The 72,089-nt window shown below is 43.2% G+C and overlaps 2 long non-coding RNA genes across 4 annotated transcripts; both read left to right on the top strand.

Moving 5' to 3' along the window:
- Nucleotides 1–25,140: 25,140 nt before the first annotated feature.
- On the top strand, nt 25,141–41,352 carry LOC131398370 (uncharacterized). 3 transcript variants are annotated; one of them, XR_009216865.1, is made up of 3 exons: nt 25,141–25,308; nt 31,572–31,748; nt 40,564–41,352. It is a non-coding gene; the product is annotated as an uncharacterized LOC131398370 (long non-coding RNA). The 3 variants fall into 3 exon arrangements; XR_009216864.1 differs by lacking the exon at nt 25,141–25,308 and adding an exon at nt 39,061–39,147 and having other exon boundaries at nt 31,171–31,748; XR_009216863.1 differs by lacking the exon at nt 25,141–25,308 and having other exon boundaries at nt 31,171–31,748.
- A 594-nt stretch (nt 41,353–41,946) lies between these two features.
- Nucleotides 41,947–46,855, top strand: LOC131398668 (uncharacterized). The gene is made up of 3 exons (XR_009216956.1): nt 41,947–42,198; nt 45,455–45,633; nt 46,661–46,855. It is a non-coding gene; the product is annotated as an uncharacterized LOC131398668 (long non-coding RNA).
- The last annotated feature ends 25,234 nt before the right edge of the window (nt 46,856–72,089 follow it).

The raw sequence follows: 72,089 nt of genomic DNA, 5'->3' as shown, positions 1-72,089 counted from the left end.
ACCAGGACACAGTCCCAAGACCCACATTGGTGCTGTTTCTAATGCAGGGCTTGGCCACAGCCTGAGAAGGTAGACTCCTGAGTCAGCACAGACTGCAGCAAGGACCCTGAGAGTCAGAAGAGAGCCAGAGGGTGAATGAGGCAGGTCAGTGGAACAAGGGAGCAAGGCAGAGCCCCAGGCCCTCCCAATGCCAGCTCCTGATGCCCGGTCTCTACTCACCTGCACAGCGAGGGAGAAGAGGGGTCCAGGCCATGGTGGAGAAGCCCCAGAGCTCGGTTTCCTAAGCCACACAGCTCAGGGCTAACAGCCCCCAGGCTCTGTTATTCTCTCCTCAACCCCTGGGGTGGGAGGGAATTCAATGCAAATATATCCTGCTGCTCCTGGATGTGCCTTCTCACATAGGACACTGAGCTCAGCCATTCATCTTGAGGTGGGGCTGGTTGGAGGTGGGAGGGCGTGGTCAATAACTCTCCATGGGCTCTGGGAAGACACAGCTGCTGGGACCCTGAGCACAAAACAGAGACAGTGAAACAGGTGTCTCATTTCCCAGCTGAGAGTTCAGCCTTGAACCCCCGTCCTAGCCTGCTCAAGATCCAGGTTTCTCTCTCCCTGCTTGATTTCTCGTTAGATTAGCACATAGAGCAGAGTGGTGAGTGTTTGGGAGGATAAACTGGCATGTTTGTATGGTTCACTGGATTCACTGGGAAATGAGGAGAAACCCGGGAAGTAGAAAGAGAAGATATTAGCTGAGGTGAAAAGAGAAAATCAGCAGGCTTAAGGGTCTTCAGAACTAAGGGATTAGAGAAGTTCAGGAAGGAGGAAGGAAATATATGTGTCAACTTCCAAGTAGTAAAGATCTGGAAAAATGTTAATGACTTTCCAGATAATAAAGGCCTTAGTAATTAACTGAACAGGGACAGGGGAGAAGGCAAGTGGCAGGAAAGGGAGAGAGAGCCATGAATTTAGAAGGGCAGTCTAAATCAGGGGTGGGGAAGGTTCTGCACTTTAGAGAAGACTGGAGGAGAAGCCAGTAGGGAGACTGGGCTAGAGCTAAGGGGTGTGCAGGCCAGCAAGAGGTCTTTCTGTTTGTTTGTTTTCCTTTGTTTTTTTTTTTTTTTGGTTTTTGGTGAGGAATATAGGCCCTGAGCTAACATCTGTGCCAATCTTCCTCTAGTTTTGTATTTGGGACTGCCACAGCATGGCTTGATGAGTGGTGTGTATGTCCTTGCCCAGGATCTGAACCTGTGAACCCTGGGCCACCAAAGCTGAACGTGTGAACTTAACCGCTATGTCGCCAGGCCAGCCCCTGTTGGCCTTTGTTTTTGTTCTTAAAGAAAGAGGAGCCTCTTCCAGCTTTGCAGCTGTCCTCCCTGGTGGGCTCTGTGCATAGAGTATAGAGTTTTTCTATAATCCAAACTCATTAGTTCTTTGTGTCAGAGATTTCTCTTAGATTCTTGTCTGCCAATGATTCTCCTTCTTTATTTATACTATTCTTATGGATTTACTATTAGTAAAACATATATGTGGGTGGCAGGGAGCTTTTAGAAATGTAGAATCTCTGCCCTCACTCCAGACCCACTGAATCAGAATCCACATTTTACAAGATCCCCACATGATTCGTGTGCACCTTAAAGTTTGAGATGCACTGGTCTAACGCGTGATCAAGGACACTGGCGTGGTTTTAGATATGAATCGTCCCACGTGTCTCAATCTATTCTGCTTCCGACTAATATGTGCAGCAACTAACTTCCTATTTTTCTATTTTGTGCCTCTTAAACTAAGGATTAATGTACTTGAGGCTTCCCATTGAACATGGCAGGCAAACCCCCCACCTCTGCCTCCTGACCTCACAAAATCCGCAGAAATGACCAGGAGTATTTTATTAATTACAAGATTAATTACATAACGTTACTTCTTCATTTGACTAGTAAACACTCGTAAACCTAAATGCTATAATATTGCATTAGGACCCAAATCAAAATAATATTAAGCAATCATTCAAATACTTGTATACTTTTTAATAAATGGGAAGTTGCTTATATGAGAAGAGCAGTGTGTAAAATGCAGAAATATGAGCACAAGGTTTGATCACAATTGTGGAAATATTGAGAACAAAAATGAAAGACTGCATTCAAATTCAGAAATGTGGTTATGTTGATTGATTATAGTTATAATATGTTGATATTAATAAAGGTTTGGCATAAAGAATCTTTTCAGAGAACTTGGTAATTTTTTTTTCTTTTTTTTTTTATTGTGAAATTTTTGTTGTACATTATTGTTTGTCAGTCACCACATAAGTGCATCCCTCTACCCCTTGTGCCCACCCCCCTAGCCCCTGGTAACCACCAAACAGTTCTATCTGTGCGTATGTTGGTTTATCTTCCACATATGAGTGAAATCATGCCGTGTTTGTCTTTCTCTGTCTGGCTTATTTCACTTAACATAATACCCTCCAGGTCCATCCATGTTGTTGCAAATGGGACGATTTTGTCTTTCTTTATGGCTGAGTAGTATTCCATGGTATATATACACCACATCTTCTTTACCCATTCATCAGTTGAGGGACACTTGGGTTGCTTCCACTTCTTGGCAATAGTGAATAATGCTGCAGTAAACATAGGGGTGCATAAGCCTCTTTGGATTGTTGCTTTCATGTTCGTGGATATAGTCCCAGTAGTGGAATAGCTGGATCATAGGGTATTTATATTTTTAATTTTTTGAGGAATCTCCATACTGTTTTCCATAGAGGCTGTACCAGTTTGCATTCCCCCCAGCTGTGTATGAGGGTTCCCGTTTCTCCACATCCTCTCCAACATTTGTTGTTTTTTGTCTTGGTGATTATAGCCATTCTAACAGGCGTGAGGTGGTATCTTAGTGTTGTTTTGATTTGCATTTCCCTGGTGATTAGTGATGTTGAACATCTTTTAATATGCCTATTGGCCATCTGTATATCTTCTTTGGAGAAGTGTCTGTTCATTCCCTCTGCCCATTTTTTTGATTGGGTTGTTTGTTTTTTTGTTGTTCAGCTGTGTGAGTTCTTTCTATATTATGGAGATTAACCCCTTGTCAGATATATGTTTTGCAAGTATTTTCTCCCAGCTGGTGGGTTGTCTATTCATTTTGATCCTGGTTTAGTTTGTCTTGTAGAAGCTCTTTAATCTGATGAAGTCCCACTTGTTTATTTTTTCTTTAGTTTCCCTAGTCTGGGTAGGCATATCATCCGAAAAGATTCCTTTATGACCAATGTCAAATAGTGTGTTCCCTATAATTTCTTCTATGAGTTTTATAGTTTCAGCTTTTACCTTCAGGTCTTGGATCCATTTTGAGTTAATTTTTATGAATGGCGATAGCAGGTGGTCCACTTTCATTCTTTTGCATGTGGCTGTCCAGTTTTCCCAACACCATTTATTGAAGAGACTTTCTTTTCTCCATTGTATGTTCTTAGCTCCTTTGTCGAAAATTAGCTGTCCATATACCTGTGGTTTTATTTCTGGGCTTTCAATTCTGTTCCACTGATCTGTGTGTCTGTTTTTGTACCAGTACCATGCTGTTTTGATTACTATTGCTTTGTAGTATGTTTTGAAGTCAGGGATTGTGATGCCTTCAGCTTTGTTCTTTTTTCTTAGGATTGCTTTAGCTATTCGGGGTCTTTTGTTGCCCCAAATGAATTTTAGTATTCTTTTTTCTATTTCCATGAAGAATGTCATTGGGATTCTGATTGGGATTGCGTTGAATCTGTAGATTGCTTTAGGTAATATGGACATTTTAACTATGTTTATTCTTCCAATCTATGTGCATGGGATATCTTTCCATTTCTTTATGTCATTATCAATTTCTTTCAATAATGTCTTGTAGTTTTCATTGTATAGATCTTTCACTTCCTTGGTGAGATTTATTCCTAGATATTTTTTTTTTTTTTTTTTTTTTTTTTAAAGATTTTATTTTTTTATTTATTTTTTCCCCCCAAAGCCCCAGTAGATAGTTGTGTGTCTTAGCTGCACATCCTTTTAGTTGCTGTATGTGGGACGCGGCCTCAGCATGGCCAGAGAAGCAGCGCGTCGGTGCGAGCCCGGGATCCGAACCCGGGTCGCCAGCAGTGGAGCGCACTCACTTAACCACTAAGCCACGGGGCCGGCCCTATTCCTAGATATTTTATTCTTTTTGATGCAATTGTAAATGGTATTATCATTTTGAGCTCTCTTTTCTTTCTGTTAGTTCGTTATTAGCATACAGAAATGCAACTGATTTTTGTAGGTTGATTTTGTACCCTGAGACTTTGCTGTAGTTGTTGATTATTTCTAATAGTTTTCCAATGGATTCTTTAGGGTTTTCTATATATAAAATCATGTCATCTGCAAATAGTGAGAATTTCGCTTCTTCGTCGCCTGTTTGGATTCCTTTTATTCCTTTTTCTTGCCTAATTGCTCTGGCCAAAACCTCCATAACTATGTTGAATAAGAGTGGCGAGAGTGAGCAGCCTTGTCTCATTCCTGTTCTCAGAGGAATGGCTTTCAGACTTTCCCAGTTGAGTATGATGTTGGCTGTGGGTTCGTCATATTTTTTATTTATTTATTTTTACTGTGAGGAAGATCAGCCTTGAGCTAACATCCATGCTAATCCTCCTCTTTTTTTTTTTTTTGCTGAAGAAGACCGGCTCTGAGCTAACATCTATTTCCAATCTTCCTCCTTTTTCCCCCCAAAGCTCCAGTAGATAGCTGTATGTCATAGTTGCACATCCTTCTAGTTGCTATATGTGGGACGTGGCCTCAGCATGGCTGGAGAAGCGGTGCGTTGGTGCGCACTCGGGATCCGAACCCCGGCCGCCAGTAGCGGAGCACGCGCACTTGACCGCTAAGCCACGGGGCCAGCCCTGTGGGTTTGTCATAAATAGCCTTTATTATGTTGAGGAACTTTCCTTCTATACTCATTTTGATGAGAGTTTTTATCATAAATGGTTGTTGGGTCTTGTCAAATGGCTTCTCTGCATCTATTGAGATGACCATGTGGTGTTGATTCCTCATTTTGTTGATATGGTGTATCACGTTGATTGATTTGCGGATGTTGAACCATTCCTGGGTCCCTGGTATAAATCCCATTTGATCATGGTGCATGATTTTTTTTAATGTATTGCTGTATTTGGTTTGCCAATATTTTGTTGAGGATTTTTGCATCTATATTCATCAGCGATATTCGCCTGTAATTTTCCTTTTTTGTATTGTCTTTGTCTGGCTTTGGTATCAGGGTGATGTTGGTCTTGTAGAATGAATTAGGAAGTGTTCCATCTTCCTCTATTTTTTGGAATAGTTTGAGAAGGATGGGTGTTAGATCTTTGAATGTTTGGTAAAATTCACCAGAGAAGCCGTCTGGTCCTGGACTTTTATTTTTGGAGAGATTTTTGATTACTATTTCAATCTCTTTATTTGTGATTGGTCTATTCAGATTCTCTATTTCTTCTTGGTTCAATTTTGCAAGGTTGTATGAGTCTAAGAATTTATCCATTTCTTCTAGATTGTCCAATTTGTTGGCATACAGTTTCTCATAATATTCTCTTATAATCCTTTGCATTTCCATGGTATCCATTATAATTTCTTCTCTTCCATTTCTAATTTTATTTATTTGAGCCTTTTCTCTTTTTTTCTTAGTAAGTCTGGCTAAGGGTTTGTCAATTTTGTTTATCTTCTCAAAGAACCAACTCTTTGTTTCATTAATCCTTTCTACTGTTTTTTTGGTCTCAATTTCATTTATTTATGCTCTAATTTTTATTATTTCTCTCCTTCTGCTGACTTTGGGCTTGGTTTGTTTTTCTTTTTCTAGTTTCATTAGATGTTATTTAAGGTTGCTTATTTGGGCTTTTTCTTGTTTGTTGAGGTGGGCCTGTATGGCTATGAATTTCCCTCTCAGGATTGCTTTTGCTGCATCTCATATGAGTTGGTATGGCATATTTTCATTTTCGTTTGTTTCCAGATATTTTTTGATTTCTCCTTTAATTTCATCAGTGATCCATTGGTTGTTCAGTAGCATGTTGTTTAATCTCCACGTCTTTGTCACTTTCCCAGTTTTTTTCTTGTGGTTGATTTCCATTTTCATAGCATTATGGTCTGGAAAAATGCTTGTTATGATTTCAATCTTCTTGAATTTATTGAGGCTTGCCTTGTTTCCCAACATATGGTCTATCTTTGAGAATGTTCCATGTTCACTTGAGAAGAAGGTGTAGTCAGCTGTTTTTGGATGGAGTGCTCTGTATATGTCATCTTGTCCAGTTTTTCATTTAAGTCCAAAGTTTATTTATTGATTTTTTTCTCTGGATCATCTATCCATTGATGTAAGTGGGGTATTAGGATCCCCTACTATTATTGTGTTTTTGTTAATATCTCCTTTTACGTTTGTTAATAGTTGCTTTATGTACTTTGGTGCTCCTAATGTAGGGTGCATATATATTTATAATTGATATGCCTTCTTGGTGGAGTGTCCCTTTTATCATTATGTATTGCCCCTCTTTATCTCTCTTAACCTGTTTTATTTTGAAGTCTACTTTGTCTGATATGAGTATGGCAACACCTGCTTTGTTTTGTTTGCCATTAGCTTGGAGTATTGTCTCCCATCTTTTCACTCTAAGCCTGTGTCAATTGTTTAAAATGTTTTGATATCTCTATTCCACAATTATTTTCTCCAAAATTCCTTTATATCTTTTCTTTTGCAATTTTAACCATTCTCTTGAAGCTGTTTTCAAAGATTTCTGGGGGGAAAGAAAAAAAGATAAATCATGTGTGAAATGGGCTTGATTTAGAGAGTAATGAAACTTGTCTCTCTAATGTACCTTCCCTTAGACTCTTGTCCTGTGTCAGTCCATTCTGCCCCTCCCCATCCCCATGTCTACACCTCACAGCCCTACAGGAAAGACTGCAGAGTCATGCAGACTGCAGGGAACATGCATAGAGGGTCCACTGCTTTTCTGCTTTTCTGACTCTGCTTTTCTTTTTTACTTTTCCTCCAAGACATGGGGAAGATCAGTTGTGATAAATAGGATCAAGATGTGGGAAAGAAGGGGCATTTTCTAGAGTATAAATAATCTTATACTTACATAAGAAATTTACATTTATAATTATATTTTGAAATTAATCCTATTCTTTTTGGATTGTTTTCATTTTATTTTAATTTCAGACTTTTCTAAAAGTTGATGGAGGGAGAAGTAATTTTTTACCTGTTTGCATTATGTTTCTTCTAGGTTTTGCCTTTTTTTTTTTTTGGTGAGGAAGATTGGCCCTGAGCTAACATCTGTTGCCAATCCTCCTCTTTTTGCTTGAAGAAGACTGTCCCTGAGCTAACATCTGTGCCAGTCTTCCTCTATTTTGTATGTGGGATGCCGCCACAGTGTGGCTTGATGAGCGGTGTATAGGTCCTCTCCTGGGATCCGAACCCATGAACCCCAGGCTCCTGAGATTGAACATGCAAACTTAACCACTACACCACTGGGCCAGTGCCTCACCTTATATATTTTGATAGGATGTGTATCATTACACGTAGAGTTACAGCTGTATGGTATCACTCTAATATCAAACTTTTCTCTTGGTGATTACATGCCGGCTGGCCTGAGTCTGTACTTAAGTATGGTGAGTATGCATGTGTCTGTGTATAACTTTTTATTTTGCCACTCCTGTCAATAATGAGACTACTGATGATATATCTTTGTACTGGCTTTTATGAAAACATTGTTATCATAAAATGGTAGACTGAAAAAAATGTTTGATGTTTACAACAATGGATTTGACCATTTCCTCCGGAGCCAGGGAGAACAAGCTCCCTGAGCCCACACTAGCTCGATGTAGCCTCTGTGAACAGAAGACAGGAGATACTAGGAGCAGAGGGTGAGGCTGAGCCTCGGGGTTTGTGTCTCACTTCCCCACCTGCATCTGTCACTGTGGAAATGGTTGCTGAACCACAGAGCACAGTAATACTCAGCCTCATCTTTGGGCTGGGCCCCCGTGATGGTGAGGGAAGTGTTGTTCCCAAGCAGGGAGCCAGACAATCGGGCAGGGACCCCTGAGACCCAGTTGCTGCTACCACCTATTAGACCCTGAGGTCCCTGGTAGGGTTTCTGTTGGACCCAACTGGCATAGTTCCTGGTGGTGACAGCCCGAGCACTGGAGCCACAGGTGAGTGTGACTGTCGCTCCAGGAGTTGTGGTCAGTGAAGTTTCCAGAGTCACCACAGCCTGAGAAGTGGCCCCTGAAAACAGGTGAAAGACCAGTGGTCAGGAGAGGCGACAGAGTCATGAAGGTGCCTCTCCCACTCTCCACCTCCTCAGTGCAGAAAGTGCCCTCTGACCTGTGCAGTGAGCCAGAAGTGTGAGCAGGAGTGGCGCCCAGGCCATGGTGTAGACACCCTAGTGCTGTGCTGTTCAAGACCCCTCAGGACAGAGACAGCCTCCATAGCTCTCATTATATCTCCTACCACCCTGTGGGGCTGGGAATTTCATGCAAATGAGCTCCTGTCCCAGGGATACTCAGCAACATGGTCAGGTGACAGCTACTGTGTTGTTGCACATCAGTGATCATGTGTTAGTGCACCCAGGGCCTGGGGGGCCATTTCACAGCTGAGCTTGCTTTCCCAGGGGGCACTGGCCCACCACACCCTTTGGTGTGCACTCTGGGAATATCAACAATGGAAGGATGCCCTCCTGCAGGTCTTTTACCTTTCCTCCCCCTCTCCTCAGCTCTGCAGGTTTTAGTTTTGTCAGTAGGTCAAATTGAAAATGTAGGGGACCCAGGCAGGAAACCATAAAAAGGAATTTTGGGAAGTGAATGCTCGAATGCATCTCTGCCTCCCTTTCTTCTTAACTGCAATTCAAAGGCTATCTCTGCTGAGTAGAAAAGCTGGGATCATGGGATCTCCTGGGGTCTTTTCTTAGGTTTCCTAGAAACCTACCCTATATAGTGTGCATACCTAGCCACATGGTCAACTGACTGTCCCAAAGTCAGATGTTGGCCTCTACCAGGGCCCAGTATCATTCCAGAATTTTTTTTGAATGGTGTATAGTTTTCTACTGTTCCAGAATCCTAGGTAACTACATTGTGATTGTCCTATTTATGCTTGCCAAATATTCCACATGGTATATTTTTTGTTTTGTTTCTCAGAACAGGCACCTCTATTAACACAGCATCTGACAAATTATGCAAAACACTTGTCTACTCCAGGACCTCTCAAACCCGGTCTCCTTTTGTTACCTGGTGATTGGGTTGGAACAATTTTCCCAACTATAAAATGTGCGCTTCCTAAGCCAAAATAGGCCTATCGAAGTGTTGTGATTCCTCCTTGGGTATGAAAATTGTGAGATATAATAATTTTTCTTTTACTTTGGAAGGGATGTCCAGGCATGCCACAGACCTGGGGGTCCCTAGTGGACTGATGGACTCACTGGTGTAATGGGACCCTGAAACTTCATAGATTTGTCTCTGTCCTCTGGAGCCCTCATGTCTTATCAAGGACTTTGATGTGCTTCCCACCTCTTACTCATTTTGTTCAAATAACTTGATATCACTAACATAATATATTGATATGATGTTCTGTGGAATGTGCACTTGTTCCAATTCCCTTAGAGATATTTAGACAGAATGAAAGAGCTAACATAGACTTGGGCAACACTTTAAGTATACTGTTACCCATTCCTTGTGAGTGCTAATTGCTTCTGATCCTGCGTACTACCTATGAATACATATGGAAAAGCATGCATGTGCCAGGTTAATGGCTATATACCGTGCAACTGAGGCTGTGTTGATTTACTCTAGCAAATGTACCACATCAAGGATAGCAGCTTCAATCGAATTATTGCTTGTTTATGTTTATAATACTCCTCATTCATCTGTCGGGATCCATCTGGGTGGTGGTGTTGTAGAGCCAGATTGAAGAATTCATTGAAGATGTCTTGGAGATTAATTCCACTGCATCGTGAAGGGTGGTAGTAGTCTCAGCCATTTTCCCACATTTTGTATATATATTTTATATTTACGTTATATAAAAATAAATATTTATATTATATATTTACATTATATAAAAATATATATTTATATGATATATATTTTTTATGTGTATATATATATTTTAAATTTCTAACTTGAAGTGGATGGGGCAAGGGATGATTTTAGAGCCTTCCACTTGGTCTTCCCTCCTACCTTAACCCTTACCTCATGGCCTAGTTCTCAAGGTCAATGAGCTAGTGTGGATATTCTTCTAACTGACAATTATGGGAAAATGTCCACTGGGATCTATGGGCCCCAAAGGCCTATTATAAGCTGTGTCTCGACTGTGCCAGGCATTCATCTATTTTCATACATTTTAAATATGAGGTGAGATTTTTGTTTTCATAATTCACACTACTCAGACTCCTTCTCTTTGCTTCTATTTATTTGGTCTGAAGTGAGGCATAGGCATTGGAATTTTTAAAAGATCTGCAGGATAGGTGACCACCAGACTAGGCATGATTTGAGTTCTGTATTATATAACCTCTGAAATTTCAGCAGGTGAATTTGTTCCTGGGAAGCCCTCTCTGATAGGATCCTTCTTGGATATCATATTATAATTGTGGTCTTGATTTAAACCTATTGATGATCTGTGGGTGATCAAGGAGTCTATGGTGCTTCTTGAAAAATTATAGCCTAGATAATAATGCTTCAAAAGAGAGTGGCATTTATGTTGTCTTTTTTGGTGGCTAGGTGTATCCTTAGCATTTAGAAAGAAGGGATCAAAAGGCAAAATTTGGGCAGTTGCCTGTGGGAATTCTGAAGGATTCCAGATTACAATTTCTGGAGCTTTTCTTGGGTCTGCAGTTGGTCATGTGGCAGAGCTTCAGTTAAGGAAGGAAAGCCCTGGAAACAATGCATTGATGAGAGAGGGGAGGGAAGAGCAGGAGGATTCTCCCTGTACTGGTTGCCTCTGTGGCTGGAATATGTGTTTTTGAACAGATCACACAATCCCGACTTTCAGTCTCAGGGGTGTCAAGGTGGCCTTAATGGATCTTTCTCATTTCTTCCTCATTGGTCTAGATTTGCAAAGCTATTGTCTTCACGGTGGTGGGGTCAGTCCCTCCTTCTTCTCTCTCACTCACCAAACCCAGGTACTGAGCACCTGAGATAAATTCTCTCAGGATGTCAGAAATAGTCAAAAGCTTTTAAAGCTTTTACTCCCACTATTCTCAATGTCCCCCTGTGTTTCTCTGTCTCTATTTCTCTCTCTCTCCCCTCCTTAAATAAGCGTGTGCTTTCTAGTTTATTGTGAGAATTGTAAAATCCTTAACCCAGAAGATGAGTTACCTTCTAAGGGTGTTCATTCAAATGAACTTCAATAAGGCAGGAGTGAGGGGCGTAATCCTAGTGTTTCAGCCTGGAGAGGAGAATATTCCTGCTCCCCTAGGTAATGACACTGTACAAGACCAGCAGGGTGCACCAGGTTTGCTTTTTACATTTCCACCATTACTGCAGAACCAGTGCACTCTATAGAAGCTTTCCTAGCCACCTATTGCCCAGGGAGCTGAAGGAAGCTATATGTCTGGCTCTTCCCTTGGACTGGATGTTGGAGATGGTTAAGTAGCGGTCAGCCCCAGAGCTGGAGCCTGAGAAGCAGTTGGGAATCCTGTCCCCCCTTGCTGTGGCTTCCGTCACTGTTAACCTGCATCACATACCCAGAGGGTTTCCCTGGTCTCTGTTGATACAGTGAATGTGGTAGGTGCTGTGCTAACTGGTCAGGGTGCAGGTGAGCTTGACTGAGGTGCCTAGGGAGGCAGATGCAGAGGATGGCTGAGTCAGCAAGACTGGGAGAGGGACCCTGAAACACAGTCACCCATTATTGTCTGGAGGAGGGACAAGAGGGAAAGACATTTTCTGCATGTGGGTGGGAGGTAGTTTCAGTGAGCTGGGGAATCAGAATGCTGAGGGCCAGCCTAATGTGAGCAGTGAAGGAGGAGGGTAAAGAGGAAGAGTGGAGTCCAGGCCATGGTGCCAAGACCCCAGAGCTCTGTTGAGGAACACACTGTAGGTCTCTCTTATCCTTCTCAAACTCCAGGAGAAAGAGGCCCTCCATGCAACTTTGCTTCTTATTCTGGCCAACCTGACCTCTCCCAGACCCTGTGTGTAGCCCCAGTGTCCTGGTGTCATTTCCGAGAGGGGTGGACCTGGACTAGGCCTGGCCTGAGGCTCCCCAGAGAACCTGTGATGACCCAGCTGCTGGGCTCAGTGAGCACTGAGCAGAGACTAGGGCACAGGTGTCTGGTTTCCCAGCTGAAAGACCCCACAGACCCCTCAGCAGCAAGACCACAGTGCCCCCTGCTGCCCCAGGCCCAGGTCTATCATGTCTGTGACCAGATGAAAGGTGACCCTGACAGGGGCTCCTCCATCCACCATGGCCTTGACCATGGCCCACTCCCTGCCCAAGGGCAGAGTGAGGCCCCTCCTCAGGTGCAGCTTCCTACCTCATTTCAGTCTGTAGTTTTCTATTTGGGCCTCCTCAGCAGGAATCAGAAACAGAATTCACCCCCTTTATAAAGAATCCTCAGGGGAAGGAGTGCCTCATACACAAACCGTACATGAAAGAAAACATACATTAGCTGAGAACAGGGACAGTTCAACCATGAAGTCACTCTCCAGGCCGCTCAGGAATCCAGGTTCCTCTCTTCCTACCTGATTCCTCACTAGAGGTGCACAGAGGACACATGTGGTGAGTGTTTGAGAGAATAAACAAGCACACTTGTTGGTTCCCTGGGAAATGAGGAGAAGCCCAGGGAGGAAAAGGAGAAGGTATTAGCAGGTTGAAGAAGAAGCAGCTGATTTGTGGCTTCTTCTGAACTGAGGGATTAGAGAGGTTCATAAAAGAGGAAGGGATGAGTGTCAACTTCCAAGGAAAGATCTGAGAAAATGTCAATGGCTTTTCTGATATAAAGATCTAGGAACTTAGGAGGCCACAGGAGGGAAGGAGTGTGGTAGGAATGACCCCAAGAGAGGTCAGACATTTAGAAGGGAAGTTGTGAATCAGAGACGGGGAAGTGGAGAGGTGAGGATGGCCGACACTTTAGAAAAGACTGGAGGAGGGCCGGCCCCGTGGCTTAGCGGTTAAGTACGCGTGCTCCGCTACTGGCGGCCCGGGTTCGGATCCCGAGTGCACACCGACGCACCGCTTCTCCGGCCATGCTGAGGCGGCGTCCCACATACAGCAACTAGAAGGATGTGCAGCTATGACATACAACTATCTACTGGGGCTTTGTTGGGGGGGGGGGGAGGAAGGAGGAGGATTGGCAATAGATGTTAGCTCAGAGCCGGTCTTCCCCAGCAGAAAAAAAAAAAAAAAGAGGGGGATTAGCATGGATGTTAGCTCAGGACTGATCTTCCTCACAAAAAAAAAAAAAAAATACTGGAGGAGAAGCCAGTCGGGAGTTTGGACAGAGCTAGAAGGCAGTTCAGGTCAAGATGAGGTTTGTTGTGTGTTTGCTTTTGTTTTTCTTTTGTTTGTTTAAAGAAAGTAGAGCCTTTCCTAGCTTTGCAACTGTCATCTCTGGTGGGCTTCATGCAGGAAATATGTGTTGATTCTTTAATCAAAAGTCTTTAGTTCAGGAAATATGTGTTGCTTCTTTAATCAAAAGTCTTTAGTTATCTCTGTCAGAAAATTCTCTTTGGTTCTTGTCTGCAAAAAAAGCTTCCTCTTTTGATTTTACACCATTGTTATGGAGTTGGTTCTATGAAAATATACATGTGGATTTTTAGGGCTGTGAGCTTTTAGAAATGAAGGATATCTGGCCCCGCTCCAGGTCTATTGAATGAGAATTCACTTTTTACAACATTACCAGATGTTACGTGTGCACATTAGAGTTTGAGAAGCACTGGTCTAACACAGGCAGGAAGGCACTTGTTTGTTTTTTGTCATGAATTGTTCCTCACACCTTAATCTTTTCTACTTACAACTAATCTTTCCAGCAAACAAATTGACTCTTTCCCCATTTTGTGCACAATAAATCAAGAAGAATTTACTCAAGCCTCCCCATTGAAAATGGCTGCAACTCCTCCTACCTCACATAATCCACAAAAATGACCAGAAGTGTTCCAATAATTAAAAAAAAAAAATCTTTAGATCTTTATTGAAACTAGTACATTACTTGATTTAGCTAAAAAGCTATACTTTTGTATTACTAACTACATTCAAAATACTATTAAACTGTAATTTTATATTCATATACTTTTTTAGACACGGGGAATTACTTATATTAACCTTAGATGACGACAGTAGTGTATTAAAGGTAGAAATATGAGCACAGATATGACAATAACTGTGGAAAAATTGAGGACCAAGATGAAAGAAATGCATGCAAATTCAGAAATATCAATCAGTCCATCAATCAAAACTGATTGTTTGGTAAATTAATTTCCTAGGGCTGTCATAATAAAATACCACAACCTGGGTGGCTTAAAACAATAAAAAGTAATGTCTCGTAGTTCTGGAGGTCAGGAATAAAAGTCCCTAGGGCAGGACCATATTCCATCTGAATCCTGTAAGAAAATCCTTCCTGCCTTTTCCAGGCTGTTGGTGGTTTGCCAGCAGCCTTGATGTTCTTTGGCTTGCAGCTACATAACTCCAGTCTCTGGTTCCATCTTCACACGATGTTCTCTGTCTTTACATGGCTGTCTTCCGATGAAGACACCAATTAAACTGGATTAGGAGGCTGCACTATTCCAGTATTATCTCATCTTGACTAATTACATCTACTACTACATTAATTTCAAGTAAGAGCACATTCTGAGGTACTGGGGGTTAGGATATCAACATGTCCTTTAGGGGAAACACAGTTTAACCCTTAACATTTGAGAAGAATAATCCTTCGCAACAAAGTTTATAAATTTTAATTTATTTTTAAAATGTTATACAATATACTTATATTGTATTAAAATGCAACCAAATAAAATAAATTTTAATAATATACAAAAGGAAGATTCCTACTTTTTTCTCTTAGCTGGTGAAGTACCTAATTGGTAAATGCTTCTTTCTGGAGGAAATGTGTTTGAAATCAGTGTTTAAATGTGATTCAGCAGTTACTGTTCCTTCTGGAATAGAAAATGATGAGAGTCTGCTCTTTATGGAAAATTTCTTCCAAGTCCTTCACAAATTTTCTGCAATTTAGGACTCAAACAAGAATAAGAATCAATATAGATACTTCCCTCTACCTTTCACTATGGGTAGTGAACATTTAGGTTGCTCTGAGAGCTCGAGTGTCTGGATATGTTATCCTTATGTTATATTTGTACCCTGGCTCTGCCAAGGACAGATTTATGTCTTGGTTCATCTGAAACTGCCACTTTGTTGAATGGCACTGTATACCAGCAACAGTAATTCACAGTCTCCTCCTCAGACTAAGCTCTCAAGAGTGTAAGTGCAGCTTTGCCCCCAAGGGAGGAACCTGAGAACTGGGCAGGGTTTAATGAGTGTTTGTTGTGTGAGTCATAAGTGAACGTCTTGGGGGCTTGTCCAGACTTCTGCTGGAACTAATATGAACAATGAACATTGGTGACTGTACCAGTGCTGGAGCCACAAGTGAGAGTGACTGTTCTTCCTGTGGACATGGACAGTGAGGACTCCTGGATCACCACATCCTGAGAATTGTACCCTGAAATGAAAACAAACACGTCAGGAATTAGTAAGACATGCAGACGCATACTACCGAAGGATGGTCTCTGAAATCTCCATGACCCTGTGAGATAAGTCAGGAGGAAGAGGAAAAGAAGGGAGAGAAGACTCTATGCCATGGTGCAGATAATTGAAGGACTCCCTCACCTTACAGCTGGTGCTGGACAGCTTGTGATGGCTCTTTTATCTCCCCTTCATCTACCTGGGTGATGAATATCCATAGTTTGATCCATTGTGAAAATCTGAGCCCTTTCCCACTATCACAAACACACAATTCTGTGTCCTGAGCCCTGAGAGTAGCTCTACTCTCTGGAGGAGGACTGGGGTGGCTGTAAGCTCTGGATCTACCCAATGGGAGGAAGTAGCTGATTTAACATTTTAGCAGGCAACTAAACGTGGGTCAAGGGATCATTACATTTGAACCACTTGAGCTTCTCAAAGGGTATTTCCCCAAGATATAGTATAATCAAATTTCAAATGTCAAAGACAAAGAGATAATTTTGAAAGCAGCAAGAGAAAAGCAACTTGTCACATACAAGGGAACTCCCATGAGGCTATCAGTAGATTTGTCAGCGTAAACCTTGCAGGTCAGAAGGGAATGTGATGAAATATTCCAAGTGCTGAAAGAAAAATCTGCCAACCAAGAATACTATGCCAGCAAAGCTGTTACTCAGAAAAGAAGGTGAGATAAAGACATTCCCAGGCACGCAAAAGCTGAGAGAGTTCATTAGTACTAGATATGCCTTACAAGAAATGCTAAAGGGAGTCCTTCAACTTGAAATGAAAGGCATTAAGTAAAAACGTGTGAAAGTGTAAAACTCAGTGGTAAATATAAATATATAGTCAAATTAAAAATACGCTAATTCTGTAATGGTGGTATGTTAATCACTTTTAACAGTAGTGGTATAAAATTTAAAACGCAAAAGTATTAAAATAGTAATAGCTACAATAATTTGTTAATGCATACACATTATAAAGAAATGTAGGGCCGGCCCCGTGGCTTAGCGGTTAAGTACGCGCGCTCCGCTGCTGGCGGCCCGGGTTTGGATCCCGGGCGTGCACTGACTGCTTCTCTGGCCGGCCATGCTGAGGCCGCGTCCCACATACAGCAACTAGAAGGATGTGCAGCTATGACATACAACTGTCTACTGGGGCTTTGGGGGGAAAAATAAATAAATAAAATCTTTAAAAAAAAAGAAATGTAAAGTGTGATATTAATAGCATAAAAAGTGAAGAGATTTCATATGCTATTGAAGTTAAGTTATTATCATATTAAAATAGACTGTCACAACTATAAGATGTTGTACGTAAGCCTCACGATAACCACAAAGAAAAAAACACTGGTGCATACACAAAAGGTAAAGATAAAGTAATCAAATCATACAACTATCAAAATTAACAAAATATAAAGGATGACAGCAAGAGAAAAAGATAGGAACAAAGGAACTACAAAACAGTTAGAAAACAATGATGAAAATTGCATTAGTAAGTCCTAATTATATTATCTATGAATAATTACTTTAAATGTAAATGGAATAAATTCTTCAATAAAGAGAGTGTGGCTGAATGAATTAAAACAAAACAAAACAAAACAAAACAAACAAGGTCCAAAAATATGCTGCCTACAAGAGACTCATGTTAGCTTTAAGGACACACATAGCCTGAAATGAAGGGATGGTAAAAAATATTCCATGTAAATGGAACCAAAAGAGAGCAGGATTGTCTATACATTTTTCAGATAAAATAGATTTTCAGTCAAAATCTGTCACAAGAGACAAAGAAGTTCACAATATAATGTTAAAGTGGTCAATTCATCAAGAGGATATAACAATTGTAATTATACATGCATGCAATATTAGAGCACCTAAATATATAAAGCAATCAGTAACAGAAATGAAAGGAGAAATAGACAGCTATCAATAATAGCTGTTTCTCTGAAGGAAACAAAAACACTAACTCGAAAGTATACCTGCACCCCCATGTTCATTGCAGCATTATTCACAATAGCCAAGACGTGGAAAAATCCTGCCATTTGCCACAACATGGATGAATCTTGAGGGCATCATGTTGAGTAAAATAAGTCAGACAAAGAAAAACAAATACTGCAAAATCTCACTTTTATGTGGAATCTAAAAAGAAGCACACAAACAAACAAATAAAAACCTCGTAGATACAGAGAACAGATTGGTGTTTGCCAGAGGCTTGGGGTAGAGGGTGGGCTTAATGGGTGAAGGTGGTCAAAAGGTACAAAATGCCACTTATAAAATATATTAAAATAAAGAAAGACCTTAAATAAGCAACTTGACTTTACACCTAAAGGAACTAGAAAAAGAAGAACAAACTAAGGCCAAAGTTAGCAGAAGGAAGGAAATAATAAATATAAGAGCAGAAATAAATTAAATAGACATTATAAAGATAATGGAAAAGGTCAACAAAACCAAGAATTGTTTTTTTTTTTAAGGATAAAGAAAAAAATTTTTTTAATTATTATTATTTTTTTGTGTGTGAGGAAGATCAGCCCTGAGCTAACATCCATGCCAACCCTCCTCTTTTTGCTGAAGAAGACTGGCCCTGGGCTAACATCCGTGCCCATCTTCCTCCACTTTATATGGGATGCCACCACAGCATGTCTTGACAAGCGATGCATTGGTACGTGCCAGGGATCCGAACTGGTGAACCCCGAGCCGCAGCAGCGGAGGGCACGCACTTAACTGCTTGTGCCACCAGTCCGGCCCCTTAAGGATAAAGAAAATTGACAAACTTTTAGTTGGTTTTTTGAAAAGATAAAGAAAGTTGACAAATAAAAAAGAGAGAGGACTCAAATAATATTATCAATGAAAGAGAAAGCATTATAACTGATACTACAGAAATACAAAGGATCATTAGAGACTACATGAACAATTATATTCCAACAAATTGGTTAACTTAGACGAAATGGATGAATTCCTAGAAACATATAACCTACTTCAAACAAGACTGAAATGTGAGGAAATAAAATACCTGAACAGACCAATTATGAGTAAGCAGATTGAAGTAGTAATCAAAAACCTCCCAACAAAGACAATTCCAAGATCAGATGGCTTCAATGCCAATACTTCTCAAACTCTTCAAGATATTGAAGAGGAGGGAATGCTTCCAAAATAATTTTACAATACTAGCATTACCCTAATATTAAAGACAGGTAAAGACACTACAATAAAAGAAAACTATAGACCAACATCCCTTATGAACATAGATGAAAAAATCCTCAAAATAATAATAAACAAAATTCAACATCACATGAAAAGGATCATACACCACGATCAAGTGGGATTTATCCCGGGGATACAAAGATGGTTCAATGTGTGTAACACAATAAACATGATACACTATATTATAAGAATTAAACATAAAAACACATGATCATCTCAATAGATGCAGAAAAAGCCTTTGACAAAATTCAACATCCTTCCATGATAAAAAAAAACTCCGAACAAACTGAGTAGAGAATTAACATACCTTGACATAAGGCCATATATAACAAGCCAACAGATAACACCCTACTCAATGGTGAAAGGTTGAAATCTTTTCCTCTAAGAACAGGAACAAGACAAGGGTGCTCACTCTCAATACTCCTATTCAACATAGCACCGGAAGTCCCAGCCAGAGCAATTTTAAAGATTAGGCTAGGAAAATAAAATAAAAGATTCAAATTGGAAAGGAAGAAGTAAAATAGTCTCTGTTTGACAATGGTGATGATGTGGTCTTATTTATAGAGAATGCTAAGGACGGCACCTATAAAATGTTAGAACTAATAACCAGGTTCAGTAAAGTTGTAGGATGCAAAATCAACACACAAAAATCAGTTGTGTTTCTATACATTAAAAACAAACTATCCCAAAAAGAAATAAAGGAAACAATCCTATTTACAATAGCATAACAAAGAATAAAATACTTAGAAATAAATTTAACCAAAGAAGTGAAAGATCAGTACATTGAAAATTATAGGATACTGATAAAAGAAATTGTAGAAGATGCATAAGTGGAAAGATAGCCCATGCTCATGGATTGGAAGAAGTAGTATAGTTAAAATGGCCATACTACCAAAGTCAATCTATAGATTCAATGTAATCCTTATAAAAATGTCAATGACATTTTTCACAGAAGTAGAAAAAAATCCTAAAATTCATATGCAACCGCAAAAGACCCTGCATAGCCAAAGCAATCTTGAGAAAGAAGAACAAAGCTGAAGGCAAGTCATTACACTTCCTGATTTGATACTATATTACAAAGCTATAGTAATCCAAATGATATAGTACTGGCATAAAACCAAACATACTGACCAATGAAACAGAATGGAGAGCCTAGAAATAAAACCATGGAGATATGGTCAACTAATCTTTGATGATGGTGCCAAGAATGCACAATAGAAAACGGATAGTCTCTTCAATAAATGGTGAAAACTGCATATCCACACGCAAAAGATTGACATAGGACCCTTATCTTACACCACACAGAAAAATTATCTCAAAATGGATTAAAGACTTAAATGTAAGACCTAAAACTGTGAAACTCCTAGAAGAAAACATAGGGAAAAACCTCCTTGACATTGGTCTTGGCAATAATTTTTTGGATATGACATCAAAAGTACGGGCAACAAAAGCAAAAATCAGGAAGTGGGACTTCATCAAACTAAAAAGTTTCTGCAAAGCAAAGAAAACAATCAACAAAATGAAAGGACAACCGATGAAATGGGATAAAATATTTGCAAACCATATATCTGATTAGGGGTTAATATTCAAAATATATAAGGAACTCATACTACTCAATAGCAAAGAACCCCCCCCCCCCAAAAAAACCCTAAAACAAAAGATGGCTATTATAAAAAATACAAGAGATAGCAAGTGTTGGCAAGGGTGGGAAGAAAAGGGAACCTTTGTACACTGTTGGTGGAAATGTAAATTGGTGCAGCTGTTATGGGAAAGAGTATTGTGGTTCCTCAAAAAATTAAAAATAGAACTACCATATGATTCAGTAATCTCACTCCTGGGCATAAAACCAAAAGAAATGAAATCAGTATCTTGAAAAGATATCTGCACTCTGATGTTTATGGAAGCACTGTTTGCAATAGCCAAGATATGGAAATAACCTAAGAATGAGTCAATGGAGGAATGGATAAAGAAAATGTAGAATATATATACCCTGTTAGTGATATATACATATACACCATTCAGTTGGATTCACATGCCAAATCTCTGCCATCTCACTTTATACATCTGGGCAGGGGGTAGGGAGTGCTTGCCTTTAATAAAATAGGGATATGAAACAGACTTGACACTCAGAATACCTCCACTTAAGAGCTACCTATCAGAGCTTCCCCATTTTATAATATTTTCGGGGTAAATTGTGTAACTGACTACCTCTTCTCGCCCTCGCCATGTGCCTTGCTTTGCCTTGAATACATCAAATACATCAGGTTTCTTCCTGCTTCAGAAACTTTGCATCTGCTGTTCCTTACTCTGAAATGCTCTTCCCTTAGCACCCACATAACATCCTTCAACTCTTGCTTTGATTTTTTGTGGGCAGAAAATCAGTATCCTTCGAATGAACTTCCTTTTTGACTTAAGCTTGTTGGGGTATGTTTTTTTTTGTTTACAAACAAATAAAAGGTAATTTATGACATGATCTCTTGCAAGAGGCCCCTCTCATTTTTTCCATTGATTTCTGTATTCTCAGAGCAGACACTGACTAAGTCAGTTTGGGAAAATCTTTAAAATTGAGTAAATTGAGTACAAATTTGAATAGTTTCTTCATACATATAGTGCCAAGATCCAATGATCTCCAAAAAAGTAGGTATGGAGTAAAAATATTTAATCTATCCCTGTTCTCAGTCCTTTTAGTGCCCAACCCTGTTTATAGAGTCATCGCATTCCTTATTTATTCTTTTTACTTTATTAATTATTTACTTTTGTTTGTTCTTTTAATCTTTCTCCCTTTTTTAATACATAAACCAACATAATAATGAATTCCTGTATCCTTCCTACTTCACATCAGCTATAGCCACTGCATACAATTTTAGGCATGATTCATTTCTATTAATCGTATATATATACTTATACAGAGATCTTTCCATGCAAATACCTGCCACATTTTTTAAGCAACTGCATAAAATTCAACTGATTAGATGTACCCTTCCCATTTGAAGGACATTGAGCTCTGAGATATCAGTTCTGTTGCACTATATCAGAGGTCATTTTCTTCAGTATTTCAAAAAAACAACTTTAGTGTTAATTCTGAAATGTATAGTATATTATTTTCATTAACAATTGTCTAAAATAATGCAGAGTTTCAAAAAAATTCTTATATAAAAAATGAGATTCAAAGACTATTAAAAATAAAATCTAAAACAAGACTAACTGAATACCCACAAAGAAAATAGAGCTGGTTAAAAAACATATGAACATACCAAACTTCAATAGAAAACAGTGAAAAAAAATTTTAGTTACGCTAAATATTAGAGATTAGCCTCCAAATTAGGTATTCAAGGTTGGAAAGAATGGACTGAATGGAGTGTTCCTAGGTATACGTGTTGGGAATGTAAATTAGAATGAATCATATGGCGTAATGTTCAACTATGAGCAAACCATGTCCCTGTAGACCTTGGGATCTCCTGGTTTTCAGCGCTGAAAGTCCCACAATCCAGGACACCCCTCAGATCTGAGAAATTCAGGGTGAATGGTCACCATAAAATACAGGCTTTAGAAGAGTTAAACTTACAGTTGTTGATGTTATAAAAGTTTATTATGTTTGAAAAGATTTTACGTATACCAGATGATAATCAAATCTTTATTTTTTAAATTTTTTTGAACTTTTTTTTGTGTGTGTGCGGAAGATCAGCCCTGAGGTAAAATCCGATGCCAATCCTACTGTTTTTGCTGAGGAAGATGGACCCTGGGCTAACATCTGTGCTCATCTTCCTCTACTTTTTATGGGACAACGCCATAGCATGGCTTCACAAGCAGTGCATTGGTGCCCGCCTGGGATCCGAACCTGTGAACCCTGGGCTGCTGAAGCGGAGCGCGCATACTTAACTGCTACGCCACCAGGTGGCCCCTCAAATCATTATTTATTCATACAAATTATAATTAACATAATACTATAAAATTTTATTAGGACTTGGATCCAAAATACTATTATCTGATCATTCTAGTACATATTGATATACATTTTAAGACATTAAATAGCTTATAATAATATTAAATATTAAATATTTCACAGGACTAATGATACAAACATAAGTATGTATCATGATCAGAAATGTGTAAATAATTGAGAAAAATGATTGAATCCACTCAAATTCTATAATGTATACATAGTGATAAAGAATAAGCTTTATAAAAAGATTTGTAATATTCATATGTCATAGATTTTATTCAATGAAATAGCATTGATTAAAATACAATATAATAAAACAATAAAATTTAGGGATATATGAAATGAAAGTTTCTTTCCTGCGTTCTTAGCTGACAAATCTGTCATTGGGTCATCTCTTTCTGGAGGAGGAATGATTGACTTCAGTCTGTTCAGCTGATCCAGTTTTCACTGTTCCCTGTGGATCATACAATAATTGAGCTCTGGTTTAACTGGAAAAGTGAAGCCGGGTATCTGAGGGGTACTGTAGATATTAAGCCAATTTGCTATTTTTCCTGTTTAACTTGAGGGGTGACTCAGGAGTCTCGAGGATTTGTGAGCTTGTTTTGCAGGAGAAAGAGAATGCCTTCAGGGAGGTTGTGATCACTGGATGGCGGAACACGGGACAGATGGCCGGCCCTCAGCAGCTGTTGAAGCCCAGAAGTCAGACTGCCCAGAGGCTTAGCGGGAGTGACCCCTTTGTTTCTCTGAAGCTCCTCCTGCCAAACCCGTTAGCTCTATAAAACCGCCCTGCCTTCTGTTCTTGGGGAGGTGGATTTGAGTGAACTCAGGCTCCCACCTACTCATTTTGGCCAATTCAAATAAACCTTTCTCATCTCCAAGCACCAGTATCTCAGTGTTTCACTTGCTGGGCATCGGGCACGCAAACTTGAGATTAAGAGGTTCAGTATCAAAAGCTCCTCCCAAATCATTCACTATGATTTCCTGCACTTTACGGTGCAAAGTGGGTCAGAATCACTTGAGTGTCCTTCCCTTCATTTTCCTCTCATTGACCTGCCTGCAGAGCTGAGGCATCTGATCACAGACCCTCTATCATGAAATTATTCATAGACCCAGGCTGGGCCAAGGGCAGGGTTATGTCTTGGTTCCTCATCTGAGTCTGACAGCATGCAGAGCACTACTGTATACCAGCCAGCAGTAGTACTCAGGCTTGTCCTCAGGCTGGGCCTCTGAGAGGGTCAGGGCAAGTTTGTCCCCAAGAGTGGAGCCTGAGACTCAGGCAGGGGTCCATGTGTTTTTGTTGTGTATGTCATAAATCAATTTTATGGGGACTTGTCCAGGCTTCTGCTGGAACCGGGATGGATAGTGACTGTTGGTGACCACTCCAGTGCTAGAGTCACAGGTGAGAGTGACTGTGCCTCCTGGGGACATGGTGAGTGAGGGCTCCTGAGTCACCACAGCCTGAGAACTGGTCCATGAAAGGAAAACAGACCCATGTCAGGAATGAGGAAGGAAGACAGAGGGATCCCTCCAAAGGCTGGTCTCTGCAGTCTCCATGAACCTGGGCAGTGAGTGAGAAAGAGGAGGAAGAGGAGAGGATGCCAGGCCATGGGACAGATGTTCCAAGGACACTCAGGCCCCACAGCTGACACTGGACTCTCTGATGGCTCTTTTATCTCCACCAGCTTCCTGGGGGAAGAGTTTGTGTTTGGCTGATGCTTGATGCAAATCTCAGTCCTTTAGCAGCCCCCTCACCCCAGTTCTGTGTCCTCAGTCCAGGACTAGCTCCACTGTGAGGGGAGGGCTGGGGTGGCTATGAGCTGTGAGTTATCCTTGGGAGGAAGCACCTGCTGTGACCTCCAACTCAGGCCAGTGAGCATGGGTGCAGAGCCCACTACATCTGAATTTGCTGCAGGCCTTGCTCTCCTGGAGCACGTCCACAGCACCCCCTGGTGACACTCTCCATAGAATATGAATGATGGGAATTATTCAGAGCGAAAGGTCCCTTTTCTTTAAGTAAATAAATATTTTTTAATCTTTTTAATATACCACTTGACTTGCCAAGTAAAACCGGATTTATTGCTTTTCTGTCTTTGCTAATCCTTGTTGGTACTTTTTTCTCCAGTTGTGATAAATATCCTCCCCAGTACCTGAAATTCAATCTAAGTGTTAACCTGTTCCTGAGCCCATCTAGGGAGAGTTTTAGTTCTTCAATTGTGATTTTCAGTTCTATAATTTCCTTTTGGTTTGTATTTATAATTTATATTTTATTTAATATTTTCTTCTTCATACTCATGAAAACCCAATCTTGTTATTGTTAAAAGTTAATGTCAGTCAGTGACATCAGCATCATGGCGGAGTGAGCTTTCCCATGAACTCTTCTCCTGACAAGATACAACAAAAGCAACAGTCACAGACCAACAATGGAATCCCAGACAGTGAACACCTAGAGCAGAGGGATCCACACTGCCACACATCTGAGAGCGGAATGTGCTGGGCCCCCGGAGGAAGTGGGGAGAGGTAAGGAGAACTCCTCTCCCTCCTCATCAGATCAGTGATCCCGGTCCGCGTGGCTCCCAGAGAGGGGGGAGGGGCGGCCCTCGGCGGGGAAACCGTGGCTCTTCGGACTCTCTCAGCCAGTGGGAAACTCCCGCACAGAGGACTCAGAGGAGCCACAGGGCTACCATCAACATCTGAGCATCCCAGAGAGCGGATAAAGAGGGGCAAACGAGAAGCCTCCCACGTCAGGGACCCAGAGGGCAAAAGAGAGAGCTCCCCCCTCCCCGCAACCCGGACTCTGCAGCTCAACCAACCAGACCAGACCTAGCGATCCGAGGCAGACCTGATCAAACGACTGGACCCGTGGATCGCAGCGGGGGAAAAAAAAAAACAAAACTGCGGATCGCAGCAGAAAAACCGGGGCAGAGCACAGGGGGCTTAGACTACACAGCCCTTTACCACCAGACAGTGGCAGCAGGTGGAAATTGCAACCAGAGACTTCCAGGATGAGGAAAAACAAAACCAACACAGGAACCACAATGCAAAAATATATGAAATCACCAGACCAGAAACAAAATGACAAGCACCCAGAAATCAACCCCGAAGACACAGAAATCCATAAACTAAATGACAGAGATTTCAAAATAGCTATCATAAAAACACTCAACAAAATACGAGACAACACAGACAAACAATTCAATGAGATTAGGAGTTTCTTCACAAAAGAGATTGAAATCATAAAGAAAAACCAATCAGTGCTGATGGAGATGAAGAACACAATGGAGGAGATAAAGGAGAATCTGGAATCTTTAAAGAACAGAGCTGACAATATGGAGGAAAGAATTAGTACTTTAGAGGATAGGAATACAGATATACTCCAGATGGAAGAGGAGAGAGAACTAAGACTAAAAAGAAATGAAGAAAGACTCTGAGAAATATCTGACCCTATTAGAAAATGTAACATGAGAATTATAGGTATTCCTGAGGGAGAGGAGAGGGAAAGAGGAACAGAGAGCCTATTCAAGGAAGTAATAGCTGAGAATTTCCCAAATCTGGGGAAGGAGCAGGAAATACCAGTAAGCGAAGCCAACAGGACACCTATATATATTAACAGACAAAGGCCTTCACCACGACACCTAGTGGTAAGGCTAGCTAGGGTCAACGACAAAGAAACAATATTAAGGGCAGCTAGACAAAAACAAAAAATAACGTACAAAGGAACTCCCATCAGGCTCTCAGCGGATTTCTCAACAGAAACTTTTCAGGCTAGAAGAGACTGGAATGATATATTCAAAATACTGAAAGACAAAAACTTTCAGCCAAGAATACTCTATCCAGCAAAAATATCCTTCAAATATGATGGAGAAATAGTAACTCTCCCAGATAAACAAAAGCTAAGGGAGTTCATGGCCATGAGACCCCAACTACAAGAAATACTCAAGAAGGCCCTCAGGCCTGAAAAAAAGAAGACAAAGGGAACACAAAGCTTGGAGGAAGGAGAAAAGTAGGTAGACAAAATCAGAGAAATAGTAGTTCTTTACCGGAATAGGTTAGCAACCACTTAAATACTAAACTCAAAGATCAAAGGAAGAAATTCACCAAAAATAAATTTAACCTCATCACTGTAAACACACAGCCACAACACAAGATAGAATAAGGTATAACAAGAACAACTTAGAAGGGGAAGAGGAAAGTGACTGAATTGACTTAGTATAAGGAAATAGGAGGCTATCAGATAATGGACTATCTCACACACAAGATTTTTTGCCCAAACCTCAAGGTAACCACTAAACAAATAATCAAAGCAAAACCACATATGATAAACAAAGAGAAAACTAGAAGAATCATAAGACAGAACAACCAAACTGAATTGGCAGTCCAAAACAAATGGGACAAGAAACAAAGGAAATGCAAAAGAACCAGAAAATAAGTGACAAAACAGCAACATTAAGCCCTCATATATCAATAATTACCCTAAATGTAAATGGATTGAACTCTCCAATCAAAAGATACAGAGTGGCAGGATGGATTAAAAAGCAAGACCCAACAATATGCTGCCTTCAGGAAACACATCTTAGCACTAAAGACAAGCACAGGCTCAGAGTGAAAGGATGGAAGACAATACTCCAAGCTAATGGCAAACAAAAGAAAGCAGGTGTTGCCATACTCATATCAGACAAAGTAGACTTCAAGATAAAACAGGTTAAGAAAGACAAAGAAGGGAAATATATAATGATAAAAGGGACACTCCATCAAGAAGACATATCACTTATAAATACATATGCACCCAACATAGGAGCACCAATGTACATAAAGCAACTATTAACAAACCTAAAAGGAGACATCAACAACAACACAATAATAGTAGGGGATCTTAACACCCCACTTACAGCAATGGATAGATCATCCAGACCAAAAGTTAATAAAGAAATATTAGACTTAAATGAAAAACTGGACGAGATGGACCTAGTAGACATATACAGAGCACTCCATCCAAAAACAGCTGACTACACATTCTTCTCAAGTGCGCATGGAACATTCTCTAGGATAGACCATATCAAGCCTTAAGCCATAGACCATAAGCCATAAGACCAAAGCAAGCCTTAATAAATTTAAGAAGATTGAAATCATAACAAGCATCTTTTCAGACCATAAGGTTATGAAATTGGAAATGAACCATGAAAAAAAAACTGGGAAAGTGACAAAAATGTGGAGATTAAATAACGAGCTACTGAACAACCAATGGATCATTGATGAAATTAAAGGAGAAATCAAAAACTATCTGGAAACAAATGAAAATGATAACATGCCATATCAAACCATATGGGATGCAGCAAAAGCGGTCCTGAGAGGGAAACTCATAGCGATACAAGCCCACCTTAACAAACAAGAAAAAACCCTAATAGGCAACCTTAAATTGCACCTAACAGAACTAGAAAAAGAAGAACAAACAAAGCCCAAAGCCAGCAGAAGGAGAGAAATAATAAAAATCAGAGCAGAAATAAATGAAATTGAGACCAAAAAAACAGTAGAAAGGATTAATGAAACAAAGAGTTGGTTCTTCGAGAAGATAAACAAAATCGACAAACCCTTAGCCAGGCTTACTAAGAAAAAAAGAGAAAAGGCTCAAGTAAATAAAATTAGAAATGAAAGAGGAGAAATTACAACAGATACCATGGAAATACAGAGGATTATAAGAGAATACTATGAGAAATTATATGCCAACCAATTGGACAATCTAGAAGAAATGGATAAATTCTTAGACTTATACAACCTCCCAAAATTGAACCAAGAAGAAATGGAGAATCTGAATAGACCAATAAGAAGTAAAGAGATTGAAATAGTAATCAAAAACCTCCCCAAAAATAAAAGTCCAGGACCAGATGGCTTCTCCAGTGAATTTTACCAAACATTCAAAGAAGATTTAATACCCATCCTTCTCAAACTATTCCAAAAAATAGAGGAAGATGGAACACTTCCTAAATCATTCTATGAGGCCAACATCACCCTGATACCAAAACCAGACAAAGACAATACAAAGAAAGAAAATTACAGGCCAATATCGCTGATGAACATTGATGCAAAAATCCTCAACAAAATATTGGCAAACCGAATACAACAATACATTAAAAAGATCATACACCATGATCAAGTGGGATTTATACCAGAGACGCAGGGATGGTTCAACATCCGCAAATCAATCAACGTGATACATCACATCAACAAAACAAAGAATAAAAACCACATGATCATCTCAATAGATGCAGAGAAGGCATTTGACAAGATACAACATCCATTTATGATAAAAACTCTCAATAAAATGGGAATAGAAGGAAAGTACCTCCACATAATAAAGGCCATATATGACAAACCCATAGCCAACATCATACTCAACGGGGAAAGACTGAAAGCCATTCCTCTGAGAACAGGAACGAGGCAGGGCTGCCCACTCTCACCACTCCTGTTCAACATAGTACTGGAGGTTTTGGCCAGAGCAATTAGGCAAGAAAAAGGAATAAAAGGAATCCAAATAGGTAACGAAGAAGTGAAACTCTCACTATTTGCAGGTGACATGATTGTATATATAGAAAACCCTAAAGAATCTGTTGAAAAACTATTAGAAATAATCAACAACTACAGCAAAGTTGCAGGGTACAAAATCAATCTACAAAAATCAGTTGCATTTCTATATGCTAATAATGAACTAACAGAAAGAGAGCTCAAAAAGATAATACCATTTACAATTGCATCAAAAAGAATAAAATACCTAGGAATAAATCTTACCAAGGAGGTGAAGGACCTATACAATGAGAACTACAAGACATTATTGGAAGAAATCCATGATGACATAAAGAAATGGAAAGATATCCCATGCACGTGGATTGGAAGAATAAACATAGTTAAAATGTCTATATTACCTAAAGCAATCTACAGATTCAATGCAATCCCAATCAGAATCCCAATGACATTCTTCACAGAAATAGAAAAAAGAATACTAAAATTTATATGGGGCAACAAAAGACCCCGAATAGCTAAAGAAATCCTAAAGAAAAAGAACAAAGCAGGAGGCATCACAATCCCTGACTTCAAAACATACTACAAAGCAATAGTAATCAAAACAGCATGGTACTGGTACAAAAACAGACACACAGATCAATGGAACAGAATTGAAAGCCAAGAAATAAAACCACACATATACGGACAGCTAATTTTCGACAAAGGTGCTAAGAACATGCAACGGAGAAAGGAAAGTCTCTTCAATAAATGGTGTTGGGAAAACTGGACAGCCACATGCAAAAGAATGAAAGTGGACCATGTGCTATCGCCATTCACAAAAATTAACTCAAAATGGATCAAAGACCTGAAGGTGAGACCTGAAACTATAAAACTCATAGAAGAAAATATAGGCAACACACTATTTGACATTGGTTTTAAAGGAATCTTTTCGGATGATATGCCTACCCAGACTAGGGAAACTAAAGAAAAAATAAACAAGTGGGACTTTATCAGATTAAAGAGCTTTTATAAGACAAATGAAACCAGAATCAAGATGAACAGACAACCAACCAGCTGGGAGAGAATATTTGCAAAACATACATCTGACAAGGGGTTGATCTCCATAATATATAAAGAACTCACACAATTGAACAACAAAAAAACAAACAACCTGATCAAAAAATGGGCAGAGGAAATGAACAGACACTTCTCCAAGGAAGATATACAGATGGCCAATAGGCACATGAAAAGATGCTCAACATCACTAATCATCAGGGAAATGCAAATCAAAACAACACTAAGATACCACCTCACGCCTGTTAGAATGGCTATAATCACCAAGACAAAAAACAACAAATGTTGGAGAGGATGTGGAGAAACAGGAACGCTCATACACAGCTGGTGGGAATGCAAATTGGTGCAGCCTCTATGGAAAACGGTATGGAGATTCCTCAAAGAATTAAAAATAGAGATGCCCTATGATCCAGCCATCCCACTACTGGGAATCTATCCAACGCACCTGAAATCAACAATCCAAAGAGGCTTATGCACCCCTATGTTCATTGCAGCATTATTCACCATAGCCAAGAAGTGGAAGCAACCTAAGTGTCCCTCGACTGATGATTGGATTAAGAAAATGTGGTATATATATACAATGGAATACTACTCAGCCATAAAAAAAGACAAAATCGTCCCATTTGCAACAACATGGATGGGCCTGGAGCGTATTATGTTAAGTGAAATAAGCCAGAAAGAGAAAGACAAACACTGTATGATCTCACTCATATGTGGAATATAAACCAACACATGGACAGAGAAAACTGGACTGTGGTTACCAGGGGCAGTGGGGGTGGGCACAAGGGGTGAAGGGAGTCATATATGTGGTGATGGACAAACAAAAATGTACAACCCAAAATTTCACAATGTTAGAAACCATTAAAACATCAATTAAAAAAAAAAAGTTAATGTCATACACATAGAAATATACTTTACAAGTGTAAGCTGCATTTCCAAAGAAAATATTCTTGAGCATATTCCTATTGAAACACAACCAGAATAATGGCTTTCTTGAAGTATATACTGCGTATACCATAAAAGTCACTCATTGTAAGTGGACAGTGCAATAATCTTTGGTAAATTTATACAATTGTACAAGAAACACTGAGCTTCAGGGCATTTCCTTCATGCCAAAATATTCCCTTCTGACTGTATGCAGACAATCCCTGCTCCCACATTTGGGGAAATGGAATGCAGATTGAAGGGTGACTCATTTCTAATACGACCTGCAGAGTGCTAAAGCTGAAGCTAAATGCCACCCAGGAAGGTGTGACCCACTTCTGCTGAGGAATGACGAAAATGCTCAGAATCTCCATACCAGGGAACAAAAGCTCAAGGCTGAAGTGAGCGACCTGGCAAGGATAAGGAGAAGCTGGACTCTCAGCCTTGGCCCCCTTCCTCGCAGCCTGGTGAGAGCCCCTCGCCCACTCTGAGTCAGGGAGGAGGTTTCTTCTCTGAGTAAATGGACCGGGGGTCTTTGGACACAGGCATTAGGTGTGAGGAGGTGGAGGGAGGTCTGTAGAGGGACTCAGGGAGGGAGAGGAGGGAAAGGCTGAGCGTCCTCAGAATGAGAGCAACCAGGCTTTCCTGGCGGGGGAGGGAACAGGGGTATTTTTCTGAAGAAACTGAAATGCACACTGGGGGAAAGACTGACCCACCGATTCTGATGTTGGCTCAGCCCGGTGAGACTGCATGTCCAGCCCAAGCGCCCACAGAGCTGCTCTGACTAACTGTGCAGGGTTGCTTCCTCATGCTCCTCCCTGGGTGCCAGCTCCCTGGTACTCCCTGCTCCCCTGTGGCTCCCATTTGCAGTCCTCCAGCTTGAAAGCTGGGACTTTCTACACCCCACTCTCCTGCACTCTTCCTGCTAAAGCACCTGGGAGAAGGAGGAGGAGAACAGGGAGAGGAAAAAAGCAATGAGAGGGGTCAGGCCTCCCACTCTCTGAGAACCAGGACTCCTCCTGTCAGAGAGGAGGTTCCTCCCTCGGGGACTGAGGGGCATTTGGGCCTCTCCTCCTGCAGCTGCTGCTTCCACGAGACTTTCTCTCTTCTCAAGCCCAAACTAGAGGGCTTCTTCTCCTGGAGCTCTCTCTCTCTGCCACAATAGTATCCATTTCCTGCTTTCAAGCTGTCCTGAGTCCAGAATAAGGGGTAAGAAAGGACAAACTGATGACATAGTCACTGCCAATTTGGTGGGACTTCGAATTCTAGTCTCCTTTAAAACCTACCTGCTACTAGGTACATTTCAGATGGTGAAAGCAATTTTGTCTCTAATAGGGGACCAGAGAATATGAGTGGGACCCGGGGGGCTCCATTGCTAGTATCACCACCAACTACCAACTAGAGCCCAGGGAATGTGCTAGGGCTTCTGTTGGATGCAGCTGGCATAGTTATTGGTGACGAAAGCCACAAACCAGAGCTGAAGATGAAGTGTAACTAGCCCTCCAGGAGTGTGGACAGTGAAGTTTCCAGTGTCACCACAGCCTGGGAAATGGCTCCTGAAGCCCAGGAGAGAGAGAGAGATGCCATTTGGACAGGAGACAGGCAAATGCAGCTTCAGAGTTTCCCTTCCTCACTCTTAATCCAGAAAGACTCCCCTGACGTGTCCAAGAAGCCCCGAGTGTGAAAAGGAGAGTTTTCCAGAACAGTGTGGACATCCTCCTGCCCCCAAGAGGTGTTCTTTTCAGATGCTCACCACTGAGTTGAGTTTCACAGCTCTCCCTTGTAAAAATCACGGTGCCAGTTAAGCAGAATTCCACAGCTGTGTGCGCTTTCCTAGGCTCTCTCTCATGTCCATAGAGTGTCCATACTGGGAATGTTGCAACTCAGCCTAACATCTGTCAAGTCTTTAATCTGTAGTTCTCAGAGTAGATTTGATGCAGAGCCCAATCCCAATTGAAACAAGAGACAGAGACTGAGAAGCTCTGCTCAGGGAGGTGAGATTTGAATGCATCACTGCCACACTCCACTCTACTCCAACCGTGGTGTCACCCAAATCTCTAGAGCAAAGGAGCATTCAGAATGTTGGGATCTACTGCGCAGTGGAGCAGGTTCTGATCATAGGGGAATTCATTCAGTCTCCAACTCTTCAGTACAATGTTAGCTGTGGGATTTTCATAGATGTCCTTTGTCAGCTAGAAGAAATTCCTTTTTATTGTTAGTTTGTGAGATTTTTTAAAAATCAAAAATGGATGTTGAAAGGATGAATGTTTTCAAAGGACTTTTTGTGTGTCTATTGAGATGGTTATTTTCTAAAAATTTACTCTCAAAGAGTGAATTATATCAACTGAGTTCAAATATTAAATCAACCTTGAATTTCTGGATGGAGCATTTTCCCTATATTGTTAGATTCAATTTGAAAATATCTTATTATCTTTTTAAAACTCTTTGTTCATAAGGAATATTGGTTTGCAGTTTTCTTTTGAGGATTTTATATGGTTATAATATCAGGATGTACCTGGCCTCATAAAATATGTTGAGAACTGTTCCTTCATCTTCTGATTCTGAAAGTGTTTGTGTAAAATTTTTTAATTGAATGGTGGATAGAACACATCAACCAAGTCATCTGGGCCTGGAGTTGTCTTTCTGGGAAGGCTGTAAACTACATTTATAAACAACTTAAATATAAGTTTGGGCAAACTTGGGGTTAAACAAAAGTGATTCCTCACTTTATTGAACAAAATCTATGGGACTAGAATGATGCCACAGGCTGGGTTTTGACTAGCATGTTCTTTTCCATTCAAGTTTAATATCATTTTGGAAGTAAAATAAACTGTAATTTTAATTTTTTCTGAAAAAAGTTATTTTGGTGCATTTTGATAGAGATAATTTATTTTGAAACAAAAATAGTAGAAGCTGTCAAAGTCCAATTTCAACTATTGCACATACCTCATCTAAAGTGGGGACTGAAACAGAATGTGTTATTTTCTAATGTTCTGTGATCTCTTGGTGTTTACCTGGGAGCATATAGCAGTTTTCCTTTTCTTTTTTTTTTTTTTATTTATTTTTCCCCCAAAGCCCCGGTAGATAGTTCTATGTCATAGCTGCGCATCCTTCTAGTTGCTGTATGTGGGACGCGGCCTCAGCATGGCTGGAGAAGCAGTGCGTCGGTGCGCGCCCTGGCTCCGAACACGGGCCGGCAGTAGCCGAGCATGCGCATTTAACCGCTAAGCCACGGGGCCAACCCAGGGAGCATATAGCATTGAAGAAAACATAATGTTCAGTTTTTACAGTCACCAGGCTCAATTACAGATCAATACCCACTGGGCACCTGTTTCCCCTCAGTTCTTTATCTCCTTGAACACATTGTGTTGCAACAGGGCCATCATGAACCATCAGTTGCTTGAAATTTTAAATCTGTTTCTGAGTATCCTTGGATTATGGAGTAGGATTTGGGAAGTGATTGAGTCTTTGAATGTTACCCTTACTTAATTTTAAACAGATATGCCCAGGAATAATTTCATAATAATAAAAGGACTGTTGCTACTCAAACGTTAACATTCATAAAAAAACTCCTGGAGAGCTTGTTAGGATACACATTCTTGGGTACCATACAGTTTACTGATTTAACAGATCTAAGATGAGGAATTGCATTTCTAATAAGCTTCCAGGTAATATTTATCATATAGATATAGACAGAGATATAGACATAGATATCAATATATCTATATATGTGTCTATCTGTGTGTATGTATGATATACATACATGCATGCATATACACTCATATACACACATACGTACATGAACACATACTTAATAAAATATTTGGTTTCTATAACAAAATTGATGAATAAGGGTTTGTCTGTTAATGTTCTTTGAACAAGTAGAGTCTCACTGGTAGCTGTGAGGTTCTGAGTCTCCTGTTGCTTTATATACAGTCGTGTTGAGGCCTCACTACTCATGATTACAGGCAGAGAGGGAGAGGGGAGGCCCAGTCTTGGAGGAGTCACATTGGAGAGGTGGAAACAACCTAGAAGAGACTGGATGAGCCACATGGCAATGAACCACTGAAAAGGAGAACAGGGCAAGGAGACTCGTTGCCCCATGGTGGTATACCATCTCCACCCTCTCACTTTCTCTCATGCTTCTAAAGGCTGAGCCTTTCTGAGCATATGAGGAGGTTTTGGTTGCACTTTCCCATAGAATCAAATCACTCTGTGAATATTACTACCCACATACAGTAAACAGTGATAGTCGGCCTCATCCTCAGGCTGAGCCCCCGTGATGGTGAGGGCAGCTTTGTTTCCCAAGATGGATCCATAGAAGCAGTCAGGGACCCCAGAGGGGTGGCTGTTTGTGTTGTAGATAAGCGTGCGGCGAGCCTGGCCTGGGGTCTGCTGGAACCAGCTGGGGTAGTTACTGGTAGAGACTGACCCAGAGCTAAAGCCACAGGTGAGTGTGACTGTCCCTCCTGGAGACACTGACAGTGATGGCTCCTGGGTCACCACAGTCTGAGAATCCACCCCTAAAACAAACAGGAGAGAGACAGGTGTTATGGGAGACAAGGGTCACCCTGAGACCCTGCTTTTATGTGCCCCCCCAAAGATGCAGAGTCCCTTCCCCTGACCTGAGCTGTAAGCAAGGAGCCTGAGAAAAAGCACCATCCAGGCCATGCTGGGGACAAACACAGGATGCAGCCTCCTCGGCTTCCTGGGCTGGAGAGTGGTGCCCTCGGGCCCTTTTCATGCCTCCCAGACCCATTAGGAGGAGAAGGTGCTTCATGAAAATCAGTCTCCTCTCTTCCCTGCCCCAGTGTCACCTCGATGTCCCCTGGGGGAGATCTTGAAAAAAGAAAATGCTGGGACCTCACAGACCAATGACTGCATGGTGACTCAGACACTGAGTGATGGGGGTTGATATCTTTCATCAAATCAATTCTCCTGTGACCCTAGACATCTCAGTCCTAAATTTCTTCTCTGGAAAGCCTGAGGGCTGAATGATGAGATGGAGGAGGTCTCAACCTTCTGACTCTAACCCATCTGTTCTTTCCAAAAATTAGCCTCATCCTTGTGAACTCTTTATTCTTTCCCACGTGGAATGCTTTCTCATTTTCCTGTGGGTGCTTAGTGAGTACTCCTCCTAGCAGTTAGCTCTCTGGGATGTTTGAGCCTGTGACCAGGGTTTTGGAGGGACAGGGGTCTCCTTTTACATTCCTGTAAACAGTCTCCAGTAGCAGGGGTGAGGGGACCAGGGCTGGGGTGCTGACACACAGAGCTGCACTGCCAGGCTTGGGGTGACAACTCTCCTTTGCTCTAAAAAGCCATCTATTATGTAGAGTAGATTCATATACCTGCAGGTTTTGAGGAGAAAGACAATAGAAATACCATTAAATTTAGAGATTCCTCCTAACATCAGATATGAAAAAATAGGAAAACATGTGTCTCATAACTAGAAAAAGACAATAACACTGTATATGAGAAAGTTGGTGTGAACAACACCATGGAACATTTTTAACAGTCATTGCCTTAACAGTCTCCAGCAGACAGAAGGAAGGGAAGGGTGGAGGGGATTTCAGATGGTGGGAGGAGTAGCAGGAAGATAAAATTAATTCATTAATTGGTGAAGATAAATCACAATGTTGGTGTCAATCCCAGTGAAAAATAAAAATATGATTTTACATTCATTTCAGAATTACTAGTAAATTTTGTCATAAAATTTGCATGGGTGTTCTTATCTGTGTTTGTGAGGCTAAACTTACATCAGACAAAATGATTCATCCTCACTAATTTAAACATAATAACCAAACATATTTCTGATACAGTAGAGAAAATCATATCATTTTATCTGTATCACATCCTGAAATGAGAAGGAAGATCTAAAACTTAAGAGAAAAAGAAATAATTAGAAAAGTAATTGAAATTTCTGAACATGTATAAAATATCAGCTTCCATAAGTCGCTGGGAAATAATGTCACTGAAATTAATGACAAGTAATAGACTAGGAAGAAATACAATATAAAAATATGATAGTTCAAGGGCTAAATCATTTATTACATATTTTATCATGAATAAATTGGGACATCATAGCTACCAGCAAGAATCCCTGACCTCTGCTAGGAGCCCTGAGCTACCTCTGCAGCATGTCTCAGGCATTCTCAAAGCACTGTGGCTCAGAATGATTCTTTCTTGTAGGGAATTAGGAGCCAGTGGTGAATGGAGGATCAGTAAACTGGATAAGATGAAAGAACGCACAGCTCTGGAGCCCATCACAAAGCAGGAAGGAGCAGAAAACAGAATAACTCACCTGGTAGCTATTAGGAGATGATCCTCGACCCAGATAAGAGCTGTTTCCTGGTGTAGTTTTTATTCCAGAAGGACCATGTTGATGTATGCTACCTGCAATGGGCTACAGTATGAATGAGTCCCAAGGCAGTGTGTCCAGTAACTTCATCTTTCTCTCCCACAGTGTTTCAGGGCACCACCACTGAGAGCTGTGAGGCTCTCTCCCTGAGTGAGGCACCTGATGTATGGTTCAGTGCCCCATCTTATCTGTTCTCCCCCATAAAATCCATGTTCACCATCCTTCAGAGACTTTGCAAATACCCTAGTGACAGCCCAAATTGACCTTTGGTGGTCAAGGTGAATCTTTCTCTATATAGTATTGATTCTACTTGCTAATATATTAAGGAATTTTCACACGATTGTCATAAGTGAGATTGTCCTATAATTTTCAAATCTAATACTGTGTCTGTTAGGTTGAGTTTCCTGATTTTTCTAGAATCAGAGAATGAGTTTGGACTATGTGTCCCTCTATTTTAAGTCTCTGCCTTTTCATAGAACTCTGTCATGATGCCTTTTGGCTTAGATTTTGCATGAGAGATGGTATTTGTTCACCAGTCATTACACACACATACATACACACACACAGACCCAGACACTGTGCACACTGGCAGGCTTAGCACAGTCTGACCCAGGACCCTGGAATTAGGGAGAGAAGGTGAGAGAAAGAATGGAATTACCCACAGCTTGTGCCCAGATGCCAGGAATTAAAGGCAGTGCAAATGCGCCCTCCACCCACATCCTTCACTTTCCCTAATGAAACTCCTTGTCCAATGAGTGAGGAGAGTGAGGAGGAGAAGAATTGGGGTCATGGTGGAGAAGCCACAGAGTTCTGCTTGTTCAGGCCTAGTTGTTGGAAAAGAGACTCTCTCATCTCCAAGTATCTCTTATCCTGAGCCCAGAGAGCCTCACAGGCTGCATTTCTTCATGCAAATTAGTTCCTGCTGTGTGATTGTCCTTCTCTCCCTGCCTGTGTCCTCAGGCAGGACAAAGACTCCCTGAGGGAGAGAGAATGAAATATGAAGCCAGCAAGAGAGTCAGACCTCGGTACTCCTGTGGCTCCTGGGGGTCCCAGTTGCACATATTTACCCTTCAGTGAGGACACTGCTTGCCGATGTCTGCAAAATCAAGTATAGTATTTCCTAGTTGTCCTGGCCCAGAACCCTGCCCTCTCAAGACCAGGACACCCGCATGCCTTGCTGGCCTCAGAGTCCACCTCCTCCAGCCCCACTGACACCACCAGCTCTCCTGGAAGGGGAGCTGACTTTTGCAGATGGATCTTTCTGATGTTACTACCCAGGAAAATAGAATATTTCCCCTCTAGGGATATTAGGGCTGAAACTCACTTTTTCCAGGTCACTGATGACCTCAAGACAGCCAAATACAATGCTTATATTTCTAGATATTTTAGGATTACCTGGTATTTGAGTTTTCTTCTTGCAGGTGCCTGGAATCATTACCAGTCTATGACCATCTTGCACCAAGTTCAGAGCTTCAAGTTCCCCACAGTATCCTGTTTGTTCATATGTGGTAATAATTCTACCAGGGCCTCTCTTACAAGTAGATTTATTGTGTTGTTGTGATTGATGCTGTTACTGCTGTTGTTGGGAGGGTCCCTTGTGAGTCCCCAGACCCCACTGCACAGGTTGTAGCTTTGAGGTCTGTCTTTCCAACAAATATATCATTGTCAGAGAAAAGTGTCTTCTGCTCTTGCTTATTTCTCTGGGTTCTCATTTGCCCTTCTCTTTTTTTTTTTTTTTTGTGAGGATTGTCAGCCCTGAGCTAACATCCATGCCAATCCTCTTTTTGCTGAGGAAGACTGGCCCTGGGTTAACATCTGTGCCCATCTTCCTCCACTTTATATGGGACGCGGCCACAGCATGGCCTGACAAGCGGTGCCTCGGTGCGCGCCCAGGATCCGAACCCCGGGGCGGCCAGCAGTGGAGCGCGAGTACTTAACCGCTACGCCACGGGGTCGGCCCCCTCGTTTGCCCTTCTTTGTCAGTGTAGAAACTCTTTATTTTTCTTGGGACTCTCTGATATATTTAAGACACTTTAGTCTGTTTTTGAAATTGTTCTCAGTACAATTAATACAAAAAAGAGAAACAAGCTTCTGTCTTAGAATAGGATCCATGTCCAAAGGAACTGAGATTTTTTCAGCCTCATTCCAACTAAAGAACCAGAGAGGGAAAAGCATTAGAAGTCCTGGGATTAAATTGAGGGAAGTGAGCAGGCCTAAGAGCCATCTGAGTGGGGTCCAGTACCTGGGAATTCAGGAGCTCTGACAAGGTGTAATCTCAGAGTGAAAGGTAGCTTCTCTAGGTTTCAGAGCTCAGGGAGCTCTCAGTAAAGGCCAGGCTGGCACCAAGGAACTCATCAGGGGCTGGGTAGAGGGCCACCCGGTTATCCTGAGTTACATATGCTGCCCTTTTGCCCATCTCATCCCCAATCAGAAACTTGGGAGCTATTTTTGTTTCTGGAAACAGAATAATTCTCTTTGCATTGGGAGACCAATAAGAAAAGGAGATATTTTCATTGACCCCATAAAGATAGACTGAGTCCAGAGCATGAAGCCTTCTGGTTTAGTGGTACAAGTGACAGCAGAAGTCAAAACCTGAGCTGGTGTTGGCCACAGGCATGGACAGGGGAGTGATGGGTCAGATGGGTCAGAGGGCAGATTTAACCACAATTTCAATGGAACGTGAGCTCTTTGTGGCATTAGGGTTGTGTTCAGCTCTACAACAATGATCCTCAGCCTTGTCTGTAGGGGGGAGCCCAGAGGTGGCCAAAGAGGTTCTGGTAACAAACCTGGAACTGGAGAATCAGGCTAGGATCCCTAGAAGGTCCCTCACTGCTGTCCCAGTTTACACATGTGGGGGCTCTGCCTGGGAGCCCTTGGTACCTTTGCTGTGGTGACCCCTAATGTCTCTGCTGCTCCCTCTGCAGGAGAAGGTGACCTCAGATCTAGAGTCACCAAGAGCTTCACAGGAGGAGTTACACATGCACGTATTGGGGAGTTCCTGCTCCTGAAATTCCACAGCCCCATCTCACACCCTGGATTGTTGGAGAGCTCCGATGGAGTGTGGAGGAGAGGAGGACACAAGTCACTGCCTATGGCCTCAGGAAAACCAATTCACGGGAGTACGCATGGGTCCTGAGTGGCGTCAGCTGTAAGAAGGTCTCATCCATGGGCCTACTTCACCCAACTCCCCTGGAGCAGGCCCAGCATTTTCCCATCAACTGTGGAACATCTCTCACTCTCTTGTGATCCATAAAGAAGTTTCCTGGCCTCAGGCCTCTAATTTTCCCTTTGACTAATCCCCCTCTTCCTGACTTCACAACTGAAGCCTCACGTACCTAGGGAGTGTTCCAGGCCAGCTCTGTGCCTAGAACTCCTCCCGGGCCTCTATCCTCACACAGCATCTCACATCCTTGTGCCTCATCCTGGGACACAGCGAGCCGCAGCCAGCCCTGAGCACAGGGGCCTGGGAGGGAGGGGAAGTCTCTGCTCTGATCCCTGGATTTGGTTCCCCTAACTTCAAGTTAACTTTCTGTGCCTCACTGTCCTCAGGAACAGGCAGGTCACGTGGAAATGGAGCACTGTTCTTCCGGTGCTCTAACGTCACTTATGTCTTTTCTAACAGTTCCCTTTCTCTGCTGAGATGTGCATGTCACCCAAATCCTTGCAATGAGCGTATAAATAAATTTAGGGGTAATTGACTGTTCTGACCATAAGCTAGCTATCTATGTCCACTTATTTGGGTCTTTAATTTATCTCGAGAATGTTTTGTAGTTCTCATTTTACAGGTATTTCATTTTTATCAGATTTATTCTTAAGTATTTCTTGTTTTTGATGCCATTATAAATAGTGTCTTTTAGTTTTATTGTTATTTTTCGTGGTTCATTGCCAGTGGGTAGATTACCACTCATTCCTGCATGTGGGTTTTGTATCTCAAAGTGCAACTGAAGCCCTTAAACAAGACGCATCCATGAGTCACCCTGAGACTCTGATCTGGGCATGGCCAGAACCAACCACTGTCTGTCACCTCCAACATCTCCAATGGGAGATTTTTTTACATCTCTGAGCAAGGAATTTCTGCCTGTGAAAACGTGAGGCATGAGATATAATAGCAACGGGTCAGTCTAAAATTTGAGATGAGGAAGATGCTATGACAAGGTCAGATTTGCTATTGGGAGGAAACTCAGGTTCTTGCAGAAGAAATGACAACAGAAGTCACTCTGCTTGGCAGATCAACAGTGACTGTCACAGGCAGGGAGGGCACAGGGGAGGTTTTAGTCTCACTTCTCCATTGGTCTGGAGCTCTGTGCATCTGTCACTCCTGCCATAATATGTAGCACAGTAATAATCAGCCTCGTCCGCAGGCTGGAGCCCAGAAATGAGCAAAAGGCATGGATTGGCCAAGGCATCTTTGGATCCAGAGAACTGATTGGGGACCCCGGCGCCATGGTGCATATCTGAGTCCGACTTGAAACTCAGGAGATACCGGGGAGGGCTTCCTGGTTTCTGCTGGTACCAGCATACCCAGTAGTCACCAAGACTGAAGCCACTGCAGAGTGCAAGTGAGTCTGGCTGATGAGCCCGGGGATGCAGAGAGGGAGGGCGGCTGAGTCAGCACAGGCTGGGAGAGGGAACCTACAAGCACAGACACACATATTTGCTGGGGCAAGATTCACAGTAAAATTTCCCAGGGGTCTGAGAAAGAGAAAGAGAAGCAGGCTAGAAGGCTGCCCTGTGTCCCTGAGGCCTGTCCCCACCTGTGCAGTGAGAGAGGAGCACGAGGAGGAGAGGAGCCCAGGCCATGGTGCACACAGCCCACTGGTCCCCACAGTGGGGCTGGGCTGCCCCTGGCCTCCTTTTCTTCTCCACCCTCTGCCACAGGAGGGGCTGTCCATGCAAATGGGTTTCCATCCAGTGACTGCCCAGCCCCTCCCTGAGCCCTGGTGCTGGAGCTCAGCTCACACCACACACTGAGGAGGATGGAGGTTGGCTTCACCGCTTGGGAGAGCCCTGGGAGGATGCACCTGCTGAGACAACACAAAGGTCCCTGCTCAGGGACTCTTCCAGGCCTGAGAGAACGCAGTTGCTGAGTCCCCATCAGTGAACACAGGGCCCAGCCCCCAGGCCAAGGCTCCTTTGAGTGAATGGTCCTCACTGAGCAGCTGTGTAGGGACCACAGGGAAGTCCCACAGCGCCCCCTGCTGGTCTCTGGGCACAAACCTTACCATGGCTCAAAGCCTTAAGAGCCCAGCTGGTTTCTGCAGCTCACAAGGTCACTGTGTCTGTTCACACATCCGTGCTCTGATTCCTAGATGCTGTCAGTCAACCATGTTGTGTGTAATTATCCTACACTCTGCCTCTAGTTCTTCCCTGACTGGCCACGGGCTTGCTCCCCAGGACATCCTGTCCCTGGCATCAAGAGGTTTCTGCTCAATGTGACACACTATGACAATATATCACCACCAAGAACAGGATTTAGAGGCAGAATGTGAGACGATAGGGACACTGTTTCTAGAAGATATTTCCTGGAATGTTTCTGTGTAATGGTTAATTTTATGTTTCAATCTGACGGGGCTAAAGGGTGCCCAAATAGCTGGTAAAACATTATTTCTGGATATGTCTGTGAGGGTGTTTCTGAAAGAGATTCATGTTTGAATTACTGAACTGAGTAAAGCAGATGGGCCTCCCCAATGTGGGGGGCATCATCAAAACCACTGAAGGCCGTAATAGAACAAAATGGTGGAGGAAGGGTGAGTTCACTCTCTCTCTGTTTGAGTTGCAACATCCATCTTCTCCTGCCTTCAGACACTTGAGCTCCCGGTTCTCAGGCCTTGGGACTTGGCCAAGGACTTACACCATTGTCCCCACCCCCACCTCCACCTGTTTTGGGACTTGGACTCAATTACATTGGCTTTCCTGCTTCTCCAGCTTGCAGACAGGGGGACTTCTTGGCTTCCATAATTGTATAAGCCAATTCCTATTGTAAATCTCCTCATATGTGTGTACATATCTCCTATCATCTCTGTTTCTCTAAAAATTCTGAGTGACACAGTCTGAAAGCCTACATGTAGGGCAGACAGACAAAGAGGATCAGACAGCTGACTTAGCCAAGGGATGGAGGCTGCACAGGGAACCCGTCTGTGGGCTGGCAGCACGTTTATGTGTCACTCCCCACTGGCCTGGAGCACTATGTGAGCAGGGAGTCTGCTGTCCCAGGCTGAGCAGGAATATTCAGCCTTGTCCTCAGGCTGGAGCCCAGTGAGGCACAGGGAGACCATGTTCCATGACCTGGAGCCAGAAAACCTGAGTAAGAGCCCTGAGGGCCCATTGCTGCTACCACAGATGAGGATTCGGGGGCACTGCCAGAAGTTGTTGGTACTAGGACACAGACCCACCCCAAAGCTGGTGCTGCTTCCAGTGCAGGAGACGGTGACCATCTGTCCCTCAGACTCAGCCACTGCAGATGGCTGAGTCAGCCCAGATTAGGCCCAGCACTCTGAAGGTCAGGAGAGAGACAGGGGGAGAGTGAGAAGGGTCAGCAGACAAAGTCAGACTCAGGGTTCCTGGTTCTTTCACTCCCAGCCCTGACACTCAGCCTCCAGCCACTGGGGCAGTGAGTGAAAAGGTGAAAAGGAGAGGAGCTCAGGCCATGGTGGAGACCCCCACCCAGCTCTGCTCCTGAGGGCCCTCAGATGGGCCTGGGATCCTCAAATCCCTCTTGTCCCCTCCTGTGGCACCAGGTGACGGAGGGACCATTCACGCAAACCGTTCCCCACTCCTGGTTGTCCAAGCCCCACCGTCCCAGCCACAAGGCCCTGAATCTGACCCTTGTCTGGAAAGCTGATCCTGGGAGGAGGTGGAGATGGAGCAGTGGGCCCAGCCTCTGGCCCCCCAGGAACCTGTGAGCATGCAGGTGCTGGGCCCCAGTGAGCTGGGGACAGAGGACACCAGATCAGGGCCAGGTGGTGGCTCCCAGCTGGGATCACAGCACCTACCCCTCACAGACAGGCCACAGTACCCCTTGCTGCCTGAAGCCCAGACATACCCATGCATTCTATCTTTTCCACTCACCACTTTACCCTCCCCGAAAAGGATCAAGGTGAACAGCATCCATGCAGAGTGCCTTTCTCATTTCTTCACACAGCTCTCCTGCACCCCGACTCAGCATCCCAGCTCACCTTGTAGTTTATAGGACAATCTCAGGAGCTTGGCCTTCCTGTTGGAGACTTCCCTGGGGCCAGCAGAGCAGGAAGCCCAGTGGGGAGATGGAGCAACCCCCCTCCCTCCCAGGGCACTAAGAGAAGCTTCCTCTTCCATCTCTCCCAAGTTAGACCAGAAGCTTCTCTCTGGACATCTAGCAACTATGCTCAGGGCCTCAGGCCTCTCCATCTGGCCCCCCTCTTCCCTCAGCCCCCCTGACACTGCCTTACAATAGATTCTGAGCTCCCAACTCTTAGCAAATAATAATGGAAGAAGCATGGTCTTATTGATAACCCATACATACGACATACTTGATCTAAGAGGGTGTTCACAGATGGCAGCTTCAGCTGATGACTGTGTGGTGGGAACTTTCCTCAGCAGAAACTTTCCCTCCTTGGGTAAAGAACTTTGTTATTGGCAACCGCTGTGGACCTAAATGACAGATTGTCCAGGAGAAGATCTTGCTTCTTTCACTAGCGTGCTCTATGCTTTCTTTTGGGGTCATTGACTAGGCTACAATTTCCTTCTGGCTCCCAAAGTCCTCAAGAGAACAACAGCCCTGTGCCAACATCACACAGTGGGGCCTGACTCTCAGGGTTATCTTCTCTGTAACTACAGGTGGTCTCAAGAGGAAGGGAACATGGTCCCTACTCTGGAGTCAGTCACTTGCTGAGGAAAAATCGAGGTGATGAGAAATGTGGGGCATTCTTGCTGGCTTTAGTCTGGAGAGCCACACTGATTCTGGGGTCCTGCCAGGAATGAGCATCAGGGTGCAGAGATGGAAACTGGTCTTCCAGGTAAAGAACTATGGCTGTGTTTCAACAAGCAGTGTTGTTCCCTCCGAGTTGTGTGATCTGTGTGCATGTGGGTGGGTGTTTCTGTACGTGAATCTGTGTGATATATCTCTGAGTGTGTGTGTGTGTGTGTGTGTGTGCATGTGGTCCCCTAGATTCATGTCCCCTTTAACAGCACAATTGGCAGTGTCAACTCCTAAAGGAAAAAAAATATCTCATAACCATGGTTTTATGTGTATTTCAAAATTTACCAAATTTTACACCTTCATCACATGGAATTCATTCTATGCCAAGTATACCTCAAGGAATTTAGAAAAAAATCCCATCACCACCTAGAACATGTTTATAGGGCTCTAAATATACAAAACTGTGTTTCAGAATCACCACTCCTTTTGATTAATAACAACTTCTAATAATACTAAATCATACCTCAGTGCAGGTCTTTATACTCCGTCACGGGAGTCTGATTGATCCTGATGGAGAAAGGTGGCATCACTGTCTTTATTTCTCATGTGATAAAGAAAGAGAAGCTGGTGGATCATGCAGGGTTGCACCTCCTGTGGATGGGGAACCAGGCGATGCAGTTTAGGGCTTTTTATTCCCAATCCCATATATTTTCTCTCAAATCTGCCCTGAGACCATGGACAGATACACACATGAAGACTACATGCCTGGAATCTGGGACAGTCCAGGGCATTTTCCACCTGAGCCTCCTGCCTCAGTGGAATTGACCTGACTGTTAATATTTCATCTAAGTAGTTCAGTATAAGTATTCAACTAGAGAGAAGGTCCACAGATCCAGGGAAGGGCCTGAACACTTTGGTTCTTGAGGGAAAAATAACTGTAGGGACTCTTCCCAAGTCTGGAGCAAGTCACATGAAGTGAGAGCGGGTCTATGGGCCAGACTGGGGATCAGATGGGAGACTTAGAGCTCATTTCCCTCCAGGGCTGGTCCCTGGGTTAGCACTGGGCTCCTTTCACATCTTACATAGTCACAATCACCCTCATCCTCATCCTGTTTGCCCCTCAGACAGGAGCCCAGAGTAGTCAAGGAGATCGAGTGATCAGACCTGGAGCCAAAGAACCCATTCGGGACCCTGAGGGATGGGGACCACCAGACATCACCATTTGGTGCTCCTGTCTGGGAGCTATTGGTGCCAGGACACATCACACACCCAACTCTGCTGCTCTTTCCAGCCAAGAGAAGCTGACCATCACAACCAGAAGATGGGGCTGGCTGAGTCAGCACAGACCATGCACACGACCCTGCAGGGGGACACGTGGCACATCACTGCTGCAGAGCCTGACACTGAGAAAGCACAGAGACCCCTGTGTTGTCCAGTAACTGGCATTTGACACTCACCGACCCGTCCTTCTGACATCTGAGAGATCTATACTGTCACTCTGCTTATACTCACCCACACACCTTCTCAAGGGAAAATATGTATAAATAAGTAATAATATAAATAATAAAAGTGTTACGTAACCTACCTACTCACTGCTGATAGTTTTACTCACAGTTTTATGTAAGATAATAGTTCACCATATGTTCAAATTTTCTTTTATACTACTTGCTGAATTTTTAAATTGTTTTCCTACAGATATGGTCAAAGTTTTTAATTTTTTTATACTTGGACCAGAAAAATGTACGTTTTAAACTACTTTTTAAACTATATACTTTTAAAACTATATACCATTTTATTAATTGTGAACTGTATAATTTTTGTATTCCTTCTAATGAATTTTCAGTACAATCTGTAGTCTTCTAGGTACGTAATCACAGTTTTCATAACTAAAATTTAAATAGATTCCTCGTGTTTAAATATTTTATTTTATTTGTTACTTCTATTATTGATTTGACACAAATCCCAGGTTAAAATCTTTCATAATATCTGTGTCATCAGCCATCATCTATCGTCCAAGATTAAAATGGAAACAATGCTAGTATTCCATCTGTCTTGTTTAAAGATACACAATCATTAAGCCATTAAGGAAGTATCCTTTATTTTTTTATTTCTACATTTATGTTTATAAATTCAGGAATGGAGATTGAATTTAATTATCAGCTTCTTAAGCATTTATGGACAATGTCATATGTGTTTTTCTATTTAAATCTTTTGCTATAAGAAAGGTTTCTAAAAAGATGGCTTTCAAACAAATTCACTCATTTCATACTCATGACCGATTCTCACTTTTGTCTCTCTTTGATTTATTATAAAGCTTTACATTAATTGATTCTCAAGTTTGATTCCCAACACCTGCTATGGAGCTTTCATCTTCCATTTCCAGAATCTTCTAGGGAGCCAACAGACCTAAGGCCACTGCCATAATTGAGTGATAAGGAGATGAGGACAATGGTCTTCTTTTTGTTTATATACTGTCACAGATTTCTCCTGATGCAGATGGAGAACCACACATTTGCAATCCTGATGCACCCATGACGTCAGGGACACAAACAGTCCTAAGGACGTGGATCCACAGGCATCAAGGTTCCCTCCAGCCCAAGTTGATTCCTGTGACTCTCAATACAGCCTCACCCCTGGTTTCCTGTTTCTGCAGGAAGGTCAGTCATTACAAGGGAGTCTTGTGTCTGAGGACAGGGAGCCTACAGGGAGCAAGTTTGCCCAGAGCTGAGAATAAGACCCAGGAGACAAAGATAGAAGGTGACTTCTCAGGGCCTCAGGAGGGCAGGAAGAGGGCCACCAACACGGGATTGGGTAAAAACAGGAAAAAATAGTCATAGTTTTGGGTTCTTTACAAAGACCTGGGATTGGATTACATGGGCTCCTTATGGTCAGATTCTGGTAGCTTCTTAACACCTGAATTGGGTTCACTGGCATCAGCCTCTTGTGGACCCTTCCATCAATTATCTACAAGAAATATGTGCCCTGAGGCTAAAGTTTTTGCCTCTGGAGAGATGACTGGGCTGAGAATATGTAGTTAGAAATGGTGCAGCCATCCTCAAGTCACAGACCCTTCGGAACTTCTGGGATGGTAGCAGATTCAACAGCTGACTCACCTTTGATGTGAAGTTAGATGCAGGAAGTGACCAGAGAGTGATGGGCCCACAAGAGTAAGAGGGACTGAGTCTCCATTCCTCTAAGGTCTGGAGCACTGTGTAAAGATAATCCCATGTCTGGTCCAAATGGACAAGCTCATCATAAAACAGGATGTGAGAGACCCTCAGAAAGCATTCTTTGGCAGACCTGAAGCCAGAAGTTCCATCTCTGATGACTATGAGACAAGAACTCCCAGGTCCATATTTCTAGGGCTTCTGCCTGGATGCTTTTGTTGCCAGAGTATACTATTCATCTCTAGGTGCCATTTCTTCTACTGTAGATGATCCTGTTCCTGAGACCTGACCCCTACACTGTGGGTGGATGTGTCAGCACGGTCTGGAAGCAGTAACCTAAAAGTTATAAAAGATGAGGGAGGTAAGATTTGGGGTTCCTGCTCACTTTGTCCACAATATAACTCACTTGAGGATTCAGAGCCAAAATTTTGAGATTTCCAGAGAGGTTGGTAAGTGAGGGGGAAATTACAAAAAGGAGAATCACCAAGTGCGGGACCCCCAAAATCTGAACATACACTGACGAGAAAGCCATGGCCGTCCCTGTGCTGTGTGGTGGGGAGACTCCAGGGAGTCCACCTGCAGACTCGGGTTTCATGTCCTCCCTTGATCAAATGAGGAAACTCTCTGAAAGCAAAAGAACAACAAAAGAGTCCATCCAAACCTGACCCTGCTGGACGGATGTGATGGGCCTTGGGAGCTCATGGAGGTTCATCTCGTTCCCCGGGGCTGGGCACTGGAGCAGGACCTTTGGGATGTGCTGGTCAGTGACGTTCAGCTTCACCTGTAATTGTGATCAGGAGCTTCTGTGTAGGCGACATGCAGCCAACAGAGAACCAACATTCCGAGAGAGTGTGGTTGTTTCAACGGGTCCAGAGATTTCATGTGATATCCCTGGTACTAATTGTCAAAATTACACTGTTCTAGCCACTGTTGTTTCTCCTCCCAGGGCAGCAGATATTGGCTTCTGTCCTGGGGTCCCAGTCCCGGAGGGAGGCTGGATCAGGAGGGAGAGGTGCAGAGACCTGTGAGCACAGGGCAGGGTCCTCATGGTGGAGGGAGTAGGGCGGAGCTGGGGAAGGATGCCTCATGAGCATGAGCACCAGGATCCTTTACCTGTGTGGTGTTTAAGGCCGGTGAGGAAGAGGGGACCTGGTGCAGACAATCCACAGCCTGTTCCTTAGACCCCAGAGCTAAGGCACAGCTGCCTCACATCCCTTTCTCTACTCCATGTCTACAGCATCCTCTTTGTCTTTCTGGCTCCTTCCTGGGTCCTGTTCTGTGGAACAATCTGCGACGAGAGTCAGAGGATGAGGACGTCTGTGCCCTGGATCCTACAAAGGCCCTGAGAGGCCCGAGTCTCAAGGAAGCGCAAGTCAGGGAATACAAGATCTCCCCACTAGGCTGGCTTCCCACTCTGTATACACCCATAGCACCAGGCAGACCACACCCACGTGTGCAGGGACACACCCACAGGTTTCTGAGACAGAGTGAGGCAGCTATGGAAGGGTCTACTTTGTGAGAGGAGTCTTCAGACTGTCTCCCCAGCAGTTATGGATGCCAGTTCCATTTCTAACCCTTATATAGTCAGAGTCAGAGCCCCTGAAATCCCATGCTGCCCTCTTCAATATAGAACCTGCATGGTCCTGATTCTCCTCCAACAGGGGATAGGTCACAGGGTCCTTCATTCAGGTGAGGTGATGACCACAAACATATCACCCCAGATGCACGTCACAGGTGACAGCAGTCTCAGTGCCCAGCAGCACCTGCCCATCAGCCCTCAGAGCAGCGTCCCCACCTGGTCTGTGCCTCTTCCCTGACTGCAGCTGCTCTCCCTGCCTCATCTTGATTTGGTTCCTCTAACTTCTAATCTACTTCCTACACCTCCCCTTCCTCAGATACAGGCAGGAGAGGTGGACAAGGAGCAGGATTCTCCCAGGGCTAAAATTCTACTTACATATTTTCTTAGTGTTCTCAATTTTTTTGTGAAATTCTCCACACTGTAAGCTTTTTTCTTTTACCAAAAGTCATTGCAATGATTATATTGATCATTTGGGGAGAATTGTATCTTAACCACATTGAATGTTTTCACTCATGAGCTGGCTATACCTGTACATTTATTCAAAAATTTAATTTCTTTTAGAATGTTTTATAGTTTCCAGTGCATAAAAATGTCAAATTGTGGGGCTGGCCCCATGGCATAGTGGCTGAGTTTGATGCTTTCCACTTCAGGGGCCCAGGTTTGTGGGTTTGGATCCCAGGCATGGACCTACACCACTCATCAGCCATGCTGTGGCAGCAACCCACATACAAAACAGAGGAAGATCAGCACAGATGTTAGCTCAGGGCAAATCTTCCTCAGCAAAACAAAAACAAAACAAAAACTCTCAAATTCTGCCAGATTTATCCTTATGTATTTCACATTTTTTATCCTAATGGAAATAGTATTATATTTTAACTTTCAATTCTGATGGTTCGTTGCTAGAATACAGAATACAACTCATATCTGCCTGCTGGTATTGTATCCCAACCCCAGATTGAAGCCCTCAGACCAGAAGCATCTCTAAGTCACTCTACACCCTTAGGAGGGCATGACCTGAAACAAACTTTTTTGGCCTCATCAGATTCTCCATTGAGAGCTGTTTATCTCTGAGCAAGTGATTATGTCGTGGACACATTGATAGGGTGAGAATATACTGGCAATGGATTAATCAAAATTTTGAACTGAAGAAAAGTATATGATATTGTCAGATCAAGTTGTCTGAGGAAATTCAAGCACTGACAGAGGAAATGACAAAAGAAGTCACCCCCTGAGCTAGACTTGGTCAGAGTCACTGCCATGGCTGATTGCACCAGGCCGGGAGAGTGGGGGGAGGTTTGCGTCTCACTTCCTTGTGGGTCTGGAGCACCGTGTAAGCATTAGAGCTGCTGTGCCATATCTGACAGTAATAGTCAGCCTCGTCCTCAGGCTGGAGCCCAGGGATGAGCAAAATCCCTGCAGTGCCTGAGGCATCTTTGGATCCAGAGAAGTGGCTGGGGACCCCGTAGCCCAGTTGTGTACTTGAGTCTGAGTGGTAGTACAGGAGAAACCGGGGAGGGCTCCCTGGCTTCTGCCGGTGCCAGCGTATCGTGAAGTCACCAACTCTGAATCCACTGCTCAGGGTGCAGGTGAGTCTCACAGAAGTTCCCAGAAACTCAGAGAGGGAGGGTGGCTGAGTCAGCACAGGCTGGGAGAGGGAACCTGCAAACACAGACACTCATGAGTTATGGGGCAGGGACGGGATTATGCTGCTTGGGGGTCTGTGACAGTGAGGAGGACACCCGTTCAGGAACTGCCCATAGATATCTGAGATGTCCCTTGAGAAAGGGGCATGAGGAGGAAAGGAGTCCAGGCCGTGGTGGCTGCTCCTCTTGTGGCCCCAGATCAGGGCTGGGATGCGCCAGGCCTCTTTTATCTTCTCCAGGGGCCTGAAAGAGGTGGGGCTGCTCACACAAATTTGTTTCACCTGCTGGAGACATCCGCTTCATCCTGTGTACTATTAGTTTAGTCCTTTAGATAGAGAGAACTGAGTTAGAGACTCAGAGTTTGCCCTGCGGGAGGGACCAGGGAGGAAGCAGCTGCAGGACCTTACACAGACCTGTGAGCAGGAGACTCTGCCCAGCCCAGAGAGGACACGGCTGCTGAGTCCCCATCAGCAAACAAGGCATCAATGCCCCAGCCCTGGGGAGTTTGGGGGATTACACAGCAGAGGCCTGTGCAGACCCTGGGGAGACCCACAGCACCCCCTGCTGCTTACTGGTCAGACTTCAGTGGAAAGATGTTAAGGGCACTGGTCTATTAGCATAGTCACTGTTGGTCCACATGCCCTAGTGTCCCAGGGTAACTTATAAAAATAAAGAGACTTTTCCATTGAGGACTTCTGGATTTCTCAGAGAAGGAGATGTGGGATATTTTGCCACCATACAACATGATGGAGGCTGCAGTGAGGCGAGAATGCAGAGTTTTAGGGGAACAAAGACCTGAGCAGCTCTCTCAACAGGGCCCATGGGAGGGAGGGAACTGGTTATCTAAGTTTTCAACGGAGACCAGGGGTTCTACAGCAGGACAATTAAAGACACCATATTCCTAGGAAAGAGAGAATTTGGAGGGAAAAAATCAGACATGATGTGTTGAGGGGATAACAAAATACATCATTCAACAGTAGCTTTGAGCAATTGGAATGGAAATGGCAGGATGGTGAGGAGATCTGAAGCCTAAATGTAAAGGTACTTGTGTGTCAGAGTGAGGGGATTGGATTTTTATTTTATTCAGAGTTGTTAGGGATTGTAAACAGGAGAGAAGACTAATGAAGCTTACATTTCATTTAAAAATTGTCCAGCTTTATTGAAGTATAACTGACAACGGCAGAGCCTGACACATAGAAGGCACATTTACCCTGTGTGGTATTGAGCAGTTGGTGTTTGTCACTTACTGAGCCCTCCAGCTAACATCTGAGAGATCTGCATGGGCACCTGTGCCTACACCTACCCACACTGCTTCACAGGGGAAACGTACAAATAAACAAGAAAGTGCTTATATAAACCTATTTCCTTACTGCTGACATGTTTACTCAGTGTCCTTATGAAAGAAAGAATTTCACCAATTATTCAAATTGTCTTTTATATTATTTACTGAACTGCGTGATTATTTTCTTATAGAAACATTAAAAGTTTATACATCTTTTATGCTGGGATAAGAATGACAAACACTTTGAATTGCTTTTTAAATTGCATGAGAAAATAATAAATTTTCTTGTATTAACTGCTTGGTAATTTTCTTATTTATTCGAATGAATTTTCAGTACAATCTCTTGCTTTCTAGGTAGATGATAACAGAATTCATGACTTAAAAAGTAGATTTATTCCTCCATTTGAAACATTTTAATCCTTTTTAGTTACCTGGATTATTGACTTGTCAGAAATTCCAAAAACTGTATCAAGAAACTGTGATACAGTTTCATAATAGTTGTAGCAGAAGCCATGGTGTATGGTCCCAGATTAAAATGGAAACAGTTCTAATTTTCACCTTTGGGAATATGCTTTTCTTTAGTTTAAAGATTCAAAATCTTTAAGACATTAAAGAAATATCCTTTATCATTTCATTTCTGTATTTACTTAAAAGCAGAAATGATTATTGAATTTAATTGGCTGAATCTAACGTGTTTGTTCAAAAAGTCATGCATGTTTTTCTATTTAAATCTTTTGCAATGAGAAAGGGGCCAGCAAAATTGCCTTGAAACAAAATGACAGTTTCAACCTTCACAACTGATCTGCACATTCATCTCTCTTGGTTCCTTTTGTAGCTTTTTATCCAATGATCCTTACTATTGGTTCCCAGCCTATTTCTGAATTCTTCCAGGGAAATGAAAGACCTAAGCTGATGCCTTAATTTAGGGAGAAGGAAATGAGATCAATTTTCTTCTTTTTGCTCTCCTAAACTGTCATATATTTCCCTTGATTTGGATAATTCACTGACACTTACTTTTATGTGTCAACTTGATTTGGCCACGGGGCACTAGATATTTGATCAAATATTATTGTGGGTATTTAAACATTTGAATCAGTGGACTGAGTAGTGGAGATGGCCCTCCACAATGTGGGTGGGCCTCATCTAATGGTTTAAGGCTTGAACAGAACAAAAAGTTGACCCTCACACACCCTTTCCCCTGCTGAGTAAGACAGAATGTTTCCATCTGATGTTTTTCAAATGGAACATCTGCTCTTCCCTACTGAAGGCCACTGAACTGAGACATGGGCTCTTCCTGGTTCTATAGCAGTGTGCCAGCCTTTGGACTCAAACTGGGACATGGGCTCTGCAGATTTTGGAGCAGATCCCTTTGCCTTCTCCTATCTGGAGTTAAATATTACCTCTACATATATTTAAAACCATATCAGACAGTGTTGTAAATTTTTATTCAACTATCCAACAGAAGTTAGGAAACAAGAGGAGAAGGAACATGTGTTGTATTAACCATAATTTTGCTGACTGCGCTCTTTGTTTCTCCCTGATTTCCAGCATTTCTTCTTTTATTGTTTCCTTTCTGTTTAGAGAAATTTCCTTAAGCATTTTTTTTAGGGTAGGTATGCTGACAAGTTCTCTTACGTTTCCTTAATCTGAAATTGTCTTCATTTCCCCTTCATTCCTTAATGATATTTTCTCTGGATATAAGATTTGGGGTTGACAGTTCTTTTCTCTCTGCACTTAAAATGTTGTTCCATTTTCTCCTGGCCTCCATGCTTTCCAGTGAGAAATCTACTGGGATTCAAGTTGTGTTTCCACTATAAGCTCAGTGTCATTTATCTTGCCACATTCAAAACATGTTCCTGGTTTTCAGTTTTCATAAGTTTGACTATGATATGTCTTCACGTGAATTTTCTTGGATTTATTCTGTTTTGAGAATTGCTCAGCTTCTTGACTATGTAAGCTTGTTGATTTTAGCAAATTTGGGAAGTTTTCAGCCATTGTTTCTTCAGGTACATTTTCAGCCTCTCATTATTTCTTCCCCCTCCCAGGACTCTGATCACAACAATATTAGAGATTTATTAGAATCCCACAGGTCCAAAGGCTCTGCTGATTTTTCTGAAGTCTCTTTTTTGTCTTTTGTCCAGTTTGAGGAATTTCTATTGTTCTGTCTTCACAGTCATTGATCCGCCCCACCCATGTCACCTTCATTCTACTGATGATCTGATCTATCAAGCCGTTTCTGTGGACGTGTTTTAATTTGTTGAGTGTATTTTTCAGTTGTCAAGTTTCCATTTGGTTCTTCTTTATATCTTCTATTTCCTTGCTGAGACTTTCAATTATTCCATTTGTTTCAAGTTTATTCATATGTGTGTTAATTTATTTTAATAATAGCTGCTTTAGATCATTGTCAGATAAATAATTCTAACATTTTTGCCATGTCTGTATTGGCATCTATTGTTTATCTTTCTTCATTAAGTGTGATATCTTTCTGATTCTTAGTATGGGGAATTATTTTCTACAGAAAGCTGAACATTTTTGGTATTATATTATGAGACTCTGGGTATTATGTAAACTTTTTCTTTTAGCTGGCTTTCTGTTACACCACTCCAGCATGGGAGGAGAGGTGAGCAACACCTCATTACTACCAGGTTTGGGAAAATGTTCAGGGTCCCAATTTAATGGGGGGCTCTTTCTCCTGCTGGGAGTGGGTAGGAGTTCTGACTTCTCATGAGGCCTCCACAGATACTCCCTGGTGGGAGAGGTAGGAGTGTCTCCTTATTTATTCAAATGTGCCCTACACTGACTCCAGGAGGACAAGGCAGCTCATTACCACACGGCAGTGATGAAAGTCCTCTCTCTGCACTAGGACTGCCCTGTGTTACCCCTGCGGGATGGGGAGGAACACCTCTTCACTGCTGGGTAGGGAATGGAAATCCAGACACCCACAAGGTCTCTACTGACGCCACAGGGAGAGGCTGTTACCATCTGACATTCCTTCCACTGAGAGGTGGGGCCCCTCCCTGTAACCGGAGCTGACACTAGTGTTCTTTGTCACTGACAGATACCTTGGAAACAATAATATGTCATGTTTGAAAGAACACGAGCCTCCGCCTGGTCACTCAGATCCCCTCTGGAGCCCTCAGCCACCAATTAAGTGGTCTGAATGCCCTGAGACTGCCCTGCTGCAAGAAAGCCCAGGTCCTGTGGGGAGGTTTCATGTAGGTCCTCTGGCCAAATCCAGCTTCATCTGCAGACATGTGAGCAAAGTCACCTCCAGAGGATTCCAACCCTTTGTTGCCCAGTCAGGCCCAGCCAGTGAATCTTCTCTCCTGAGGCCCCATCATCATAGAACAGAAGGAGCCATCCCTACCATGTTTTGTCTGAATTGCTATCCCTGTGACGATGGGGACTGAGCCTACAACGTTCATATTCAGCTGTGCAGGATGTTTAAAACCTCCCCAGTCCTCCCACATGACAGCACTACTGAGGGGACCAGGAAGAGGGGCCAGCAGAGGGGCCTTGTTTCAATCTCTCAGAGGGCCTCAGGTTGACCTCAGCAGCTGAGAGGGGCCAAGCCCTGCCGTGACCTGATTTTCTGAGGGATTCCTGTTAGGCTAATCCTTTCAAGTGCTGCACAGACCCAGGAACAGTGGGCATGTCATGGCAGGGCCCATCCAGCAGTGGGAGGATTCTTGTCTGTACCAGCTTCCCTCACTGTAGCCGTGGAACTCAGGATGGAGGGCAGGGAAAGGTGGTAACTGCAGAATGTGACCTTTAAACTTGAAATACTTGTGGAATCCAGCATTTGTAGATTAATTGGACTAGATTATTTTTTCTATTTCAAGCACAGATAAAGACTTGAAATAAAAATTAAAGTGCACTCATTGAAAATGAAGAAAGTAATAATTTTGTATACTTAGTTTTGTGACTACGTCCACACTAATACAGTCCACACTAATACAACAGTGTTTCTAGTTGTGCTCCTGGCACCATGGGGTCCTGTGGGAGGCAGGATATGCCAGGGGAGTGGAGTGGGGGAGACATTTTTAAAAATAATATTTTAATTAACAAAAGTTGTATAGTCTGGAAGTATGTAAAATGAACATTTAACTCTCATCTATCCCACAGATACTCTGGATCTATTGTAAACATTTGCTTGGGTACAATTCCATAAATTCTCAGTGTACATTCAGGAATCTGTCTATATATCATAAAGAAATAACCCAACTGGGCATTTTATGATAGAGTCATTCAGATGGCTCTGTTCCCTTAGCAAGGCTTCTTGTATAGCTTCCCAAGTCGCTACATTTGGGATATTCTCCCAGGGGTGTTTACTTCTCAATAGAGCCAAAACTGGAAAAAAATCCAAATGTCCATCAACTGACAAGAAAATAACAAGATGTGGTCCATCCATACAATGGACTACTACTCCTCAAGGGAGAGGAACAGAATATTGATAAATGCTGCAACATGGGTAAACCTCAAAAACGTATTGATAAATGCTGCAACATGGGTAAATCTCAAAAACGTATGGATGAAAAAATAAGCCAGACACAAAAAACTACACAATGTATGATTCAATTTATACTAAACAGCCTTAAAAGGCAAATTTACAGAAACAGAAATGAGTTAATGGTTGCTTGGAGCTGGATGTGGAGCATGAGTTGACTAGAGACAGATACTGTCAAAACTAGTTGGGCTGATGGAAATGTTCTGATAATTGGATTATGATGATATGTAATTTGTTAACCTATGAAAACTCACATAAAATGAGTGAAATTTATATCTCATTAAAATATATCTCAGAAAATATCTAGCAGTGTGTGCAGGGTTGGGATGTATGTGAAATAAATTTGGCAATATATTGAGTGAGTTGAAGATGGGTGATGAGTAATGTAGGTTCATTACTCGATTTCTCTTATTTAGTGTATATTTGAAATTTCCTATAATAAAAATAAAAAAGGTTCTGCTGAGTGTTGTTTAGGATGAAGAAAATTCTTGGCTTGATTTGCTCTCAAGTAAATGACTATTTAGTTGGAAGGATGAGACATATACAAAAATAACTACAGGACAGGCTAGAGAAGCCTACTGAAAAGTCTTTGAGAACAGAAAGGAGGGGAAATGAGAACAGGCTTCACGGTGAAGATGAAGTTTGGGTTGCATCTTGGTGGGAGGCTTTGATGTCAGCCTGGTGGGAAAGTCCAGGTGGAAGGACAGAGTATGGAAATTTGAGGGCACCTATGAGGCTGCAAAGTCAGTTTTACATGGATGTTGTGATGCTTAAGAAGAATGATAGTGAGATAAACGAATTCACTCAACAGGGATTTCTTGAACACCTGTAATGTCCCAGGTAATGATTTAGGGGCTAGAGAAACAGCAGGGCAAACAAACAACAGAAATATCTACCTTCTGTGTCCTCTATTCTAATAGGGGAAGACAAAGGTAAACAAATGAATCACCAAATATCCCAACACTTTAGGAGAAAAATAAATATGGAAATAAGATCAGGGGTGAAGGAAAAAGCTTCAGGTTAAATTGGCTTTACTTACTGTGAAGGTGCCACTTGTACAAAGACTGGGAGAAGGTGAGGCCATGACCCATACTGAGGATGCACTTCTGGAGGGGGGTGAGGCAGGATGAGAAAAAAGGGGACAAGCCAGGTGACTATGACACTACTTCAGGCAATGGTGATGGAGGCTCGGGAACAGAGTGGTACAGTGGAGGCAGTGAGGAGGGTTCAGACACTGGACAGATTTCAAAGGTAGAACTGATAGGTTTTGCTGACAGTGTAGATGTGGGAAGTGACAGAAAAAAGCATCCAGGATGACTCTGAGGTTGCTGTCCTGATGGAAAGGACAGAGAACAGAACAGAAATGGGCAGAATACAGGTGAGGTAGTTTTGGACACAAAGGTCAGAAATTCAGCCTTGGTAACGTTAAGATAGATTACCTATTAGACCACCATGTGGAAATAATAAATTAAGAATATGGTGACCTGGGGTGGAGGCTGAAGATAGAAATTTCAAACTCATTTGTTCTTAGAAGGCATTTAAAGCCTTCAGACTGCCTGATCCCATCAAGGATGTGTGTATGGAGGGGAGAGCCTAAGATCCAGGACCGAGCCATGGGGCCCTCAAATGTGAGAGCTCAGAGAGAGAGGAGCCCCCTGCAGACAGGACAGACAGGGAGTAGCTAGCGAGGCAGGAAGACCAGGAGAGGGCGGTGCCCTGGGAGCCAGTGAAGAAGAGCGACAAGAAAGAGAGAGTGATCCACTCATTGCACAAGAGGTGGCCTGGGACTTGACCACTGGACTGAGGGACAGGAGGTCATTGTGAGCTTTTAGAGGGCAGTTTCAGTGGAATTTGGAAGATAAAGCTTAACTGACCCAGGTGTAGGGGACAGTGGATGAGCTGACATAGTACCAACGCACATCGATAACTTTTTGAGGTCTTTCACTGTAAATGGACAGGAGGGAATTGAAGTGATGGATGGAAGGAAAGGAGAGTGTACAGAAGGTTTTATAAGAGGGAAACAGAAAAACATGACTGTGTCCTGATGGGACAATTCACTAGAGAGGAAAGAGTGGACAATGATTCTATATTAGGAAGAGGAACCCTGTGTATGGGGTGAGGGCATTGATGGACTGGTGTTCTTGAGTAGCTGAGATAAAATGTCTTCACTGTTGGTTTAAAGTTAAAATATTTTTAGAATAAAATTGATCAAAACAGCAAAAGTATATTCTAAATGCTAACTAAAACTGTAAAACAAAGGGTAATATTTTATTGGGAATGCCTCGTTTAACGGGATGCATGGTGGTGGCATTAATTGTGACAGGATTAAAAAGATTATCTATGGGCTGCCCCAGGATGTCTGTAAGACTATCTACACCCTTGTGACCCTTTGAAAGTAGAATAGAGTGTGGACATCACTTGGATATATGAAGAAAAGTTCGTGTGTTTTCAGGGAAATCAACTACTAGCCCCAAGGGAGGGCCAGAAAAATTGGCATCTTACCAAACAACAGGCTACATTCTACAAGTGACTCAATAGAAATATTGTGGAAATTCAATTATTAACTTGACTCAAGAATAATGATTGTAATTTACTCAGTGTCCCAAATTTAAGACAAAATCCTCAAACTTATCAGCCATATTCTTTTTTATTTCATTCACACAAATTTTAACTTACTAAGTCAATCAGCAGTGCTACAAACACATCAATAAAGATGCATTTAGAACTCAAGCTTGGTTCACATTTAATAGTAAACAATGTCCCAAGCTAATGTGTGGACATGAGCCAATTGTTGAACGTTAGTTGAAATTGTTCCCTCCAAAAAACAGAGTTGCCAGGTTATGTTTTTTAATTAGTAGATTTTATTATTTACAACAGATTTAGATTAACATTAAAAAAGGGACAGAGAATAGAGTAAGTTCTCATAACCACCCTCCAGACTGTGTCCCCTACTATTAACATCTTATATTAGGGTGGCATATTTGTTACAATGAATGAACCAATAGTGACATGTTATTATCAACTAAAATCCAACTTTACAATAAGGTGCACTCATTGTGCAGTACAGTTCTACAGGATTTCATAATTCATAATGTCATATATCACCATGACAGTATCATACTGCATTGTTTCATTGCACTAAAAATCCCCTGTTCTTCACCTGCTCTTCTCTTTCCCTTTCTGAACCCCTGAAAACCATTGAACTCCTTACTGTCTCTATAGTTTGCCTTTTCCAGAAAGTTATATAGTTGGAACCACCGAGTGTGTAGCTTTTGCAGCCTGGCTTCTTCCACTTAACAACATACATTTAAAGTTCCCTCACATTTTCATAGTTTGATAACTAAATTATTTTATCATTGAATAATATTCCATTGAATGGATACAATGAAGTTTGTGTCATGATCTCAGCTGACCTGGGAGAGAGAGTTGAGCATCAGGTGTCATAGTAGCCAATTAAAACAGCAGGACAAAATGAAAGAGTTAAGCCTTTCATCACTTACCATGATGGCACAAGGAAGAGCTAAAACTGGAGAAAGTGCTGCTCCCCCTGTTCCCTTTGTCCAATGGAATGTCGCATCATTCGGGGGTCAGGTGGACCAGTGCAGATTGGAGTTGTCTGTCTGTAGAGGGGCCCTAAGAAAAGGCTCTGGCAGTTTTATGGACCCTGGGGTCAGGGGAGGGCAGGAGGGAAGGACTGGGAGTGGGAGGGTACTAGGTACTGACTCAGAGAGTGGGGACAGTGTCTGCAAGCTTCCCTCTCCTCCCTCCGTAAGGCGGCCTTGGCAGAGGAGCCTGAAGAGAACCTTGGCCCGAGGCCTCAACAAAGAGACCCAGGAATGCAGGTGCCTGGGCCAGGAATGCAAATATGAGAAGAGCATAGCTGGCCAGAGGGGCCTGAGCACTTGACTGCAGCCCCTTCAGAGACTGCAGTGCACTGGCCCTGCACCCAGTCTGGGGTGGGGAGGACAGCTCCCCTGTGAGACCCGCCCGGTAAAGGCTTTGTGCTTGCCCGTGGTGGGTCCTGAGAAATCACACACAGGTTTTTAACCAGTAGCCAGACTCCTCAGTTTGTTTATCCATCCACCTTTTGAAGGGATCTCTGTTGTTTCCAGTTTTTGATGATTGTGATAAAGCTGCTATGAGCATTCATGTAAATTTCCTTCTATTCACTACTTTTGCTGCATCCCACAAGTTATATTTTCATTTCATCTACTTAAAATTATTTTTAAATTTCTATTTAGACCTCTTCTTTAACGTTTTATGTGGAAGCATGTTGTTTAATCCTCAACTATTTGGGGACATTTAACCAACCACGTCCATGTACTCCATCCTCTTGACCAAGTGCCGCAGAGCTCCCTGAGTAATTCACGAACAGCATCACCACGCCTGACAGTTACTCTGCATCCTCCCAGCCTCCCGGAGGACCTATTGGAGGAGCTTCCTGGTGCAGGAGAGATGAAGGGGCCTTATCTAATGTCAATGTAAGATCATGTTCCATTGCCTGAAATAGAGACTTTGTTTCTTCATTTCCTCTTTATTAATTAAGTTCAGTCGTGAAAACATGACAGTGTACATTACAGACGCTAATACCGTCTTCTAGGGGTGGTGGAAGAGGAGATCCTTCCCAACTGGTGTCTGATCCCAGAGGGCACCTGCAGGGGCAGCGCCAGGTCGGCCGCTGTGTGGGGGGCCTTTCCCCAGAAGCAGTGTTTCCTCCTGGGATTGAGAATCCTCTAGTTACTAACCTAAAGGCTAGAGAGCCATGTCACCCAGGAAAAGCTCATGCATTTCCCAAGCGTGCACGCTAAGCTTGCTTTGAGGGCCTTGAGTTGAATACTGTTTCCATCTGCTTTGCAATGGTCACCCAGAGAACCAAAAAAAAAAAAAATGTATAAACTGTCCTCCCTCTGATCTGCTCCTCACAGTGCTCATTTCTTTAACTGAGGTCATCTCAAGAGCAAGAGGAAAGGGTACAAATTCTGAATGACCTCGCTGGCTGAGGAAGACATTTGGAGGATAAGACAGGTAGGCATCCTGGTTGCTTTCAGTCTGCAGATCCAATGTGATTCCAGGTTCCTGATGGGAGTGAGAATTGGGGCTTTCATAGAAAAAAACTAATTTTCCAGATTAAAAAAAATACGGCTGTGTTTGTACCGTACCTGGAAGTAACTGTGCCCCCTTTGGGTGGTGCATGGCAGTGTGCACCAGGGTTGGGGTGTCTTGTGTTATTCTATGCAGTGTAATTGTGAATGTGTGTGTGTGAGTTGTGTTTACATGTCTTTGTGTTCCCCCAGGAGTTATTTCTCACTTACACAACACAGATGTCACTGTCAACCGTCTCCAATAAATTCCATCACAACTACACACTTTATATATGTTAACTCAACAGCTCACACGCAGCTCCACCTGGAGTTTACTTTATTATTCCTCTTTTCAGATGGAGATTCCAAAGTGCCTGTCTTACTGGCACAAACTCAAGTTTCTAAGTGGAGGAGCCAACATGTGGACAAGGCGTGTCTCCCCAAGTCTAACGCTCTGAACTACTGACCTGCATGTATCACTCAGACACAGCACCTTTATTCACCACGCAAGGTCAAGACTGTGGGGAGGACAAGCCGCACTCCCTGCGCTTCACATGGAGCATGAAGATCATGACCTCCAGGGAGCCCAACGAGACGATGAGGGGGATCCACCAGGTGCTGGACACAAACAGCTGTGGGGGCAGCTGTGCAAGAAATCCGTGTGCCGAGTGTGCACAGTGCGCCCAGGTGAGAGCACTTTGTGCCGTGGAGGGTGGAGGTGTGCAAACTGTGGGGGTGTTCACTCGACAGGGTTCAAATGAGGAGGCTGGCTGCCACCTCCATGGCCTTCAAAAGCAGTGGGTCCAAAATAGCCATTGAGCTTTAGGGACTGCCAGGAATCACCTCTGACACAAGAGGAGAGGCTGCCGCCCTGACTGCACATTGGCCCGTCCTCCCCCACCTGGTGAAGCTTCAGAGACTGGAAGGTTTCTCCTGGCACTTCTCCCCTCCCCCACTCTTCTCAGTCTCTCCTCCATGTTTGTGGGGGAGGGGAGGGGATTATTGTAAACTGCTGAACTTGGTTCTTCCAAACCTTATAGTAAAATCGATGCTCCAGAAACACGCATCACAGGTATTCTGCTGTTTTGCGTCCTCCTTGCATAATTCAGGCGTTATGGAGCTGTGCACACTCCAGTTTGAAAAGTGTGTAGTAATATATAGTATATAGTAATATAGTACTCAGAGTTAATGAGAAAATCTAAATGGAAAAATGACAGGAGAATTATCATGGTAAACCCAAATAGCGACAAATGATTCAAAGCAATTCTGAATGGATAAAGCTCTGATCTGTACCATAGAGCAGACATGTAGAAACTGCTTGACTTTCATACACTGACTAACATTACCTGACATTTCAGCAAGACCAATGGACTTTTTTTTTTTGGACTATGTTAATTAAGGCCAATAGGTCCACTATAGGTTAAAGAAGTCCCATCAACAGGCTGTGTCAGGTGTCAGAAAGGAGTGAGTGTGGTCACCCAAAGTGGCTTAGGGGGTCACTTCACTGTGTGGCTGAGTTTCCTGACTGTATAATGCGGAAGTCGAGCTTGCACTGTGATTCCTTCTCCTTTTTATAACTGGGGCACAGAATGATCACTCTAAAAGGCCTGACCAAGGCATGGGCCGTTCAGCCAGCCCAGGGTTGCTCCTCTGTGAGCCAGTGTCCCTGGTGGTCCAGAGAGAGGATTCATGGCAAGAAACAGTAGCAGGGAGGGATGGAGGGGAGGACAGGAAAGTTGGCTTTTAAAAGGCAAGTGCCAGTTTCGCTAGTGCCCGTGTTGACATTTTAGACAGTGAATTTATGGTCTCAGAAACCATCAGGGAGCTTCCATGGGGTTCCTAAGAAGCCTAAAGATTGTCCAGGGAGTCCCCGGCTACCACATGTGGTGGTCAGCTCTAATGACTAAACATTCTGCTAATGGGACCTTGTCCTTCTCTTCTGTGAGCTTCAGGCCTTGGCAGATTGGGCCAGTGGCTGCCTCTCACCTCCCTCATCAGTCCAAGCTCAACTCCACAGGATGGGGTTTGGGTTTTGTTCTAAAGAACAGAGGATCCACTGGAGAGTCCAGCAGGGAGGGACATGGTCCCACTCCAAGACGCCTTGGGGCTGTGGGTGCACTGTGGGCTCTGGGTGGGAGAGGGGAAGCTAGGGGCCCATGGAGGAAGAGGTCACTGTGGTCATCCCCACAAGAGGCGACCTGGTGTGGACTGGGCCCTGGCAGGGAAGAGGAGGGGAGGAGCAGGGAAGGGGTTGGAGGGGACACACTTATTCCTCTCTGACTCACCTGATTGTAATTACCTGGGAATCAGCCTGTCTCCTTGGTAGATAGTCGGCTATTTAGGGGACTTCTTTAGGGGTCAGCAGACAGCCCTCGGTTCTCACCTTGGGCAAGCCCCTTGTCCCTTTGGAGCCTCAGATTCTCACTCTAAGTGAGTCTGGCCGTGGCCCCCTCACAGCGATGCTGCGCTACAGGAGCTTCCGCAGGTGGAGTGCTGGGCTGGGCGCCTGGCACCTGGTCACTGTGAGACGCTGTGGCCGGTGCTGTGCTCGGTTAGTGCTGTCCCTGGAGCCTCACCGAGCACGGCCTGGGATGGCAGATGTCCTAGCACGCTCCTCAGTTTCCACAGTGACGTCAAAGCTGCCTCAGTCTCTTACACGACTCCATCCCCAGAGCAAAGGTGGGGCCCTTCATCCACACCTGCATCCTCTGACTTTTCTGTTCCTTTCCTGGATTCTGTTCCGTGGAACAATCTGTGATGAGTGTTGGAAGATGATGGAGCCTGAATCCAGGTCCCCACAAAGACCCTGATAGGTCAGAGTCTCAAGGAAGCACAGGTCAGAGAATACAAGATTCCCCAGTGTGCATGACGGCCCAGGATCCATCCCCCACAGGACCGGGCCAGCACCCCTGTGCTGTAGGGACACACATCATTTTTAGTGGGACAGATGGAGGCAGATTTGAGTGATCTATGATTCAGTGAGAAGGTCTTAGATTCCTTCCCCTGGAACTATGGACTTGGATTCCACTGATAAGCCTTGGAAATACAGTCAGGGACCCTGAAATCACATGTGTCATCTTCTATAAAGAGCCTTCTGGGCCCTGATTCTCCTACAACAGGTTACAGGTCACAGGGTCCTTTACAAGGGGAGGTGATGATCAGAAAGATGTCACCCAGGTGCACATTGCAGGTGTGAGCACAGGCCCAGGTCCAGAGCACCAGCCCCAGGCCTGCTGACCCACACTCGGCCACAAAGTGATATATCTGCAAATTGTTTAGGTCGTAATTAATTTCTTTCAGCAATGTTTCCTAGTTTCCAGTGTACTAAACTTTCTATTTGTTCTTAGATTTTCCTTAATTGTTATATATTTTTTACGCTGTTGTAAATGGTGTTGATTTTAATTTTCATTGTTTGATGATTGATTGCTAGTATAGAACACAATTCCATTCTGTGCGTTGTATTGTATCCAGAAGCCCAGATTGAAGCAATCAGACCAGGAGCATCTCCAAGTGTCTCCTAGACACTGGGCTGGGTGTGACCAGAATCACCCTCCTTTGGTGTCCTCCAATGTCTCCAGTGAGAGACTTATCTCTGCTCAAGGGATTTCTGCCTGAGAAACGGGAACCGGGTGAGACATTAGCAGATCCACTCTTCTGAGGAAAGTCAGGTGCCGGCTGAGGAGGTGACAACAGCAGTCACCCCCTGAGCTAGATGTGGTGGGAGCCAGTGCGGGGTAACTGGTCCAGGCTAGGAGAGTGGAGGGAGGTTTGCATCTCACTTCCTATGGGTAAGGGTCCCTGAGTCAGTCTTGGAGCTGCTGAGACAGGTGTCACTGTAACATCACCTTCTTCTTCAGGCTGCAGCCCAGAGACATACAGAAAATCTGAGTCAGTCTAAGCATCTTTGGATCCAGAGACGTGGCTGTGGACCTAGAACCCTGATTCTTACTTGAATCCTACTTCAAACTCAGGTGATACTGGGAAGGGCTCCCTGGTTATCCTGTACCAGCTCATCCAGAAGACACCAACACTGAGAACACTGCTCAAGTGCAGGTGAGTCTGGCTGATGTTCCCAGAGGTGCAGAGAGGGAGGGCACTGAGTCAGCACAGGCTTGGAGATGGGATCTGGGGACACACAGGCAGGAGTGATGAGATGGGTACCAGGAATAAAATGCTGGGATTCGGAGCCTAAGGGGCTGACATCTGGTCAGAGCTGCCAGGGCCTCTGAGGCCGGTCCAGGCCTGAACAGTGAGAGAGGAGCAGAGGAGGAGAGGGGTCCAGGCCATGGGGACACAGCCCTCCTGAGTGCCAAGCTCCTTTATCTTCTCCAGGGGCCAAAAGAGGAGGAGCTGCTCACATAGACTTTTTCCTCTACTGGAGAATCTGCTGCATCCTGAGCGTGATGAAGCCTGAGCTTGGTTCTTAGACAGACTAGAGTCTGAGGGCCAGACCCAGAGTTGCCCCGTGGGAGGGACCGGGGAAGAAGCAGCTGCAGGACCTCACACAGACCTGAGAGCAGGAGACTCTGCCTAGCCCAGAGAGGATACAGCTGCTGAGTCCCCATCAGCGAACAAGGCACCAATGCCCCAGCCCTGGGGAGTGTGGGGGATTACACAGCAGGGGGCACCCACTGTGCAGACCCTGGGAAGACTCACAGCGCCCCCTGCTGTTCCCTGGTCAAACTTCAGTGTCTCAGTGGAAATGATGTTGGGGACCTTGGCCTGACCTGGTCACTGTCACCACAAATATCCGTGGGACATGCCCCAGGCTGTGAGCCAAGTTACAGATATAATCTGATTGTCCAATTTATAAGGGAGCAAATACTTTCCAAAATCAATAAATTATTTAAAAATCTGCCACATACTTAATATTAAAGTTTAGAGAGGTCTTTGAATTACACTATTAAAAAGGTAAAACGTTTTCTTCATTAACTAAGTGATGCTCAAAATCACCAGAACTGAAAAGTGTGGAGGATGGAGATCAGGAGAGCATGAACTATCTCAGCACTGAAAAATGAACTTTCCCAATTGCATCTTTTCCTTCATGATCTTCATTGTGTGATGGTGATGAGCACCTGCTATATAAACAGAACAGCAAATGTGCTGTGGATCTAGTTTATGGATATTTATGAAGAAATTTTAAATATTACTTTGTTTTCCATCACCAAATTGATGAATGAAGTATATCTGTTAATGCTCTTGGAATAAGAAAAGCCTCACATGTTATAGTGGGGTCTCTGAGTCTCACTGTTGGTTGACGTATTTTGGAGCTCATCTCCCTCCCCATCATTACAATCAGAGAGGGAGAGAAGAAGGAAAGTCTTGGAGGAGTCACCCTAGAGGGATGGACACACCGTGGCAGAGGCTGGAGGAGGCACATGGCGATGAACCACTGGATAGGAGGACGGGGCCATGGACCTCCCTCCCCATGGTGGTGTTTCCATCTCCAGCCTCTCACTCTCTCTCCTGCCTTGAAGGGCTGAGCCATTCTAAGCAACTGAGGAGGTTTTGGTTGCACTTCCCCATGGGTTTACATCACTGTGTGAACACTACTACCTGTATACAGAGCACAGTAATAGTCGGCCTCATCCTCAGCCTGGGCCCCCGTGATGGTGAGGGCGGCTTTGTTCCCAGAGATGGATCCGGAGAAGCGATTAGGGACCCCAGAGCCACGGCTGCTTGTGCTATAGATAAGCGTGCGGGGAGCCTGGCCTGGGGTCTGCTGGAACCAGATGGGGTAGTTACTGGTAGAGACTGACCCAGAGCTCAGGCCACAGGTGAGTGTGACCGTCCCTCCTGGAGACACTGACAGTGATGGCTCCTGGGTCACCACAGTCTGAGAATCCACTCCTAAAACCAACAAAAGAGAGACAGAGGTTGTTATGGGAGACAAGGGTCAGCCTGAGACTCTGCTTTTATGTGTCCCCTGAGGATGCAGTGTCCCTTCGCCTGACCTGAGCTGTAAGCGAGGAGCCCGAGAAGAAGCACCGTCCAGGCCATGGTGGGGACGCTGACAGGATGTGGCCTCCCTAGGCTCCTGGGCTGGAGAGTGGTGTCCTCAGGGCCTTTTCAAGCCTCCCAGGCCCATTAGGAGGTGAAGGTGCTTCATGCAAATCAGCTTCCTCTCTCTTCCTGCCCCAGTGTCTCCCTGATGTCCCCTGGGGGAGATCTTGAAAGAGGCAGATGCTGGACCTCACACAGTCCAATGACTGCGTGTGACTGAGACACTGAGTGATGGGAGTTGATGTTGTTCATCAAATCAGCTCCACTACATCCCTGCTGACCTCAGTCCTAGGTTTCTGCTCTGGAGGGCGGGAGGGCTGAAGCGTGAGATGGGGGCGGCCTCCACCTCCTGGTCGCAGCCATCTAGTTCATCCCATCCTTACCCCCGGCCTGGGAGCTTCCCCTCCTCCTCGCTGAGATCACGTATTGTCTCCTTTGTGGGAAGTTAGTGGGCGCCCCTCCCTCCAGCAGTGAACGCACTGGGAAATCACAGAGTCACGTCTGGGTGTGTGAAGGGACAGGGTCTCCCTCTGACACAGTCTCTGAAGCTGTCCCCAGGAGCAGCAGAGCGGGGATCAGGGCTGGGGGTGCCGACACGCAGCGCTGCACTGCCAGGCTCGGGACAGCAGCTCTCCTTTGCTCTAAGAGCCACCGATAATCTGGAGTATCTTCAGTGTACCTGCAGGTTTTTAGAAGAAAAGGAATGATATCACCATTAAATTATGAGATTCCTCCCAATCAGATAAAAATATAGGAAAACGTGTGACTAATAATCGAAAATAAAAGTTATAGTGAATCTGAAGAGTGGGTCTGAACATCACGGAGCATTTGAAACTGTTTTCCCCTGACAGTCGCACGTGGAGCGGAAGGCATGGGAAGAACAGAATAGGGGACTGTGGATGAAGGAGGAGCGAGAGGAAGATAAAATCTCTCCAGTAATGTTTGAAGTTTAGCCACAAAATTTGTGTTCTCACAGTGTGAAACAAAATATTATTATTATTTTTTTGTGTGTGTAAGAAAGACTAGCCCTGAGCTAACATCCGTGTCCATCTGCCTTTACTGTATACGTGACACCACCGCAGCATGGTTTGACAAGCAGTGCATGGGTCTGCGCCCAGGATCCGAACCTGTGAACCCCGGGCTGCAAAAGCGGAGCAAGCGAAATTAACCGCCACGCCACTGGGCAGGCCCCAAAATGTGATTTTATATTGATTTCTGAATTGCTTGTACATTGTCTGTTTCATAAAATGCACCTGGTTATTGTTTTCCTCTCTCATTACCTGTATTTGGGACCCCAACTAATATCAGACAATGATTGGTACTAAATCATTTTGTGCCTTTTAGACAAAGGATTCTCTGATATAGTGGTGAAAAATACGTAATCTTATGTGCATCAAATTTGAAGATATAAAGGTTCTAAAAGTTAAGAGAAAAAGGAACAATTAGAAAGAATAATTGAAATCTCTGAAAAACACAAACAGTATCAGCTTCCCTGTCACTAAAACATATGGAAATGAATGACCAGTAACATACTACTTAGAAATAACCACTAAAACTATGACAGTTTTAGAGCTAATGCATTTATTATGTATTTCATCATGAATAAGTTGGGAAGTCACAATAATCAGCCAGGATCCCTGACCTCTGAAGGGAGCCCTGAGCCAACCCTAGAAACTGTCTCAGATGTTCTCAAGGCACAATGGGTCAGAATAATTCTTTCTTCTTGGGAAGACGTTTCCTCTGGAGCCAGTGGTGAATGGAGGAATCGGAAAGCTGGGTATGGGAGAAGAACCCGGGGTCCAGGGACCCCTCACAATGCAGGAAGGTGCAGGGAGCAGCGCCCCCCTGGTGGCTCGTTGGTGATACTGCTTTACCCAGGTAACAGCTTCCCTGGGCTGCTGCTGTTTATCTCTGAAGGACCACGCTGATGCACGCTGCCAACCATGGGCTAGAGGATCAAACAGTCCCATTTCAGTGGGTCCAGTAACCTCATTTTCCTCTCCAACAGTGCGTCAGGGCACCACCGCTGGAAGCTCACAAGCTCTTCCTCCCCTTGGAGCTCTGGCATCTGGCCCAGTGCATCTTAATATCTGCCCTCCCTCAAGTTCTACGTTCACCATCACCTAGAGATTTCAGTCACCTGGTCTCAGCCCAGACCTCCCTGGGGTCAAGGTGAATGTTTCTCCATATAACATAGATGCTCCTTGCACCTACAGCTGTGTTCGTATGATACTGTTCCTGTAGGTTTTGGGTTCCATTGTTTTCCTAGAATCAAAAAATGCGTTTGTGCCACATTCTCTCCTCTCTCTCTCTCTATATATATGTAGCATATAATATATAATATGCAACATGTAACATGTAATATAATGGTAAAAATGTATAATATATGCTATTTCATACATTATATATCTGTATATTTTATAATATATATTTTATATATTAATAAGCATGATATTATATATTACATATAATAGTTGTATAATGTTTATATATTTTATATAATTTTATATGAAATATATACAATGTTTATTTGTAATAAAAATAAATTGTTTTATTTGACTCTGATATATTTAATATATTTTAAATGTAGTTTCATAATGTTACTCAATATAAGGATTGGTATAAAAAGAACATTACTATAAATGGAACCCACTGCCCTTTTTAGGGCTTGTCCAGCATTCCTACACTGGAAACCCTCATGGTCTATGACTCTACATGCATTGAGTCCTAATCAAGAATTTTTGGTAGAGCTCCAAGGAATTAATGGGGGTTGGGTGTGTAAGACCTAGGTCCAAAAGAGCAGATATTTATCCAACATCTTCCCAACCAAGAACCACAGAGGGAGAAGAGCTGTAGACATTGTGGATTAAAGTGGGGAAGTGAGCACAGGATGGGGCTGCGCTGATTGTGTAGGTGGATTTGGGTGGTCTTGACTGATACTTCATGACATGAAGTCATCCAATCAATGAACGTGGTTTTCCTCTCACTTATTTAAATCTTATTTAATTTTTTTCAACAATGTTTTATAGTTTTCAGTTTATAAAATTTTCACCTACTTGGTTACGTTTACTCCTAAGTATTTTATTATTTTTGACGCTATTGTAAATGGAATTCTTTTCTTAATATCCTTTCCAGCTTCTGCATTGTTAGTATATAGACAACCAATTGATTTTTGTAGGGTATCACTACCCTAACTCATAGAGGAGATACTAGATAGAACCAGTTAGGGGTTATGAAAAGAGTTTGTTTTCTATTTTGGAACAGGAGCTTCACAAGCAGGTGGAAATGTGA

The sequence above is a fragment of the Diceros bicornis genome, chromosome 35 (genome assembly GCF_020826845.1).
Source record: "Diceros bicornis minor isolate mBicDic1 chromosome 35, mDicBic1.mat.cur, whole genome shotgun sequence".
Taxonomy (NCBI): Eukaryota; Metazoa; Chordata; class Mammalia; order Perissodactyla; family Rhinocerotidae; genus Diceros; species Diceros bicornis.
The sequence above is the reverse complement of the archived record's forward strand: the minus strand, read 5'-3'. Positions and strand labels throughout refer to the sequence as shown.